Source organism: Aulonocara sp. 'chitande type north' Nkhata Bay, linkage group LG3, assembly GCF_057382095.1.
Source record: "Aulonocara sp. 'chitande type north' Nkhata Bay isolate Kocher_YH1m ecotype deep benthic linkage group LG3, A_spYH_male_GT1.1, whole genome shotgun sequence".
Lineage (NCBI taxonomy): Eukaryota > Metazoa > Chordata > Actinopteri > Cichliformes > Cichlidae > Aulonocara > Aulonocara sp. 'chitande type north' Nkhata Bay.
In genome coordinates, this window is record NC_141346.1 from 58,555,167 (window position 1) to 58,627,255 (window position 72,089).

Consider the following 72,089-nt stretch of genomic DNA (forward strand, 5'->3'; position numbering starts at 1 on the left):
TGCACCATTTACCATTGTTAGCGCAGGATGAGGATCAATAACCATGTCCTTGGTTTTTAAGGTGTTAATCATTAAGAAGGACTGATCACACCATGAAACAAACTCATCCACAACAGGCCCATGGGAATCCTCTTCACCATGAAGGAGGCTTAAAATGACTGTGTCATCTGCGTATTTGATGAAATGCCTGTTGGCCTGTGTGCTGCGACAGTCATTAGTGTACAAAATATACAAAAGAGGAGAGAGACAACAACCTTGTGGTGAGCAAGTAGAAGAGTTCAGCTGTTTGGAAAAACAACCGTTTACTCTCACACACTGAGATCTGTCAGTTAAAAAGTCTAAAATCCAACCAACGAGATTAAAATCAAGTTTAAATTGGTTAAGAAGCTTGTCAACTAAAAGATGTGGCTGGATAATATTAAAAGCTGAAGAAAAATCGATAAATAAAAGCCGAGCATGAGCTTTGGCGCCATCAAGATGGCAATAAAGGAAGTTCAACAGAGTGACCACTGCATCATCCACACCTCTACAAGGCCTGTATGCAAATTGTAGTGGATCTATAAGCTTCTCTACTTGCTGCCGGATCTCCTTCCTGACAAGTTTTTCAAAGGACTTCATCACTAAGGATGTTAGAGCGACAGGCCTAAAATCATGTAATGATGTAGGTTTTGTGGTCTTAGCAACTGGAGAAATAACTGATTTTTTCCATACCTCTGGAACCTTCTGTTGCTGAAGAGATAAAAGAAAGATGTAATAAAAAATACTACATAATTGCTCAGCGCATGTTCTAAGCACCTGGCCACAAATATTATCAGGACCTGGACTTTTATTAGTCTTACTCATTTTAAAAAGATTTCCCACCCTTCTTTCATCAAAGAACAAAGCTGGGGGGCCTCTGGTGCTCTCTATTAAGAAATCAAGTGTATTCCTTGGATTATAATTATCATTAAATCTTGAATAAAATCTATTCAGCTCATTGGCTAACTGAGAAGCTGAACTAAAACCAGGGAGACTCATCTTATTACAGTCACTGTAACAGTGACCAGTCATGTGTTTCATGCCAGCCCAAGCCACCCTTAAGTTATTGCTACCCATCTCCGCCTCTACCTTATCCTTGTATTTTATTTTGGCTTTTTTGATTTCTGATCTGATCTCCTTCCTAATTTCTCTGACTTTCAAGATAGTCCCTTCAGTAAAAGCTTTTTTCCTTTCGTGAATCAGCCTCGTAAGAACTTTAGAGGACCATGGTTTGTTATTAGGGAAAAAATGCACAACCTTTGAGGGGATAATCATGTCTCTGCAAAAGGATATATAGCCGCAGACAACGTCAGTGAGTTCATTAATGTCTCTACATGATTCTGTAAACACCGACCAGTCTGTACAGTCAAAGCAGCCCTGCAGGGCTAAAGAGGCATCGTCACTCCAAACCTTTATGTGGTGTTTCCTCACTTTCTCTCTTCTCAGTACAGTCTTGTAAACTGGCAGAAGATGCACTGTGTTGTGATCCGAGGATCCGAGGGCGAGGCCAGCCACAGATGTATACGCACCTTTTATGGAACCGTAACATAGATCCAGAGTCTTATTGAAGCGTGTGGGACAGTGCACATACTGATAAAAACTGCTCAGTGTTTTCTTCAAGTCGCAGCGATTAAAGTCCCCAAGAACAATATTAGGGGCTTCAGGAGAGAGAGATTGTAGTGAGTGGATGATGTTGAAGATGGTGTCAGTCGCATTCTTAGGATTCGCTTTAGGGTGGATGTAAATGACGGTGACGTTGATCTGTGGGAATTCCCTCGGCAGATAAAACGGCCTCAAAGACACAGAGAGGAGCTCAATGTCAGGCAGACACACTTGTCTACGAACGGTCACGTTTTTACACCATTTCTGATTTATATACAAACACACCCCTCCTCCTTGCGATTTCTGGGTAGCTCCGGGGTCTCGATCCAAACGTATGGGAACCCCGAAGCCATTTAGTTCCAGAGAACAATCAGGGTCAGAATCCTTGAGTCAAGTATCTGTGAATGCCATTAGACATGCATCCCTGTAGTCACGTAAATGTGCGACATTCAAATGCAGTTCATCTAATTTACTCCTCAGAGACTGCACATTAGCCAGGATTATTGATGGTAAAGGAATACAGTTGTACCGTATTTGCTTCCACAATCGCTGACGTAGGCCTCCCTTCTTACCCCGCTTCCTTGCTTTGACTCTGTTAAAAACAAAAGTGCCCCTGTGGTTACTGGATAATCCAGAGCTGGAAAACACTGGAGGGTGAAAAGAGTCCAGAGACGGGCCTATCCACCGAAGATCCAGAAGAAACTCCCGTGAGTATGTAATTGTTTGAGAGAAGCACTGACTCCAAACAACCGTCAGGATTGCCAATAAAACCAAGCGAAATAAAAAACCCATCTTCATTAAAAGAAGTTCCACAAAGCACAAGCCGATTCTATAGGATTTCCTGAGACAAAAAAAAATAAATAAGATGAAATAAAGGAATAAAAGAATAAAATAAAAATAAGTTAAAACACTGACACTGACAGACAGAGACAACCTGCTGGTCGCCGCAAGAGCAGCGTCCCGATGTGACGATTGCACAATGTTTGACCTGCTGCTTTGTAGGACTACAGTAATGGAGGATTTGGAGGCTGAACTGGGCTCTGTGACACTTTTTGTAGTGAACTGATGAAAGCTGCGTCTCAGATGGATGTTAGTCCAACACATCAGACACGACCTCTGCAGCTCTCAGTTGATGTGCACATGAATGATTTGTGTTTCCTCTGCAGGTGAAGGTAGAAAGTGTGTGTGAGCTGATGTGAATTGAGCAGCATGGATCAGTGTGAGGACAGAGAGGAGGGAGTCCCTCCCTCTAAAAGCACTCTGTGTGGGGAACATGAGAGCCAGACCAAAGCTCAGAGGTGAGATGACCATCTCTAACTGTCCATGACTCTTCTCCATGTCACAGCTCAGCACTCACATCACTGCTCCATCATTATTCACAGGAACCAGCCTGGACCTCCACCCAGCTCTGTGTCCTGTAAGAGTGACGCGTCTAAAGATCGTCCCATTTATTTTAAATCCCAGCCTGTGTCCGCTGCAGAGAGGTGAGCTGTTAGGAACAAGAACTCTCTGATTTACATGATTTTGATGTTTCCTGGTTTCTAAAATGCATCTCTGTAGCAGAGCAGTGTCTCCAAGGACACACAGGCTCAGCTGTAACTGTCAGTTTATCTGGTTTTAAGACACATTTGGACACAATTGGCTGTTTTTAACTATGTATTTTAATCAGAGGTGTAAATCTAGACCTCCTGTGAGATTCCTGACACCCCTCCCCCACCCATCACCTTCACTCAATACCAGGTTGAGATGCAAATGAGGAGACTTCACTCAGGCAAGTCTGCTGGACCAGACGGAGTGAGTCCCCTTGTCCTCAAGGCCTGTGCCCCCCAGCTGTGTGGAGTCTTTCATAAACTGTTTATGCTGAGTCTGAGTCTGCAGAGGGTCCCGGTGATGTGGAAGACATCATGCCTCGTCCCTGTACCAAAGACGCCTCGTCCCAGTGGCCCCCAGGATTACAGGCCCGTGGCACTGACCTCCCACATCATGAAGACCCTGGAAAGGCTCATCCTGGACCAGCTGCGACCCATAGTAAGACCACATCTGGATCCCCTTCAGTTCGCTTATCAGCCTCGTCTCGGAACAGAGGACGCCATCATCTACCTGCTCAATCGTGTCTACACCCATCTGGACCAGCCGGCGAGCACTGTGAGGGTCATGTTTTTTGACTTTTCCAGTGCTTTCAACACCATCAGGCCGACCCTCCTGGGTGATAAGTTAGCAGCGATGCAGGTGAATGCTTCTCTGGTGTCCTGGATTGTTGATTACCTGACAGGAAGACCACAATATGTACGTCTCCCACAGTGTGTGTCTGACAAGGTGATTAGCAACACAGGGGCACCACAGGGGACTGTCCTCTCCCCCTTCCTCTTCACCCTCTACACCACAGACTTCAGCCACTGCACAGAGACCTGCCATCTTCAGAAGTTTTCTGATGACTCTGCGGTGGTTGGATGCATCAGCAGGGATGATGAGACAGAGTACCGGGCTGTGGTCGACTCCTTTGTCACGTGGTGTGAGCAGAATCATCTGCAGCTCAACGTGGCAAAGACCAAGGAACTGATCGTGGACTTCAGGAAGACCAGGAAACACTTGACCCCTGTTTCAATCCAGGGGGTCAGTGTTGACATTGTGGAGGACTATAAATACCTTGGAGTACACATTGACAATAAACTGGACTGGGCTAAAAACACCACAGCACTTTACAGGAAGGGCCAGAGTCGTCTCTATTTTTTGAGGCGACTGAGGTCCTTCAACATCTGCCAGAAAATGCTGAGGATTTTCTATGAGTCTGTGGTGGCCAGTGCGATCCTCTATGCTGTTGCATGCTGGGGGAGCAGGCTGAGGGTCGCAGATGCCAACAGACTTAATAAACTGATCCGTAAGGCCAGCAATGTTGTGGGGATGGAGCTGGACTCCCTCAAGGTGGTGTCGGAGAGGCGGATGCTGTCCAAGATAAAGACAATGTTGGATAACACCTCCCACCCACTCCATGACATGTTGGTCAGTCACAGGAGCTCGTTCAGTGAGAGACTGAGATTACCGAAAAGCACCACTGAACGACACAGGAAATCATTCCTGCCTGTGGCCATCTCCCTGTACAACGCATCCACTTAACACACTGTTTGCTGCTACAACTACACATGTTTCTTTTCCAAATATTTATTTATAAGTGACTTATGTATGTATGTATGTATATATATGTATATATTGTACTATTCTTAGTTAGCGTATTGTCTGTCTTGTCTTAATGTTGGTTTAAAATGGAGCACTGTAACAAAAAATAATTTCCCCCAGGGATCAATAAAGTATTCTGATTCTGATTCTGATTCTGATACGCTGCTCTAGAAAGCAAACAAAGGTTTGTGCAGCTCCTCTTCAGAAAAGTGTTCAGAGAGCAGCTGCTGTATTAGACAAAGGCTCGTCGTGTGAGCCCAGATGTGTGTAACAGCTGGATGAAGGAGAACTATCACAGTCGCGTCTCCATCCCGCCTTTATTAATGAACTTCCTGTTGCTTGCAGATGACAGGAACACAAAGTGTTTGTGCCACGTGATGCTGCAGGATTTGTTAACGTGTCCATGATGGTAACATCTCCTCGTCTAACTGCAAACACATGAGCGCTCCTAACGGCAGCTATCACAGCCACACAGGCAGACTGTGTCTCACTGTTGCATTCAGGGACATTTGTTTTCCTGTAAAAAGCTGAACTCTAATCTAAGAGGACTGTTACTGACAGGAAACAGCTGCATTATCTGCAGTCTGTGTGACCACAGCTGCTTCAATCACTTTATCAGAGAATTGATCATTGAATAAAACATGTTTGTGTCTGCAGAGGTCAGAGGTCACAGTCTGCAGGATCCAGCTGTCCGTCGGTGAGGAGTGACTGGTCCAAAGGTCACCCTCCAGACTTCAGTGCTGAACCTGGACCAACGAGGTCAGAGAACTGTGATGACTCCTTTACATGTTTGTGTTTTCCTGCATAAATATGACCAAAGATTCATTAAAAAGATAAAAATATTAGACTTTGTCCTGTAGCGCTGTGTGGCAGGCAGGATTGGACCCAAACACAACAGGATGAAGTCAAAGAGGCAGCTTTATTTCAGCTGTGAACATGCAAACAGCAGAAATAAGGAAACATAACTGTAGGTTTGCAGTGAATGAAGCCTCAGCTCAACGCTCCACTTTGTCCCTCTTTTCCTTCTCCAAACAACCACATCACGAGTCTCTGATGGAGTTTTAAAATATTTCATTACAAATGTCCAAAGATGGGTTCAGGATACCTGAATCCACAGTTATTAAAGCTAAAATAGTTCACAGGGTTTGGACTTTGTTAGGTGACGAGAGAACATCAAAGTGTTTTTTATCTTTAAACAGTATTTTTATCACTTCAGTTGCTCTCACAGCCCTGTTTGTTATTTTACCAGAGCTCTTATGTTTCACTCAGTGCTCCCACCAAACACCTCGGAGGACACATTAGTGTGATTTAGATTTCATTGGTGCAAACACCAGTCACACAAGCTAACCCATGGAGGCAGCAGCAGGCTTTGTGTTTGGTCTGTTGGCTTAAACTAAGAGAGTTTAGTTTGTTAGCACAAAGAGCTGTCAGCTAAAGCCCCGAATGCACTTTGAATACAGACGAACTGAGAAAAACACTTTAAATACAGCAAACAGTCAAACTGACCACAAGTTTTTCAGCTGATCATCCACAGCAGTACATTTAGCATTCATGCTAGCAGCAGGCTATGACTGTCCACAAGGCTTAATATACGTGTGTGTTTGATATAATGCCAACAAGTACAAATAGGTGTTCTTACAGGTCTTAATCACAGAGGTCTGATAAGTCTGGTGACTTTCACACTCAGCAATTTTGCTGCCTTTTATTTTATATTGGCCTTTTTAAAGCCCTTCAAAGTCTCCCACATTCATACAGAGCTTTTAACACCAAACTCCTTTACAGTCCTTCTCCTCTCACACACGATCACACGACTGATTTGTCTGCAGCAGCTGTGTTACTGCTAGTATTTTATTATGTGTGTAATCTCCTCATATTGTTCCTGTGGTTTAGTTTGACTTCCTTCTGCAAACTCAGCTGCTCTGTTGCTGATACACGTCTCCATGAATATGATTGATCAGATGCTGCCAACACCATGTGTTTCATGTGAGCGCTCAGCTGAAACCCTGGGTTGACTTATCGAGTTAATAACAAGCTTCACGTGACTGTGAATGCTAAAGTGAATCAGATAAAGGAAAGAGACCCTGCTAATGTTGGACTCACTTCTTAGTGTAGATCCCAGGAGGAAGTTCAACATAGCCATTCTTTGTGCTAGCTCGACCAAACCTGAGACCACAGTGCAGGATAATGATCATCATCTGTCTCTGTCAAGGACATTTAAAATCCACAAATAACAAACATAATTATATTTGATCATTAAAAATGATGATTAAACAAAGTGTCAAACATACTTAAGTAGAAGGACTGATGTTTGTGTTAACCCTCACATGGGCTGTACAACATTATATAGGGAGACAAAAACAGAGATTATCGTAGCCATCGCTCTCTCGCATGGACGTGGCAGTCTTGCTGTCTGCTGCGAATCCTCCCCGTACCTCCGTGACCTCGTCTGGTATCTGCTCCCTCCTCTGTAAGAGACAGTAAAGGAAAACACGTCTCTGCCTAGTCTTGAAAATCTAATCTTATCATCCATTGTTCTTCTAGGGCCTCTTCTTCTTGTGGCCTCAGCTAACTGCTAATATTTAAATGGCTAACATTAACATGTGTGCCAGCCAGGTTAACATTTATGATGAACTATGATTAATTAACTGATGTTGAAACTGGAGCTTTACTGACCTCTGAAATTCCTCCTAAAGTGTTATTCAGTGTTGTGACAGTCAGCTGCTTCAGCTGCTGCTGGGATGGGCTGTGGCAAAGAGAACAGAGAAAATCCAAATCAGAGTTTTTCTCTGAATTAAAAGGAAACAACAATATATTCTACATGGTGAAACTGATGGTTTATGGTGTTTGGGTCTGTTTTTCTGTATTTATGCAGATAAAGTGTAAACTCAGATGAATTATACCATCAAATGTTAAAGGAAAACATCAGGATGAGTGTCTGTGAGCTGAGAAGGACGTGAAGCGAGCAGTTTATCCCAGAGCTGAAGCTGCTCTGTGTGCAGAGATGAGCTCAGATTCCTGCTGTGATTGATCAACAGTCACAGAAATGTAGACTTGTAGTTATTACTGCAGTATGGTCACAGCAGATACTGATAAACATGTATTATGAGGATGGATGATCAAGTTTCTCACTCTCTCCTTTAAATCTCAGTTTTTTCTTCTTCACAGTTTATCTGTTAATTTATTAATGAATAACACTGAAAGAGTTTCTGTTATATTTCCCCTTGAACATCAGCTTATTAGGGCGGCATTAGGAAATAGCCCCCCTCCAAAGAATGAATAAATGAATGATGATAATAATAAAATGATTCAAAAGCAGAGCTCAGAGTGGTAGAATGGTCAAACATGGATCCACGGGTGGTTCAACTGCATTTGGTGACGTGACCAAAGCAAATCTTTCAAATAATCCCACCATCAACGGGATGTTGTCTCCTTTACTACGGTTACTTTACTTGGTCACCGTGTGAATTTCTTTGAAATGAACCAAATTCTTTTATTTGTTGGTTGTTGCATATTTAACCTCTACAGTCAGGAAAGGAGGAGATGAGGCCTCAACAATGTTGGGTTGTAGCTGTGGTTCAGGTTAGAGTGAGTGTCCATGGAATAAATGTAAGTCAGTGAACTGGAAACATGACTGTGTTCAAACTTTGTTTTCCTTTTTATAATGAGTCTAATCAAAGGTGGACAGAAGTATCTCCACTTTGACTTTTCTGTGTCACCATCAGAGCTTCTGCACAATGTGGAGAAAGATCCAGAAGCAGAGCTGGACTGCAGACAGCCAGTCAGAGCAGCTGTGTACAAAGTAAGACTGAACATCTGTCTGCTGATGGACTCATTTCTGAAAACTGGACTTCTTGTGTTGTTCAGACATTGAAGAGTTTTCTTTCTCTTTAGTCTCATTGTTTTTCTTTCTTTCAGCAGATGTTGGTCTGCAGGAGGTTTTAGATGAACATAAGATCAGTCTGAGGAGGAGATGTGAACGTGTGACTGAAGGAAGTGATGAAACAGGAAGTAGAACCCTCCTCAACACCATCTACACTGAGCTCTACATCACAGAGGGACAGAGTGAAGAGGTTCATACCCAACATGAGGTGAGGCAGCTGGAGACAGCTTCCAAGATGGACGCCCTCCATGACGCTCCAATCAGGTGCCAGGACATCTTTAAAGCCTTACCTGACCAACAGAGACCCATCAGAGTGGTTCTGACCAACGGCGTGGCTGGTGTTGGAAAAACCTTCTCAGTGCAGAAGTTCACTCTGGACTGGGCAGAGGGCTTGGAGAACCAACATGTCAGTGTGGTGGTTCTGCTTTCATTCAGGGAGCTGAACCTGATCAGAGATGAGCAGTACAGTCTTCTGGAGCTGCTCCATGTTTTCCATCCAACATTACAGAAGGTCACAGCAGAGAAGGTGGCTGTCTCTCAGCTTTTGTTCATCTTTGACGGCCTGGATGAAAGCAGACTTTCATTGGATTTCACCAACAGGAAGCTGCTGTCTGATGTCACACAGAAGTCATCAGTCAGCCAGCTGCTGACAAACCTCATCCAGGGGAATCTGCTTCCCTCGGCTCTCGTCTGGATAACTTCCCGACCCGCAGCAGCCAATCAGATCCCTCCTACATGTGTTGACAGGCTAACAGAAGTACGAGGCTTCACTGACGCCCAGAAGGAGGAGTACTTCAGGAGGAGATTCAGTGATGAAGAGCTGTCCAGCAGAATCATCTCCCACATGAAGACATCCAGGAGCCTCCACATCATGTGTAGTATCCCAGTCTTCTGCTGGATCACTGCTACAGTTCTGGAGCACATGTTGACTACAGAGCAGAGAGGAGAACTGCCCAAGACCCTGACTGACATGTACTCACACTTCCTGCTGGTTCAGACAAAGAGGAAGAAGAACAAGTACCATGAGGGACGTGAGACGAGTCCACAGGAGCTGACGGAGGCTGACAGGAAAGTTCTTCTGAAGCTGGGGAGGCTGGCGTTTGAACATCTGGAGAAAGGAAACATCATGTTCTACCAAGAAGACCTGGAGCAGTGTGGTCTGGAAGTGACAGAGGCCTCGGTGTACTCAGGAGTTTGTACAGAGATCTTCAAAAGAGAGTGTGTGATCTTCCAGAAACCAGTCTACTGCTTTGTTCATCTGAGCATTCAGGAGTTTCTGGCTGCTGTCTACAAGTTCCACTGTCACACCACCAGGAAGACAAAGGTGCTGAAGAACTTTTTGGGAAAAGAATACAACGAGTCCTCTCTGGATTATTTCCTGAACAGAGCCATGTATAAATCCCTCCAGAGTAAAAATGGCCACCTGGACCTGTTTGTTCGCTTCCTTCATGGCCTCTGTCTGGAGTCCAACCAGAGACTCTTAGTAGGTCTGCTGGGTCAGACAGAGATCAGTCCAGGAACCATCCAGAGAGTCATCAACAACCTGAAGGAGATGAACAGTTATGGAATCTCTCCTGACAGAAGCATCAACATCTTCCACTGTCTGATGGAGATGAACCACCTCTCATTATTTCAGGAGATCCAAGAGTTCCTGAAGTCAGAGAGCAGATCAAAGAAGGAACTCTCTGAGATCCAGTGCTCAGCTCTGGCCTTCATGCTGCAGATGTCAGAGGAGGTTCTGGATGAGTTGGACCTGCTGAAGTACAACACATCAGAGCGGGGACGACAGAGACTGATTCCAGCTGTGAGGAACTGCAGAAAGGCTGGGTGAGTCCAGATGCGATCATTAACATCATTGATCAGTGTAGGTTAGTAGTTTAATGTTGAAAATAAAATCAGATTGTAACCACAAAGTGTTTGTGTCCGTACGCTGCAACCTTCCACACCATTCCTTTATTGTACAGACTCAGCAGCAGCTCCATGGATCCCAAATCCAAGAGTGGAGAACAGATTTGAAGTGTGTCACATCCATGCAGTCACAGCTGTTTCCACCATGTTTCCACTGATATTAATCCTGTTCAATGACACGTTTCATATCAGTGAATATGTTCTTTAGGACGTCCACTGACATGTTTAAGTGTCCTGCTGGAAATCACTCAAATCATCCATGAAATCCATGAAAAAGCCAAAAGCAGATTAAAGCCAAACAAAGATTCTCATTAAAAGTCTGCAGGTCTGAGAGAGACTCAATCGTTGTGTCATGTCAAACACAGTAAGAGGAGCTGAAGCACAGATGTGAAGAGCAGATTCATCAGATTATGACCTCACTCTGTTTTGTCTTCATATACATTCAGTCTGTGTTTATAATGCAGATTTTCTGCTTTTATAATAACACATTTTATATTTTCTATCATCACAGACTGACTCAGTGTCGACTCTCAGAGTCTCACTGTGAAGTTGTGGCCTCAGCTCTGAAGTCCAACCCCTCCCATCTGACAGAGCTGGACATGAGTGGAAATAAAGACCTCCAGGATTCAGGTGTGAAGCTTCTGTGTGCTGGACTGGAGAGTCCAAACTGTCGACTGGAGACTCTGAGGTGAGTTCACTGACTGCGGCTGTTGTAGTTGTTTTTCTATATTTCAGGTCTTTGATTGATGTTTGAAACTTTCTTCAGTTCCTAAATGTTCAGGATGTGTCTGAAGACAAATGTGAAGAAGTTTGAGTGCTTTCAGAAATGTTGTCTTTCCAAACGACTGAACAACAGTTTTTCCTTTTGGCTCCAAACAGAAGTGACAGACTTGAGCAGGGTTCATTTAAAGGCTGACAGAAGTGGAGTGGTGACGGGGAGATGTTTGACAGGACAGTGTTTCAGCCTCCACAGGTTCATGTTGTGCTCCATCAGTCAGTGAAGATGAAGTCAGTGCTGATGAGGCTGTAGAGTGTGTGAGGGATGTGAATGAGGATGATGAAGATCTGATGATAGCAGATAAAAACAGGCTGCAGAGACTTTGAGCCATACAGGGCACACAGTGTGTGTACAGAACAGCTGAAATCATTATGGAGGCCTCACTGGGATATGGAAGCATCACAGTACAGCTTCAGTGAAGCATTAAAGTCTCTGATATGAGATGAGAAATGAAGCAGCCAGAGCTTTTTCATGAGTGGAAACCCACTGTGACTGTGAGCTGCTGCTACAGCCTCCAGATTAGCCAGCAGCTCATCCTGCTCAACATTTTCTCACCAACTTTAATGGAAGTGTGATGTTTTCAGCTGGAGTGATGGTCAGGGTGGCCTCCCTCTCCTCTTCTTCTCCGCTTCCTCTTTCATTTGTAAAGCCACTTCTGCTGCTTTCATTCATTTGGAAGTCCTGTAGCTGAGTTTGGGAGAGACTAACAGCCTCGGCAGCAGAGGGGAGAAAGGCTGTAACACCACCACTTTACTCTGTTCTACCTGTCACATCATTTTATCAGGAAACAAATATCATGTTTTTCCTATGTTTGTCTTGAAGATGTAAGAAGATCAGATGGTGCTTTTTATTATTGTGTTGGTTTGTTTCCTGTCTCTTGGATGGAGCCCAGCTGTGCGTGGCCCCTGGGCCTGTGGTCAGAGTGTGTGCTGGATAATCCGGCCCAGGATGAGGCCAAACTGACATGGGATGAAATGTCTGTCACATAATTGAGCTTAGTGTAGTTTCATTTCTGCACAATTTAAAAACAACCAAAACTTTGTTCTGTCTTTTCTATGTTATACTGTAGACTTTCTTTGATACTGTGTCCAAAAAGAGCAGCTTTTACTTTGAAGGGGAGCCGACTCTGTTTCCTCATCAGGTTGGATGATGGAAGCAAATGAGTGTGTGATGTTCTTTCAGTGTTGCACTTTGTAGACGCTCCCTGAGCACTGGTCTCACAGCCAGCTGCACATAGAGACCAGTGTTGTTAGTCCAGGTCAGAAGATGACTTGTTGGAATGAAAATGAGCTTGTAGTTTGTCTGCTTTAATAATGTGACTGGAAAAAGGTGTTGGACTTCAAATATGTCCATTTCTTTCACACTTCACCTTTAAAAGTGAAGCCTTGTGGTTCCTGGAAGGAAAAACACGACTTTTTCAAGTCTTTGTCCTGTTCTTATGAGAAATGTACGACTTTAATGTGAAACATTCAGAGTTTTTTCTCTTGTTGTGTTTGTTTGAAGCTGCTTCCTGTTGGCTTCAGCTGTTTGGAGTTTCCATTTTCTAAACTTCTACATTCTGAACCTTCTTCAGCTCTGAACAGATGATGAAACACTGAATGATTTCAAGCTCACACTTTGTCTAATAAACTTACATCTTTCATTCTTTATACAGATTGGAGCGCTGTGGTTTGTCAGAGATCAGCTGTGATTATCTGGCAGCAGCACTGAAGTCCAACCCCTCCCATCTGAGACAGCTGGACCTGAGCTTCAACAACAAGCTGAAGGATTCAGGAGTGAAGCATCTGTGTGGTTTCCTGGAGAGTCCAGGATGTGGACTTGAAACTCTGAGGTCAGTCAGCATGTTTTAGTTGTGCTGAGATGAATATGATGTGAAAGTTGTGCTGACACTAAACTGCAGACATCAGGCTGATATTATACTGATCCACACTGAGGATCTTCATGGTAAAGTCTGTTTTCTTCTTCTCTGGTTTAGTCCATTGACTGCAGCAGAACAATGTTCACATTTCAAACCTTCAAAGAAGAAGAAAAATCCTCCACTGGATAATTCACTGTGAAACTCTCCAACTCTTCATTCCACCTTAAAGTCTGTCTGACACTGAAATCCAAAGCAAAATGTGCGTTTGCTTTACAGACAGCAGTCCAACACAAACATACACACATCATCCAAAACACAGTCCAACATCCAAATCTCCTCCACTGCCAGCATGAATGATGGGAAAGAGAAGGAGGAACACTCTGACATTCAGGGTTAGAATGAGTTTCATGAAGCAGACTGTGAAGATCAAAGCTGCATTAGAAAGCTTACATGAATGAATGAGTGGACAGAAGTGGACAGAGATCATCTGAAGCACTTCAAAGGCTTTAAATCAGCACATTTCTCTTTATTCTTTATCAACTCTGTTAGTTTCTCTCAGTTTTCTGTGGAATGAAGCTAACAGCAGGCTAATAAGATGCTGACCAATAGGTTTCTATTAAAGGTTGTAATTTGTATATGAAAAAGTGCTTTGGCTCAGCAGGGATCAGCTTACAGGTAGAATACAGCTGCTGGATGGGATTAGCATGTCATAGCTATCTACCAAACTGCTAACTGGGGGATTTCAGGCCATCTATGGATCATTTTTGCTAACTGTTTATTCAGCTTAGGCTCACAGGGCTGCAGCCTGTGCCCTAGCTGTCATAGGGCAAGAGGCGTGGTCCACCTGCACAGGTGAGCAGTCCATCACAGGGCCAACAGAGAGAGACAGAGAAGCACTCCCTCACATCCACACCTACAGCCAATTTAGAAGCACCAATGAACCTAAGCAGCATTTCATTGGACTGTGGGAGAACATCCAACCTCCACAGAAAGGCCAACAAGCTTCAACCTACAACCTTCTTGCTTTAAGGCACTAGTGCGAACCACTTTTCCCCATTTCAGCCCAAATCCTGCATCTTCCTGTTTCTGACTCCAGGCCAGCTCCACTAACACTTTCTCATCAGACACTGCCACATAGTGGAGGAAGTCTTAGTTCCATTTGAAGCTTCAGATTATAGTTAGTTCCTTTACAAAGAGGTGGAGGTGGTGGGGCCACAGCACCATCATCACTGAGTGCCATAGGACACTTAACCTTTGTTTCCATATGCTGGGAACTTCCTGTTGTTCCAAGGAGGACTGGAAAATGTGTGAAAATCTCCCAGTCAGTTCCTCACAGCACACTTCAATCATTTCCCTCCCACAGCATCAGGACCAGGGCTTTTTCTCTCTTTGGTCCCACTAAGAGATTTCCACACAAACACCTCATCAGTGGGACTCTCAGAGCTACCAGCCCTTTGCTACAATCACAAAGCTCTTCATTGAAATCAATGATATCAAAGCTGGAATCAAATGAGTCCAAGTCTTCTGCTGATTCAGCATCACATTCATCTTTGCTCCTTGTTCTGCATCCCCACCATGGACTTCATTCCTTTCCAAGCCAGCCTTGAGTGTCCTTTATTCAGCTCATCCTCTGCTTTACTTTTACACCTGATTTTAGCTGCTTTATCTCTCTTTCAACAAGTTTCTGTGCCTCAATCTTTTTCTTCTCTCCCTCATAACAAGACAGCTTCTTCTGCCTGAGAACATGTTGAAGTGATTTACAAATCCAGGGCTGCTTATTGGGGAAAATACTTCCTGTTTCCAAAGTAATCCCCATTTTTCCCAGAAAGAAATGTAAGTAGAAATCGATGATCTAAGTGAGAACATGAGCCTTTAACAATATCAGCAAAATATCTCTCCAATCTCAATACTCCCTCTCTCGACCTCTGGAACACCAGAGGTCACAATACATTGTGTTGGGTCACTCCTCGGCCCACTCAGCTGCTTCCATGTCCATCCATGGCATCATGGACATCGGGGTCACCACTCCCGCTCTGACCCTCTCTAGCCGTCCTCTGGCTCAGCAAATCAGACAACCTCATGTCATCTAAGTGGTCCAGTAATAAACACCAGCTCCCCCTCGAGAACACTCCATGCGTAAGATTAGGTTTTTTCTGCGTCCCTCTCTTGTGGTCCATCATGCCTCGGGCCTCCAGGATCCTCACCCCCCTGTGGTCGCCGAGATCTTGTGTAAAGCAAACCAAACACCTTTTCCTGCACCTCCCTAACTTATCATCTTTGGGACTCTTTAATCAAAAGCCTGATCCTAATTATCTTCTTGACTTATTGACTTGTATTTATATATATTCTTCAACGTTACTCATCATTTTAAAACTCTTAAAACGCTGCTTTCACGTCCCTGCATGCGTTTCCTGTCGCTTGCCTTATCTAATCATCAACATCCTGTAAACAGAACTCTCGCTGCTGCAAGGCCTCCACTCTGACCTAGAATCTCCTTTCACAAGAAAATCATTATAAGTGCCTATTCTACTAAAAGATCCAAAAAAAAACAACCACTTTAATCAATTAAGTTTAAACATATAAGCAATTACTCCTGCATACATTTTATCACAGCTAAACGCTGCCTTGAAACAACTCCTGTGTGTTAACACTAACTTCATTTTAAAACTCACATTTCCTATGTTATAGCCTGTTTTTGGTACAGCCTTTTTATTTCATCTTGCTCCTTTGATGTAACAATACCTTCTCATTCTAGTTTATCAGACTTAACCAAAATATATGCTTTCCTTCCTTTGGTCCTTCTCTAAAGCAAGAAACTCCTATTCAGTTCCTCTTTTCTGTCACTTGTTACAGGGCCAGCTCAAGTTCAGTTAAACGCTAAATTAATTTGAGGCCTTTTGCCTGGAATCAATACTGTCATGTGTGTTTATGGACTCTGTGTCTGTAAGCGTGTGCAATCCTTCAATAACTCATATCATCCTCACAGTAGATTGGCTAATCATAGCGCTAGCCAAAGGCTCGTGACCCACAAGAGACGAATTGAGCCACAACTCCCTTAAAGGCACAAAATGCAATATGTATAAAAAGTCATTTCTACGTATAAGCTCTCCCCTTTATCCTAAAAATAAATCTATGTAATATCTGTATGTGTGTCTTCTATTCATTAATGTAATTGTCAGTTATTTTCTCTCTTTATTTTACCTTCTTTTTGTTTACCTCTTTGTTTGTGACGTGGACATCCCTAAACCATCCTGAGTTCCGGCTTCAATTTCAACCCAATTGTACCCTCTATTCTCGCAGTCGAACTCGTCTGGGCTTCACCTTCCCACTGGCCCCTGTGCCCTTCTCTTAGTGTCCTTTGTTGTCTTGTGATCCCCAGCAAACACAGTCTGTTTCTTCTCTGTTTCTTCTCCGTTGCTCTTTTCAGTATTTTCCTTTTAGATTAAATCCCAGCCTGGCAAAATATCCCATTCAGTGTCTTTAAACAGTTATGTCACACTGTTCTTACCAGCCTGCAGTTCACCGTGCATTTTCCATCACGTGCTTTTCTTCCATGCTGCTGCTGGTATCGTCAGTGTAGTTTCAGTTGCACTGTCTTTTGCCTGCTGTTAATTCTTGAAGTCCACGATGTTCTGTCGGTCTTCATCAGGAGATTAACTGTCCTATGAGCTTCTTCTCAGGATCGGGACAAGTGGGAGGTCAAGCTGTAAAATTTTAAGCCAAAATCTGGCCTGTTTTCCTCCCAATTCTGTTAATCAATGGTTTTGTACTCAAGATTCTAGGTTGAAAGAAGTCCACCTGTATTGACACACTAAAGCATACAATTAATATCCTTTTCATTTCTTTTCTTAAAACCTCCATTTGCTTCATCTGCCTGGAGTTTAACTCGTATGTTTCTCTCTCTGTGTGCTCACTTGTCACAGTCAGTTCCTTTTATGGGCATGCAAAGTTCCTGTCACACACACCATTTCCTGTCAACCTTGCAGCTGCTCAGAACCATATTTTCTGTTTCTATCTCTCCTGTTTTGTTTTTTTTACAGGCTAATAAAACTCTTGTTTTACTAAGTCTTGATCTAAAACAATTCACCCTTATTTCACGCACACACTTCTAAATATACTAAATTCTTTGCGTTTGTCAGATCGTCTCACACACACACCGCCTTTTCTCTCACACTTCCACTTCTGCACTCACTCTACTATCAACTTTCATAGTGTTATTATTATTTATTATTTTGTACAAATCACACCCAATCACTCAAAGCCTGCTACTCACAGCATTCACACACTTAAACTGTGACAAGAGTTGAGGAATATACTCACAACACGCTTTCCTAAGAGTATTTCAGACATGCCTTTCATAATCAGAAAGAGCAAGTCAAAGAAAACAATTGAAACCTCTATTAATTCTCACAGCACACACATAGAATAGAAAAAATAAAACACACCAGCATTTATTGCTGATGAGAGGTTACTCCTCAAACTAATATGTTAGTCTTAAATATATACAGTGCACTCACTATATTTATATATCAAAACTCAGTCAATTACTATACATCCACTACGGCAACTCAAAACTTTATTTATAGCCCTCTAATGAACATAAATGGCGTCTTAAACACACACTCAACAATGTTTGCAGCAGTATTTGTAAAACCAACTGTGGTTTAAACAGTTCACTGCTGACTAATTTGCATTTTCACACTCACACACACACAGTCTAAAAATAGCTCCAGCACTGCCTCAGACTCCTTTCACACAGAGATCTCTTATTTTATATTACAAAGACGTCTTATATTTACAACCACTGTCACATCTGTCAGCTTTAGCGCCTAAACAATTTCGACAAATTTAAGTTAACGGTCCAACCGATAAAGTCCAACTTTTTTGTGATCAATTAACCAGTATCTGTCCAACAGTTTCTGGCCTCATCTCTAAAATCCCTAACTCAATTTAAAAGCGTCAACCAACCCAAACTTTGCCTGAAGCTCTATTTTTGGCATTTCACAGCCAAGGCTTACCCCGAAGTTTTAAGTTAAAGTTACACGCCCGAAGTCCAACTTCTGCTGGCCAAAAAAGCGCAGACTACCGTTCCAAACGGTAAGGAGACTCTAACTCCTAGTTATTCTGGAGTGCCCCAAGCTCCACAGTGACCAACTGACTATCCCTCTTCGAGGACAATGCCTAAGCGTCCTTGGCATTGGCAAGCGTTACCTCTGAGCACTGCGCTTCCTATCAGTCCAACTGACGTTCTTGAATAATTTATAATACTTTGGAACAACAGTAAAACACCCAAAAAAGTGTAAGACTGAAGCAGGTCCAACCTTATAACCAATACGGGCTCCACCCCAAACAATAACCAAATTCCCTAATATACTAAAATCACTCAGCAGTCCAACTGCTTTCCACGGTCCAACCGTATTAAATCCTTTAGCGGTCCAACCGCATTCAATCATTTTTAGCAGTCCAACTGCATTAAATCCTCAGTACTGTCATGAGATTCTCATCAAAATCAAAGCAGACATTCCCCAGTAATTTCAGTGAGTAGACTTTAATTTGTAATGTCCAATTTGGCACACTTTGGAAATAATTCAACAGGTAGTGCCTTACCTTTGGATAAGCGGCTTAGAACAACAATGAGAAAAAGAGAGATGATTATTAGCTCATCAAAACACAAAACAAAATCACAATGAATTCTCGGTTAATTTCATTTAAAATAATTCATTAAGTATTTATGTACAATTCAAATTAGTTAATTACATATTTTGTTGGTTTGTTTTCTATTTTAATTATTTTACTGACACATTTAATGAATTATTTAATGATGTATTTATTTAATTCACGTTGCTACTCCTGGCCCTGCATCGCTGTTCATAAATACATTTTATTTGTCAGCTTCACCCATCAAAGTCAGGGGGCGGGGTTAATGCTGATCAAGTCAACACCATTGCTTTGGTCTGGTGGGCGTTCTTTTAGTGGGCTTTTCTCAATACTAAGTAGGCCTACACACCAGGGTTTGGACATGTGTGGACCCAAACTATACTTTTACCCTTTTTTGTGTGTCACCAAATACACTTTAATATTTTCTAGACAAGAATGTAGTGGCGTAATCTTTAACCTCTTTTGGCTCCAAACAGAAGTGACAGACTTGAGCAGGGTTCATTTAAAGGCTGACAGAAGTGGAGTGGTGACGGGGAGATGTTTGACAGGACAGTGTTTCAGCCTCCACAGGTTCATGTTGTGCTCCATCAGTCAGTGAAGATGAAGTCAGTGCTGATGAGGCTGTAGAGTGTGTGAGGGATGTGAATGAGGATGATGAAGATCTGATGATAGCAGATAAAAACAGGCTGCAGAGACTTTGAGCCATACAGGGCACACAGTGTGTGTACAGAACAGCTGAAATCATTATGGAGGCCTCACTGGAATATGGAAGCATCACAGTACAGCTTCAGTGAAGCATTAAAGTCTCTGATATGAGATGAGAAATGAAGCAGCCAGAGCTTTTTCATGAGTGGAAACCCACTGTGACTGTGAGCTGCTGCTACAGCCTCCAGATTAGCCAGCAGCTCATCCTGCTCAACATGGACCTGTGGTCAGAGTGTGTGCTGGATAATCCGGCCCAGGATGAGGCCAAACTGACATGGGATGAAATGTCTGTCACATAATTGAGCTTAGTGTAGTTTCATTTCTGCACAATTTAAAAACAACCAAAACTTTGTTCTGTCTTTTCTATGTTATACTGTAGACTTTCTTTGATACTGTGTCCAAAAGGAGCAGCTTTTACTTTGAAGGGGAGGCGTCTCTGTTTCCTCTTCAGGTTGGATGATGGAAGCAAATTAGTAGCTGTGTCCCAAAACGTCGGCTGCATCCTCCAGAGGCTGCATTTGAAGGCCGATTACATCACAGCCAGGCGATGAAGGCTGTCCGTATTTGTCGACTCCTTCAAATGTGCCCGACAAATGCGTCCTTCATTTCCCCGAATTTGAAGGATTCGTCGGGTGTGTCCTTCGTGGCCCACCATATCCCAGAATTCATAGCGCGGCCCAGCCACATTTCAGCTGCCAACAATGGCGGCTGCTACTTTAATGTGAAACATTCAGAGTTTTTTCTCTTGTTGTGTTTGTTTGAAGCTGCTTCCTGTTGGCTTCAGCTGTTTGGAGTTTCCATTTTCTAAACTTCTACATTCTGAACCTTCTTCAGCTCTGAACAGATGATGAAACACTGAATGATTTCAAGCTCACACTTTGTCTAATAAACTTACATCTTTCATTCTTTATACAGATTGATCAACTGTGGTTTGTCAGAGATCAGCTGTGATTATCTGGCAGCAGCACTGAAGTCCAACCCCTCCCATCTGAGACAGCTGGAGCTGAGCTACAACTACAAGCTGCAGGATTCAGGAGTGAAGCATCTGTGTGGTTTCCTGGAGAGTCCAGGATGTGGACTTGAAACTCTGGGGTCAGTCAGCATGTTTTAGTTGTGCTGAGATGAATATGATGTGAAAGTTGTGCTGACACTAAACTGCAGACATCAGGCTGATATTATACTGATCCACACTGAGGATCTTCATGGTAAAGTCTGTTTTCTTCTTCTCTGGTTTAGTCCATTGACTGCAGCAGAACAATGTTCACATTTCAAACAGTGAGACTCAACGTATGGCCCGCGGCCCACACGCGGCCTGCCCACCTTTCCTGATTCAGAGAGAGGGGACCCTGATTAACTGTGTAGTGTTCTTCCTCACAGTTCTAAGTATCAGACACAACAATGAATAATCCACAGCTGACTGTCTTTAGCAGGTCAAAGGTCACGGCACACAGCAGGCAGTGGGAAATATTATAACTCTGATCATTTATCAGCACATATCCATATGTATAAAAACAAAGCTGACACTGTGAGACTTGATCAGAGGTGTGATCATCACAGCAGAGGCCTTTGTGTCAAAGTCACTGAGGATCAAACAGAAACACATGAAGCAGATTTTCCTGTTCTGGCTTTTTATAGCAGATAACCTTCAAAATATTCTGCAGTCCATCAAAAACTGAAGCAAACCATGAATCAACATGTGAACATGAGCTGATGCTGCTGAAGTGAAGCAAAGTTACAGAGGTTTGATTACAGACACAGCTGAGAGTTTGTAATCTGTCATCATTTTAAAAGGTTTACATTTCTTCAGTATATCCACATTTGCAGCTGGTACCTCAACCTCCACTTGTCCAACACAACTGCTGTCCACTGCCTCCATGACATTGTGATTTTGCTGTTGGTCTTCTGTCAGATCTTCATCAATCACTTCTGCACGGGGCACACCTTCAGACTCTGCAGCTGCATAACGAAAGCCTGTAAGATAAAATTAGACATAAGGTAAATGTACACCAATATTCCAATGACAGGTGTGTGATTCATCTGGAAGTTATGTGCGGATTAGTGTACAGTGATAGCAATTTAGTATGTTTTTAGAGGGGGGGAGGGGGGGGGGGGGTTGTTTACCTCCGATGGGTGCTCTTTTTCGCTTCCGTTGCGTACGCCTTGAGTGCCGGTCCGAGTCTGATACAGGTATGTCGTCATGCCCCATGTGCAGTGTTGGTGCCCAGTCTGGATTTGTTACATCCATTTCATATGCTGGTTTGCCTGCAATAATGCCAAATCATAAGCTACTCAGTCGACATGATGTGGTTCTGCAGCATCACACATTAGCATGTTTTATCTCATTATCTATGACCTCAGCACGTTGAAAATCACACTAAAAGCCTTTCAAGAGTGATATGAATTAATTTAGAACTCACCGGAAAGAAAATGCCGTGAGCAAACCAACAAAAAGCTGGGGATTGCAGAGAACTCGATATCCGCTCGTCTCACCGCTGCAATCCAAGCCTGACGTCTTTGTTTAGTAATATCGGATACATGGGATCCCTCACGTTGCCTCCAGGATGGAAAACGATGAAAAGAGAGCCCGTTATCCAGCTTCTTGCCTTCACGATCGTGTGATCTAACGTTGCAACCGACAACACAACACGTACGATCCATAGCTGAAATGGTATCCTTTGGCTGGCCTACTGTCATGGCGGAAGGGGGCGTGGCCCATCTCCCGTGACATCACGCTCCAAAGCCCTATAGGTGGGAAAATGTACCATGTCGACCAATCAAAAATGATATGGAAACATGACATTTGGTTGTTTAGCAAAAGGGGGAAGTTTTAGGAGTGACCGGCAAGAGAGGGCGAGTGAGCGAAAGAGAGAGAGAGTTTTGATACGTGAGAGATTTGTGACGTTTACCGTGTTTGGTCTCAAATTAGTTTGTTGTCTTGTGTATTTAGTGTGTAGCTGTTGTTTTGTTTTGTGTGTCAGTTCTACTAGTGATCGTCACAGTTGCTGCCTTAAAGCCAACAAAGGCAGATTGCAGTGTAAACGCTGAGTGACACACCTGCTGTCAGACCTGCAGGTTTATCCCTGTGCTGTTCTCATATGTGTTAGAGTGACACAAACTATTGTTTGACACCTGATTGTTCTGTAAATAGTTTGAAATGATTATATGAAAAACGTCTGAGCCTTGGCTGCATTTTTTGGTAAATAGTACCATATAACTTTGTTGTTTGCAAAACGTGTGCGTATTTTTAAAAGTGTACAATCTCTATTTGCATTTCAAGTTATGAAGATGATTCGTTAAACGTGTGTGTGGTTTTTACAGTCAAAATATCACTTTCTACTTGTATTTTAAATTTTGTCTGAATTTAGATAAATTGTGCTGATACAGTTGGTCAAAATGAGAAAATAACAGATAAACTGTTTTTAAAGGTAAAATATAGAGGCCACATCAAAAGTAGTCAAGAAGGGTTAAAGGCTAAAAGCAAAGTTGTCACCAAGTACTGTTTATATTTGTGTGTATTGCTGCAGCTTTTTTGAGTATTAATTTGGTGCCTTTGTGTGAAATAATGGTATTGTGAGTGATCCATATAGTCACAAAGAATAGCCACTTGTTTCTGTGCTACCAAAGTTCCCCGGCTTTCATTCAAAATGTGTTTATCGTCAGCACCTGCACATTAAACTACTTAAACATTATAAATGTCTTCAAGCTCACACTGAGGCCTGTGGGGTACTATCAGCCACTGGGACAGTACACACATTTATATGTGTTTGTATATGAATATTTCATACTTTAAGACTGCCTGTTTATTTAAGGGAGATGAACAAAATACATTGGAATTGTACAAAATAATATCATGGATGATAAATTAAATAGATTTTAAGTAGATGCTTGTGCATTCTTAAAGTCTTATATGTTGAACTGAACTATGTGATCTGTTCAAAGCCTTAATCTTAATTTGAAGTGAAATGTGCATTTTGAGTTTATACACTATGTATATAAGGCGACCGTTTCCTTTTGCAGTATTTTTGTGTGGTGTACTTTTCTATGTCTTAACAAAAGGGGAACAAAGGTGTTTAAGTTCACCTAGGATGATGTGTTTTAATTTTCACATGGTCTTGCTTGAATTTGACCCTGACAAAGGCGTATGAACTCTGTCAGCTGTTTGGAGTTTCCATTTTCTAAACTTCTACATTCTGAACCTTCTTCAGCTCTGAACAGATGATGAAACACTGAATGATTTCAAGCTCACACTTTGTCTAATAAACTTACATCTTTCATTCTTTATACAGATTGTGGGACTGTGGTTTGTCAGAGATCAGCTGTGATTATCTGGCAGCAGCACTGAAGTCCAACCCCTCCCATCTGAGACAGCTGGACCTGAGCTCCAACAACAAGCTGCAGGATTCAGGAGTGAAGCATCTGTGTGGTTTCCTGGAGAGTCCAGGATGTGGACTTGAAACTCTGGGGTCAGTCAGCATGTTTTAGTTGTGCTGAGATGAATATGATGTGAAAGTTGTGCTGACACTAAACTGCAGACATCAGGCTGATATTATACTGATCCACACTGAGGATCTTCATGGTAAAGTCTGTTTTCTTCTTCTCTGGTTTAGTCCATTGACTGCAGCAGAACAATGTTCACATTTCAAACAGTGAGACTCAACGTATGGCCCGCGGCCCATACGCGGCCTGCCCACCTTTCCTGATTCAGAGAGAGGGGACCCTGATTAACTGTGTAGTGTTCTTCCTCACAGTTCTAAGTATCAGACACAACAATGAATAATCCACAGCTGACTGTCTTTAGCAGGTCAAAGGTCACGGCACACAGCAGACAGTGGGAAATATTATAACTCTGATCATTTATCAGCACATATCCATATGTATAAAAACAAAGCTGACACTGTGAGACTTGATCAGAGGTGTGATCATCACAGCAGAGGCCTTTGTGTCAAAGTCACTGAGGATCAAACAGAAACACATGAAGCAGATTTTCCTGTTCTGGCTTTTTATAGCAGATAACCTTCAAAATATTCTGCAGTCCATCAAAAACTGAAGCAAACCATGAATCAACATGTGAACATGAGCTGATGCTGCTGAAGTGAAGCAAAGTTACAGAGGTTTGATTACAGACACAGCTGAGAGTTTGTAATCTGTCATCATTTTAAAAGGTTTACATTTCTTCAGTATATCCACATTTGCAGCTGCTACCTCAACCTCCACTTGTCCAACACAACTGCTGACCACTGCCTCCATGACATTGTGATTTTGCTGTTGGTCTTCTGTCAGATCTTCATCAATCACTTCTGCACGGGGCACACCTTCAGACTCTGCAGCTGCATAACGAAAGCCTGTAAGATAAAATTAGACATAAGGTAAATGTACACCAATATTCCAATGACAGGTGTGTGATTCATCTGGAAGTTATGTGCGGATTAGTGTACAGTGATAGCAATTTAGTATGTTTTTAGAGGGGGGGGGGTTGTTTACCTCCGATGGGTGCTCTTTTTGCGCTTCCGTTGCGTACGCCTTGAGTGCCGGTCCGAGTCTGATACAGGTATGTCGTCATGCCCCATGTGCAGTGTTGGTTCCCAGTCTGGATTTGTTACATCCATTTCATATGCTGGTTTGCCTGCAATAATGCCAAATCATAAGCTACTCAGTCGACATGATGTGGTTCTGCAGCATCACACATTAGCATGTTTTATCTCATTATCTATGACCTCAGCACGTTGAAAATAACACTAAAAGCCTTTCAAGAGTGATATGAATTAATTTAGAACTCACCGGAAAGAAAATGCCGTGAGCAAACCAACAAAAAGCTGGGGATTGCAGAGAACTCGATATCCGCTCGTCTCACCGCTGCAATCCAAGCCTGACGTCTTTGTTTAGTAATATCGGATACATGGGATCCCTCACGTTGCCTCCAGGATGGAAAACGATGAAAAGAGAGCCCGTTATCCAGCTTCTTGCCTTCACGATCGTGTGATCTAACGTTGCAACCGACAACACAACACGTACGATCCATAGCTGAAATGGTATCCTTTGGCTGGCCTACTGTCATGGCGGAAGGGGGCATGGCCCATCTCCCGTGACATCACGCTCCAAAGCCCTATAGGTGGGAAAATGTACCATGTCGACCAATCAAAAATGATATGGAAACATGACATTTGGTTGTTTAGCAAAAGGGGGAAGTTTTAGGAGTGACCGGCAAGAGAGAGCGAGTGAGCGAAAGAGAGAGAGAGTTTTGATACGTGAGAGATTTGTGACGTTTACCGTGTTTGGTCTCAAGTTAGTTTGTTGTCTTGTGTATTTAGTGTGTAGCTGTTGTTTTGTTTTGTGTGTCAGTTCTATTAGTGATCGTCACAGTTGCTGCCTTAAAGCCAACAAAGGCAGATTGCAGTGTAAACGCTGAGTGACACACCTGCTGTCAGACCTGCAGGTTTATCCCTGTGCTGTTCTCATATGTGTTAGAGTGACACAAACTATTGTTTGACACCTGATTGTTCTGTAAATAGTTTGAAATGATTATATGAAAAACGTCTGAGCCTTGGCTGCATTTTTTGGTAAATAGTACCATATAACTTTGTTGTTTGCAAAACGTGTGCGTATTTTTAAAAGTGTACAATCTCTATTTGCATTTCAAGTTATGAAGATGATTCGTTAAACATGTGTGTGGTTTTTACAGTCAAAATATCACTTTCTACTTGTATTTTAAATTTTGTCTGAATTTAGATAAATTGTGCTGATACAGTTGGTCAAAATGAGAAAATAACAGATTGGCAAGATAAACTGTTTTTAAAGGTAAAATATAGAGGCCACATCAAAAGTAGTCAAGAAGGGTTAAAGGCTAAAAGCAAAGTTTTCACTGTTGGGTCTGTGTTTCCACAAGCCCCGCTAATTCTAGAGACTTATTCATCATGAAGAAAACAAGACAGTCGATTGATCGATTATTTGTGCAAGGGAGGCCTCGTCTGTGTCCACCACGAAAATGACCACAGATCTGACCTCCTCCTGCTACCTTTTATTGGGAGACAGTTCACACAAAACACGTCAGAACAAAGCCACGCCCCCTTTGTTCTAAGACAAAGCATTTTATGTACAGTTGGGCAAAAAAGTATTTAGTCAGCCACCGATTGTGCAAGTTCCCCCACCTAAAATGATGACAGAGGTCAGTAATTTGCACCAGAGGTACACTTCAACTGTGAGAGACAGAATGTGAAAAAAAAAAATCCATGAATCCACATGGTAGGATTTGTAAAGAATTTATTCGTAAATCAGGGTGGAAAATAAGTATTTGGTCAATAACAAAAATACAACTCAATACTTTGTAACATAACCTTTGTTGGCAATAACAGAGGTCAAACGTTTACTATAGGTCTTTACCAGGTTTGCACACACAGTAGCTGGTATTTTGGCCCATTCCTCCATGCAGATCTTCTCGAGAGCAGTGATGTTTTGGGGCTGTCGCCGAGCAACACGGACTTTCAACTCCCGCCACAGATTTTCTATGGGGTTGAGGTCTGGAGACTGGCTAGGCCACTCCAGGACTTTCAAATGCTTCTTACGGAGCCACTCCTTTGTTGCCCGGGCGGTGTGTTTTGGATCATTGTCATGTTGGAAGACCCAGCCTCGTTTCATCTTCAAAGTTCTCACTGATGGAAGGAGGTTTTGGCTCAAAATCTCACGATACATGGCCCCATTCATTCTGTCCTTAACACGGATCAGTCGTCCTGTCCCCTTGGCAGAAAAACAGCCCCATAGCATGATGTTTCCACCCCCATGCTTCACAGTAGGTATGGTGTTCTTGGGATGCAACTCAGTATTCTTCTTCCTCCAAACACGACGAGTTGAGTTTATACCAAAAAGTTCTACTTTGGTTTCATCTGACCACATGACATTCTCCCAATCCTCTGCTGTATCATCCATGTGCTCTCTGGCAAACTTCAGACGGGCCTGGACATGCACTGGCTTCAGCAGCGGAACACGTCTGGCACTGCGGGATTTGATTCCCTGCCGTTGTAGTGTGTTACTGATGGTGACCTTTGTTACTTTGGTCCCAGCTCTCTGCAGGTCATTCACCAGGTCCCCCCGTGTGGTTCTGGGATCTTTGCTCACCGTTCTCATGATCATTTTGACCCCACGGGATGAGATCTTGCGTGGAGCCCCAGATCGAGGGAGATTATCAGTGGTCTTGTATGTCTTCCATTTTCTGATGATTGCTCCCACAGTTGATTTTTTCACACCAAGCTGCTTGCCTATTGTAGATTCACTCTTCCCAGTCTGGTGCAGGTCTACAATACTTTTCCTGGTGTCCTTCGAAAGCTCTTTGGTCTTGGCCATGGCGGAGTTTGGAGTCTGACTGTTTGAGGCTGTGGACAGGTGTCTTTTATACAGATGATGAGTTCAAACAGGTGCCATTCATACAGGTAACGAGTGGGGGACAGAAAAGCTTCTTACAGAAGACGTTACAGGTCTGTGAGAGCCAGAGATTTTCCTTGTTTGAGGTGACCAAATACTTATTTTCCACCCTGATTTACGAATAAATTCTTTACAAATCCTACCATGTGGATTCATGGATTTTTTTTTCACATTCTGTCTCTCACAGTTGAAGTGTACCTCTGGTGCAAATTACTGACCTCTGTCATCATTTTAAGTGGGGGAACTTGCACAATCGGTGGCTGACTAAATACTTTTTTGCCCCACTGTATATGTGTGAACTTCTGTAAGAGTGTGTGTGTGTGTGTGTGTGTGTGTGTGTGTGTGTGTGTGTGTGTGTGTGTGTGTGTGTGTGTGTGTGTGTGTGTGTGTCAGACCTCCTGCTGACCAAAGTGTCGTAAACCCAGGAAGTTTACATCAAAAGAAACAGATCTTCCAGAGAGGATGTATCTACAATAAAACCTCCCCCAGCACAGAGTGGTTGGAGAGGTGGCCAGGATCAAAGGAATGGCTTTGATCCTACTGCTTGAACTAAGACTGTACAAATTTAAGAAACACAATGGCAACATTCAACAATTAGACTTAACAGTCACCAAGTACTGTTTATATTTGTGTGTATTGCTGCAGCTTTTTTGAGTATTAATTTGGTGCCTTTGTGTGAAATAATGGTATTGTGAGTGATCCATATAGTCACAAAGAATAGCCACTTGTTTCTGTGCTACCAAAGTTCCCCGGCTTTCATTCAAAATGTGTTTATCGTCAGCACCTGCACATTAAACTACTTAAACATTATAAATGTCTTCAAGCTCACACTGAGGCCTGTGGGGTACTATCAGCCACTGAGACAGTACACACATTTATATGTGTTTGTATATGAATATTTCATACTTTAAGACTGCCTGTTTATTTAAGGGAGATGAACAAAATACATTGGAATTGTACAAAATAATATCATGGATGATAAATTAAATAGATTTTAAGTAGATGCTTGTGCATTCTTAAAGTCTTATATGTTGAACTGAACTATGTGATCTGTTCAAAGCCTTAATCTTAATTTGAAGTGAAATGTGCATTTTGAGTTTATACACTATGTATATAAGGCGACCGTTTCCTTTTGCAGTATTTTTGTGTGGTGTACTTTTCTATGTCTTAACAAAAGGGGAACAAAGGTGTTTAAGTTCACCTAGGATGATGTGTTTTAATTTTCACATGGTCTTGCTTGAATTTGACCCTGACAAAGGCGTATGAACTCTGTCAGCTGTTTGGAGTTTCCATTTTCTAAACTTCTACATTCTGAACCTTCTTCAGCTCTGAACAGATGATGAAACACTGAATGATTTCAAGCTCACACTTTGTCTAATAAACTTACATCTTTCATTCTTTATACAGATTGAGTGTCTGTGGTTTGTCAGAGATCAGCTGTGATTATCTGGCAGCAGCACTGAAGTCCAACCCCTCCCATCTGAGAGAGCTGGACCTGAGTAGGAACAACAAGCTGCAGGATTCAGGAGTGAAGCATCTGTGTGGTTTCCTGGAGAGTCCAGGATGTGGACTTGAAACTCTGAGGTCAGTCAGCATGTTTTAGTTGTGCTGAGATGAATATGATGTGAAAGTTGTGCTGACACTAAACTGCAGACATCAGGCTGATATTATACTGATCCACACTGAGGATCTTCATGGTAAAGTCTGTTTTCTTCTTCTCTGGTTTAGTCCATTGACTGCAGCAGAACAATGTTCACATTTCAAACCTTCAAAGAAGAAGAAAAATCCTCCACTGGATAATTCACTGTGAAACTCTCCAACTCTTCATTCCACCTTAAAGTCTGTCTGACACTGAAATCCAAAGCAAAATGTGCGTTTGCTTTACAGACAGCAGTCCAACACAAACATACACACATCATCCAAAACACAGTCCAACATCCAAATCTCCTCCACTGCCAGCATGAATGATGGGAAAGAGAAGGAGGAACACTCTGACATTCAGGGTTAGAATGAGTTTCATGAAGCAGACTGTGAAGATCAAAGCTGCATTAGAAAGCTTACATGAATGAATGAGTGGACAGAAGTGGACAGAGATCATCTGAAGCACTTCAAAGGCTTTAAATCAGCACATTTCTCTTTATTCTTTATCAACTCTGTTAGTTTCTCTCAGTTTTCTGTGGAATGAAGCTAACAGCAGGCTAATAAGATGCTGACCAATAGGTTTCTATTAAAGGTTGTAATTTGTATATGAAAAAGTGCTTTGGCTCAGCAGGGATCAGCTTACAGGTAGAATACAGCTGCTGGATGGGATTAGCATGTCATAGCTATCTACCAAACTGCTAACTGGGGGATTTCAGGCCATCTATGGATCATTTTTGCTAACTGTTTGTTCAGCTTAGGCTCACAGGGCTGCAGCCTGTGCCCTAGCTGTCATAGGGCAAGAGGCGTGGTCCACCTGCACAGGTGAGCAGTCCATCACAGGGCCAACAGAGAGAGACAGAGAAGCACTCTCTCACATCCACACCTACAGCCAATTTAGAAGCACCAATGAACCTAAGCAGCATTTCATTGGACTGTGGGAGAACATCCAACCTCCACAGAAAGGCCAACAAGCTTCAACCTACAACCTTCTTGCTTTAAGGCACTAGTGCGAACCACTTTTCCCCATTTCAGCCCAAATCCTGCATCTTCCTGTTTCTGACTCCAGGCCAGCTCCACTAACACTTTCTCATCAGACACTGCCACCTAGTGGAGGAAGTCTTAGTTCCATTTGAAGCTCCAGATTACAGTTAGTTCCTTTACAAAGAGGTGGAGGTGGTGGGGCCACAGCACCATCATCACTGAGTGCCATAGGACACTTAACCTTTGTTTCCATATGCTGGGAACTTCCTGTTGTTCCAAGGAGGACTGGAAAATGTGTGAAAATCTCCCAGTCAGTTCCTCACAGCACACTTCAATCATTTCCCTCCCACAGCATCAGGACCAGGGCTTTTTCTCTCTTTGGTCCCACTAAGAGATTTCCACACAAACACCTCATCAGTGGGACTCTCAGAGCTACCAGCCCTTTGCTACAATCACAAAGCTCTTCATTGAAATCAATGATATCAAAGCTGGAATCAAATGAGTCCAAGTCTTCTGCTGATTCAGCATCACATTCATCTTTGCTCCTTGTTCTGCATCCCCACCATGGACTTCATTCCTTTCCAAGCCAGCCTTGAGTGTCCTTTATTCAGCTCATCCTCTGCTTTACTTTTACACCTGATTTTAGCTGCTTTATCTCTCTTTCAACAAGTTTCTGTGCCTCAATCTTTTTCTTCTCTCCCTCATAACAAGACAGCTTCTTCTGCCTGAGAACATGTTGAAGTGATTTACAAATCCAGGGCTGCTTATTGGGGAAAATACTTCCTGTTTCCAAAGTAATCCCCATTTTTCCCAGAAAGAAATGTAAGTAGAAATCGATGATCTAAGTGAGAACATGAGCCTTTAACAATATCAGCAAAATATCTCTCCAATCTCAATACTCCCTCTCTCGACCTCTGGAACACCAGAGGTCACAATACATTGTGTTGGGTCACTCCTCGGCCCACTCAGCTGCTTCCATGTCCATCCATGGCATCATGGACATCGGGGTCACCACTCCCGCTCTGACCCTCTCTAGCCGTCCTCTGGCTCAGCAAATCAGACAACCTCATGTCATCTAAGTGGTCCAGTAATAAACACCAGCTCCCCCTCGAGAACACTCCATGCGTAAGATTAGGTTTTTTCTGCGTCCCTCTCTTGTGGTCCATCATGCCTCGGGCCTCCAGGATCCTCACCCCCCTGTGGTCGCCGAGATCTTCTGCAAAGCAAACCAAACACCTTTTCCTGCACCTCCCTAACTTATCATCTTTGGGACTCTTTAATCAAAAGCCTGATCCTAATTATCTTCTTGACTTATTGACTTGTATTTATATATATTCTTCAACGTTACTCATCATTTTAAAACTCTTAAAACGCTGCTTTCACGTCCCTGCATGCGTTTCCTGTCGCTTGCCTTATCTAATCATCAACATCCTGTAAACAGAACTCTCGCTGCTGCAAGGCCTCCACTCTGACCTAGAATCTCCTTTCACAAGAAAATCATTATAAGCGCCTATTCTACTAAAAGATCCAAAAAAAAACAACCACTTTAATCAATTAAGTTTAAACATATAAGCAATTACTCCTGCATACATTTTATCACAGCTAAACGCTGCCTTGAAACAACTCCTGTGTGTTAACACTAACTTCATTTTAAAACTCACATTTCCTATGTTATAGCCTGTTTTTGGTACAGCCTTTTTATTTCATCTTGCTCCTTTGATGTAACAATACCTTCTCATTCTAGTTTATCAGACTTAACCAAAATATATGCTTTCCTTCCTTTGGTCCTTCTCTAAAGCAAGAAACTCCTATTCAGTTCCTCTTTTCTGTCACTTGTTACAGGGCCAGCTCAAGTTCAGTTAAACGCTAAATTAATTTGAGGCCTTTTGCCTGGAATCAATACTGTCATGTGTGTTTATGGACTCTGTGTCTGTAAGCGTGTGCAATCCTTCAATAACTCATATCATCCTCACAGTAGATTGGCTAATCATAGCGCTAGCCAAAGGCTCGTGACCCACAAGAGACGAATTGAGCCACAACTCCCTTAAAGGCACAAAATGCAATATGTATAAAAAGTCATTTCTACGTATAAGCTCTCCCCTTTATCCTAAAAATAAATCTATGTAATATCTGTATGTGTGTCTTCTATTCATTAATGTAATTGTCAGTTATTTTCTCTCTTTATTTTACCTTCTTTTTGTTTACCTCTTTGTTTGTGACGTGGACATCCCTAAACCATCCTGAGTTCCGGCTTCAATTTCAACCCAATTGTACCCTCTATTCTCGCAGTCGAACTCGTCTGGGCTTCACCTTCCCACTGGCCCCTGTGCCCTTCTCTTAGTGTCCTTTGTTGTCTTGTGATCCCCAGCAAACACAGTCTGTTTCTTCTCTGTTTCTTCTCCGTTGCTCTTTTCAGTATTTTCCTTTTAGATTAAATCCCAGCCTGGCAAAATATCCCATTCAGTGTCTTTAAACAGTTATGTCACACTGTTCTTACCAGCCTGCAGTTCACCGTGCATTTTCCATCACGTGCTTTTCTTCCATGCTGCTGCTGGTATCGTCAGTGTAGTTTCAGTTGCACTGTCTTTTGCCTGCTGTTAATTCTTGAAGTCCACGATGTTCTGTCGGTCTTCATCAGGAGATTAACTGTCCTATGAGCTTCTTCTCAGGATCGGGACAAGTGGGAGGTCAAGCTGTAAAATTTTAAGCCAAAATCTGGCCTGTTTTCCTCCCAATTCTGTTAATCAATGGTTTTGTACTCAAGATTCTAGGTTGAAAGAAGTCCACCTGTATTGACACACTAAAGCATACAATTAATATCCTTTTCATTTCTTTTCTTAAAACCTCCATTTGCTTCATCTGCCTGGAGTTTAACTCGTATGTTTCTCTCTCTGTGTGCTCACTTGTCACAGTCAGTTCCTTTTATGGGCATGCAAAGTTCCTGTCACACACACCATTTCCTGTCAACCTTGCAGCTGCTCAGAACCATATTTTCTGTTTCTATCTCTCCTGTTTTGTTTTTTTTACAGGCTAATAAAACTCTTGTTTTACTAAGTCTTGATCTAAAACAATTCACCCTTATTTCACGCACACACTTCTAAATATACTAAATTCTTTGCGTTTGTCAGATCGTCTCACACACACACCGCCTTTTCTCTCACACTTCCACTTCTGCACTCACTCTACTATCAACTTTCATAGTGTTATTATTATTTATTATTTTGTACAAATCACACCCAATCACTCAAAGCCTGCTACTCACAGCATTCACACACTTAAACTGTGACAAGAGTTGAGGAATATACTCACAACACGCTTTCCTAAGAGTATTTCAGACATGCCTTTCATAATCAGAAAGAGCAAGTCAAAGAAAACAATTGAAACCTCTATTAATTCTCACAGCACACACATAGAATAGAAAAAATAAAACACACCAGCATTTATTGCTGATGAGAGGTTACTCCTAAAAGTAATATGTTAGTCTTAAATATATACAGTGCACTCACTATATTTATATATCAAAACTCAGTCAATTACTATACATCCACTACGGCAACTCAAAACTTTATTTATAGCCCTCTAATGAACATAAATGGCGTCTTAAACACACACTCAACAATGTTTGCAGCAGTATTTGTAAAACCAACTGTGGTTTAAACAGTTCACTGCTGACTAATTTGCATTTTCACACTCACACACACACAGTCTAAAAATAGCTCCAGCACTGCCTCAGACTCCTTTCACACAGAGATCTCTTATTTTATATTACAAAGACGTCTTATATTTACAACCACTGTCACATCTGTCAGCTTTAGCGCCTAAACAATTTCGACAAATTTAAGTTAACGGTCCAACCGATAAAGTCCAACTTTTTTGTGATCAATTAACCAGTATCTGTCCAACAGTTTCTGGCCTCATCTCTAAAATCCCTAACTCAATTTAAAAGCGTCAACCAACCCAAACTTTGCCTGAAGCTCTATTTTTGGCATTTCACAGCCAAGGCTTACCCCGAAGTTTTAAGTTAAAGTTACACGCCCGAAGTCCAACTTCTGCTGGCCAAAAAAGCGCAGACTACCATTCCAAACGGTAAGGAGACTCTAACTCCTAGTTATTCTGGAGTGCCCCAAGCTCCACAGTGACCAACTGACTATCCCTCTTCGAGGACAATGCCTAAGCGTCCTTGGCATTGGCAAGCGTTACCTCTGAGCACTGTGCTTCCTATCAGTCCAACTGACGTTCTTGAATAATTTATAATACTTTGGAACAACAGTAAAACAGCCAAAAAAGTGTAAGACTGAAGCAGGTCCAACCTTATAACCAATACGGGCTCCACCCCAAACAATAACCAAATTCCCTAATATACTAAAATCACTCAGCAGTCCAACTGCTTTCCACGGTCCAACCGTATTAAATCCTTTAGCGGTCCAACCGCATTCAATCATTTTTAGCAGTCCAACTGCATTAAATCCTCAGTACTGTCATGAGATTCTCATCAAAATCAAAGCAGACATTCCCCAGTAATTTCAGTGAGTAGACTTTAATTTGTAATGTCCAATTTGGCACACTTTGGAAATAATTCAACAGGTAGTGCCTTACCTTTGGATAAGCGGCTTAGAACAACAATGAGAAAAAGAGAGCTGATTATTAGCTCATCAAAACACAAAACAAAATCACAATGAATTATCGGTTAATTTCATTTAAAATAATTCATTAAGTATTTATGTACAATTCAAATTAGTTAATTACATATTTTGTTGGTTTGTTTTCTATTTTAATTATTTTACTGACACATTTAATGAATTATTTAATGATGTATTTATTTAATTCACGTTGCTACTCCTGGCCCTGCATCGCTGTTCATAAATACATTTTATTTGTCAGCTTCACCCATCAAAGTCAGGGGGCGGGGTTAATGCTGATCAAGTCAACACCATTGCTTTGGTCTGGTGGGCGTTCTTTTAGTGGGCTTTTCTCAATACTAAGTAGGCCTACACACCAGGGTTTGGACATGTGTGGACCCAAACTATACTTTTACCCTTTTTTGTGTGTCACCAAATACACTTTAATATTTTCTAGACAAGAATGTAGTGGCGTAATCTTTAACCTCTTTTGGCTCCAAACAGAAGTGACAGACTTGAGCAGGGTTCATTTAAAGGCTGACAGAAGTGGAGTGGTGACGGGGAGATGTTTGACAGGACAGTGTTTCAGCCTCCACAGCTTCATGTTGTGCTCCATCAGTCAGTGAAGATGAAGTCAGTGCTGATGAGGCTGTAGAGTGTGTGAGGGATGTGAATGAGGATGATGAAGATCTGATGATAGCAGATAAAAACAGGCTGCAGAGACTTTGAGCCATACAGGGCACACAGTGTGTGTACAGAACAGCTGAAATCATTATGGAGGCCTCACTGGAATATGGAAGCATCACAGTACAGCTTCAGTGAAGCTTTAAAGTCTCTGATATGAGATGAGAAATGAAGCAGCCAGAGCTTTTTCATGAGTGGAAATCCACTGTGACTGTGAGCTGCTGCTACAGCCTCCAGATTAGCCAGCAGCTCATCCTGCTCAACATGGACCTGTGGTCAGAGTGTGTGCTGGATAATCCGGCCCAGGATGAGGCCAAACTGACATGGGATGAAATGTCTGTCACATAATTGAGCTTAGTGTAGTTTCATTTCTGCACAATTTAAAAACAACCAAAACTTTGTTCTGTCTTTTCTATGTTATACTGTAGACTTTCTTTGATACTGTGTCCAAAAGGAGCAGCTTTTACTTTGAAGGGGAGGCGTCTCTGTTTCCTCTTCAGGTTGGATGATGGAAGCAAATTAGTAGCTGTGTCCCAAAACGTCGGCTGCATCCTCCAGAGGCTGCATTTGAAGGCCGATTACATCACAGCCAGGCGATGAAGGCTGTCCGTATTTGTCGACTCCTTCAAATGTGCCCGACAAATGCGTCCTTCATTTCCCCGAATTTGAAGGATTCGTCGGGTGTGTCCTTCGTGGCCCACCATATCCCAGAATTCATAGCGCGGCCCAGCCACATTTCAGCTGCCAACAATGGCGGCTGCTACTAAGTTTTCAAATTACTCTTATTAATCTTTCTGGGTCACAAAATAAACTTTTAACATATTTTCAGGCGAGAAAGTAGCTGTGTAAACTTCAAATATCTGCTTGGTTTATCAAGACATCGCATATTTGCAAAAGTGTGCCGACGTTTTCGGAGACGTCTGTTACCCACCCGCTCGCTAGCAAGCCGGGGGGTTCAATGGTCACTCCAGCCGGCGAGAGCAGCGGACGCCCGGCTTCATCGTTTTCAGACCCCGCTCTTTCGCTACTCAGGTGAAACATGATATATAAGTCACTCGGATAACTTAAAAATGTAATTGTTTGCCTTTTTTCTGTGTTTTATTTGTTCCGGAGTAAATCGGTTTGGCTGAGATCAAAGTTCCTCCGGGATTTTCACACAGCTGAATAAACGTTAAACAGGAAACTGATTAAACAGAAGTGTGAGACGGTCGAGAATTTACGCCAGTGTCCTGTTATATTTTAGATAGCAAGGAGCAGACGGCCGAGTTTATTAAACTCCACCGACACAGCGGTGACGCAAATCTGAAGGCTCGACCGTCCCATTTCACAGCCTCGCACTTCCAGCCTTTTCGGTCTTTGAAGGACCCGGCCCACGTAGACCGCGAATACCGGGTCCTCCGAAGGATGCAGCCGACGTTTTGGGACACAGCTAGTGTGCGATGTTCTTTCAGTGTTGCACTTTGTAGACGCTCCCTGAGCACTGGTCTCACAGCCAGCTGCACATAGAGACCAGTGTTGTTAGTCCAGGTCAGAAGATGACTTGTTGGAATGAAAATGAGCTTGTAGTTTGTCTGCTTTAATAATGTGACTGGAAAAAGGTGTTGGACTTCAAATATGTCCATTTCTTTCACACTTCACCTTTAAAAGTGAAGCCTTGTGGTTCCTGGAAGGAAAAACACGACTTTTTCAAGTCTTTGTCCTGTTTTTATGATAAATGTACGACTTTAATGTGAAACATTCAGAGTTTTTTCTCTTGTTGTGTTTGTTTGAAGCTGCTTCCTGTTGGCTTCAGCTGTTTGGAGTTTCCATTTTCTAAACTTCTACATTCTGAACCTTCTTCAGCTCTGAACAGATGATGAAACACTGAATGATTTCAAGCTCACACTTTGTCTAATAAACTTACATCTTTCATTCTTTATACAGATTGATCAACTGTGGTTTGTCAGAGATCAGCTGTGATTATCTGGCAGCAGCACTGAAGTCCAACCCCTCCCATCTGAGAGAGCTGGACCTGAGCTCCAACAACAAGCTGCAGGATTCAGGAGTGAAGCATCTGTGTGGTTTCCTGGAGAGTCCAGGATGTGGACTTGAAACTCTGGGGTCAGTCAGCATGTTTTAGTTGTGCTGAGATGAATATGATGTGAAAGTTGTGCTGACACTAAACTGCAGACATCAGGCTGATATTATACTGATCCACACTGAGGATCTTCATGGTAAAGTCTGTTTTCTTCTTCTCTGGTTTAGTCCATTGACTGCAGCAGAACAATGTTCACATTTCAAACAGTGAGACTCAACGTATGGCCCGCGGCCCACACGCGGCCTGCCCACCTTTCCTGATTCAGAGAGAGGGGACCCTGATTAACTGTGTAGTGTTCTTCCTCACAGTTCTAAGTATCAGACACAACAATGAATAATCCACAGCTGACTGTCTTTAGCAGGTCAAAGGTCACGGCACACAGCAGGCAGTGGGAAATATTATAACTCTGATCATTTATCAGCACATATCCATATGTATAAAAACAAAGCTGACACTGTGAGACTTGATCAGAGGTGTGATCATCACAGCAGAGGCCTTTGTGTCAAAGTCACTGAGGATCAAACAGAAACACATGAAGCAGATTTTCCTGTTCTGGCTTTTTATAGCAGATAACCTTCAAAATATTCTGCAGTCCATCAAAAACTGAAGCAAACCATGAATCAACATGTGAACATGAGCTGATGCTGCTGAAGTGAAGCAAAGTTACAGAGGTTTGATTACAGACACAGCTGAGAGTTTGTAATCTGTCATCATTTTAAAAGGTTTACATTTCTTCAGTATATCCACATTTGCAGCTGGTACCTCAACCTCCACTTGTCCAACACAACTGCTGTCCACTGCCTCCATGACATTGTGATTTTGCTGTTGGTCTTCTGTCAGATCTTCATCAATCACTTCTGCACGGGGCACACCTTCAGACTCTGCAGCTGCATAACGAAAGCCTGTAAGATAAAATTAGACATAAGGTAAATGTACACCAATATTCCAATGACAGGTGTGTGATTCATCTGGAAGTTATGTGCGGATTAGTGTACAGTGATAGCAATTTAGTATGTTTTTAGAGGGGGGGGGGGGGGGTTGTTTACCTCCGATGGGTGCTCTTTTTCGCTTCCGTTGCGTACGCCTTGAGTGCCGGTCCGAGTCTGATACAGGTATGTCGTCATGCCCCATGTGCAGTGTTGGTTCCCAGTCTGGATTTGTTACATCCATTTCATATGCTGGTTTGCCTGCAATAATGCCAAATCATAAGCTACTCAGTCGACATGATGTGGTTCTGCAGCATCACACATTAGCATGTTTTATCTCATTATCTATGACCTCAGCACGTTGAAAATAACACTAAAAGCCTTTCAAGAGTGATATGAATTAATTTAGAACTCACCGGAAAGAAAATGCCGTGAGCAAACCAACAAAAAGCTGGGGATTGCAGAGAACTCGATATCCGCTCGTCTCACCGCTGCAATCCAAGCCTGACGTCTTTGTTTAGTAATATCGGATACATGGGATCCCTCACGTTGCCTCCAGGATGGAAAACGATGAAAAGAGAGCCCGTTATCCAGCTTCTTGCCTTCACGATCGTGTGATCTAACGTTGCAACCGACAACACAACACGTACGATCCATAGCTGAAATGGTATCCTTTGGCTGGCCTACTGTCATGGCGGAAGGGGGCATGGCCCATCTCCCGTGACATCACGCTCCAAAGCCCTATAGGTGGGAAAATGTACCATGTCGACCAATCAAAAATGATATGGAAACATGACATTTGGTTGTTTAGCAAAAGGGGGAAGTTTTAGGAGTGACCGGCAAGAGAGAGCGAGTGAGCGAAAGAGAGAGAGAGTTTTGATACGTGAGAGATTTGTGACGTTTACCGTGTTTGGTCTCAAGTTAGTTTGTTGTCTTGTGTATTTAGTGTGTAGCTGTTGTTTTGTTTTGTGTGTCAGTTCTACTAGTGATCGTCACAGTTGCTGCCTTAAAGCCAACAAAGGCAGATTGCAGTGTAAACGCTGAGTGACACACCTGCTGTCAGACCTGCAGGTTTATCCCTGTGCTGTTCTCATATGTGTTAGAGTGACACAAACTATTGTTTGACACCTGATTGTTCTGTAAATAGTTTGAAATGATTATATGAAAAACGTCTGAGCCTTGGCTGCATTTTTTGGTAAATAGTACCATATAACTTTGTTGTTTGCAAAACGTGTGCGTATTTTTAAAAATGTACAATCTCTATTTGCATTTCAAGTTATGAAGATGATTCGTTAAACATGTGTGTGGTTTTTACAGTCAAAATATCACTTTCTACTTGTATTTTAAATTTTGTCTGAATTTAGATAAATTGTGCTGATACAGTTGGTCAAAATGAGAAAATAACAGATTGGCAAGATAAACTGTTTTTAAAGGTAAAATATAGAGGCCACATCAAAAGTAGTCAAGAAGGGTTAAAGGCTAAAAGCAAAGTTGTCACCAAGTACTGTTTATATTTGTGTGTATTGCTGCAGCTTTTTTGAGTATTAATTTGGTGCCTTTGTGTGAAATAATGGTATTGTGAGTGATCCATATAGTCACAAAGAATAGCCACTTGTTTCTGTGCTACCAAAGTTCCCCGGCTTTCATTCAAAATGTGTTTATCGTCAGCACCTGCACATTAAACTACTTAAACATTATAAATGTCTTCAAGCTCACACTGAGGCCTGTGGGGTACTATCAGCCACTGAGACAGTACACACATTTATATGTGTTTGTATATGAATATTTCATACTTTAAGACTGCCTGTTTATTTAAGGGAGATGAACAAAATACATTGGAATTGTACAAAATAATATCATGGATGATAAATTAAATAGATTTTAAGTAGATGCTTGTGCATTCTTAAAGTCTTATATGTTGAACTGAACTATGTGATCTGTTCAAAGCCTTAATCTTAATTTGAAGTGAAATGTGCATTTTGAGTTTATACACTATGTATATAAGGCGACCGTTTCCTTTTGCAGTATTTTTGTGTGGTGTACTTTTCTATGTCTTAACAAAAGGGGAACAAAGGTGTTTAAGTTCACCTAGGATGATGTGTTTTAATTTTCACATGGTCTTGCTTGAATTTGACCCTGACAAAGGCGTATGAACTCTGTCAGCTGTTTGGAGTTTCCATTTTCTAAACTTCTACATTCTGAACCTTCTTCAGCTCTGAACAGATGATGAAACACTGAATGATTTCAAGCTCACACTTTGTCTAATAAACTTACATCTTTCATTCTTTATACAGATTGTGGGACTGTGGTTTGTCAGAGATCAGCTGTGATTATCTGGCAGCAGCACTGAAGTCCAACCCCTCCCATCTGAGACAGCTGGAGCTGAGTGACAACTACAAGCTGCAGGATTCAGGAGTGAAGCATCTGTGTGGTTTCCTGGAGAGTCCAGGATGTGGACTTGAAACTCTGGGGTCAGTCAGCATGTTTTAGTTGTGCTGAGATGAATATGATGTGAAAGTTGTGCTGACACTAAACTGCAGACATCAGGCTGATATTATACTGATCCACACTGAGGATCTTCATGGTAAAGTCTCTTTTCTTCTTCTCTGGTTTAGTCCATTGACTGCAGCAGAACAATGTTCACATTTCAAACCTTCAAAGAAGAAGAAAAATCCTCCACTGGATAATTCACTGTGAAACTCTCCAACTCTTCATTCCACCTTAAAGTCTGTCTGACACTGAAATCCAAAGCAAAATGTGCGTTTGCTTTACAGACAGCAGTCCAACACAAACATACACACATCATCCAAAACACAGTCCAACATCCAAATCTCCTCCACTGCCAGCATGAATGATGGGAAAGAGAAGGAGGAACACTCTGACATTCAGGGTTAGAATGAGTTTCATGAAGCAGACTGTGAAGATCAAAGCTGCATTAGAAAGCTTACATGAATGAATGAGTGGACAGAAGTGGACAGAGATCATCTGAAGCACTTCAAAGGCTTTAAATCAGCACATTTCTCTTTATTCTTTATCAACTCTGTTAGTTTCTCTCAGTTTTCTGTGGAATGAAGCTAACAGCAGGCTAATAAGATGCTGACCAATAGGTTTCTATTAAAGGTTGTAATTTGTATATGAAAAAGTGCTTTGGCTCAGCAGGGATCAGCTTACAGGTAGAATACAGCTGCTGGATGGGATTAGCATGTCATAGCTATCTACCAAACTGCTAACTGGGGGATTTCAGGCCATCTATGGATCATTTTTGCTAACTGTTTATTCAGCTTAGGCTCACAGGGCTGCAGCCAGTGCCCTAGCTGTCATAGGGCAAGAGGCGTGGTCCACCTGCACAGGTGAGCAGTCCATCACAGGGCCAACAGAGAGAGACAGAGAAGCACTCTCTCACATCCACACCTACAGCCAATTTAGAAGCACCAATGAACCTAAGCAGCATTTCATTGGACTGTGGGAGAACATCCAACCTCCACAGAAAGGCCAACAAGCTTCAACCTACAACCTTCTTGCTTTAAGGCACTAGTGCGAACCACTTTTCCCCATTTCAGCCCAAATCCTGCATCTTCCTGTTTCTGACTCCAGGCCAGCTCCACTAACACTTTCTCATCAGACACTGCCACCTAGTGGAGGAAGTCTTAGTTCCATTTGAAGCTTCAGATGACAGTTAGTTCCTTTACAAAGAGGTGGAGGTGGTGGGGCCACAGCACCATCATCACTGAGTGCCATAGGACACTTAACCTTTGTTTCCATATGCTGGGAACTTCCTGTTGTTCCAAGGAGGACTGGAAAATGTGTGAAAATCTCCCAGTCAGTTCCTCACAGCACACTTCAATCATTTCCCTCCCACAGCATCAGGACCAGGGCTTTTTCTCTCTTTGGTCCCACTAAGAGATTTCCCCACAAACACCTCATCAGTGGGACTCTCAGAGCTACCAGCCCTTTGCTACAATCACAAAGCTCTTCATTGAAATCAATGATATCAAAGCTGGAATCAAATGAGTCCAAGTCTTCTGCTGATTCAGCATCACATTCATCTTTGCTCCTTGTTCTGCATCCCCACCATGGACTTCATTCCTTTCCAAGCCAGCCTTGAGTGTCCTTTATTCAGCTCATCCTCTGCTTTACTTTTACACCTGATTTTAGCTGCTTTATCTCTCTTTCAACAAGTTTCTGTGCCTCAATCTTTTTCTTCTCTCCCTCATAACAAGACAGCTTCTTCTGCCTGAGAACATGTTGGAGTGATTTACTAATCCAGGGCTGCTTATTGGGGAAAATACTTCCTGTTTTCAAAGTAATCCCCATTTTTCCCAGAAAGAAATGTAAGTAGAAATCGATGATCTACGTGAGAACATGAGCCTTTAAAAAGTCCCAGTGGGTGCAGTCAAAGCAGTCCCTCAGTCCCAGTATAGAGTCTTTGGTCCAGACTGGAACAAGTGTGTGCCCAGTTGGAGCTCTCTTCAGTCCTGTGACCTGACAGACCCAGAGGGGCCATCACATCACATTTAGAAGCTCCCATAATGGAGCCACAACACATGTCCAACACTTAGTCTGTCTTGTTGGACCAACTGGAAGAAATGATTCAAGGACTTAGTCACAGAACAGAGATTCAAATCTCCAAAATCCAACTGGCTGCATCAGGACATATAGTCTGAAACTCTGCACAGTTTCCTGTTTGAAGCTGCTTCCTGTTGGCTTCAGCTGTTTGGAGTTTCCATTTTCTAAACTTCTACATTCTGAACCTTCTTCAGCTCTGAACAGATGATGAAACACTGAATGATTTCAAGCTCACACTTTGTCTAATAAACTTACATCTTTCATTCTTTATACAGATTGTGGGGCTGTGGTTTGTCAAAGATCAGCTGTGATTATCTGGCAGCAGCACTGAAGTCCAACCCCTCCCATCTGAGAGAGCTGATCCTGTGGGAAAACAACCTGAAGGATCCAGATGTGAAGCAGCTGTCTGATCTTCAGCAGAGTCCAGACTACAGACTGGAGACTCTGGTGTAAGTAGAGTGATGGAGTGAGTGGGTGGTGCTGTCAGCAGTATTGTACTAAACACAGTCAGTATGAAACAAAGATCCAGTGTTTCCTGTAAAGCTGCAGCTTCTCAGTGAAGCTGTGAGAGGAGAATGGTGACAGGCTTCAGGATTGGACACAAACACTTCCTGTTTCTGACCTTTATGGTCACCATAGTAACGGCTGACACGCTCTGATCAAACGCTGTCAACAGCCAATCAGCTCTCTGAACAAAGCAGCACGCAGACCAATGACTGCATTCGTTTCCAAGTTTAAAGCAGTGAAGAACACAGTCTGTAGGTGAGGAAGAATTTAGTGAGAGCAGATGTTTGGATGGAATTCCTCCAGTTAACAGCTGGAACCGTCCATCTGGATTGTTGGGCTTGTTGTTGGGGTTCCTACAGAGCTCAGAGTGGACACACCAAGGTTCTTCTAATGAATGAAAGTCCAAACTCAAACTAGGAGGGAAAAACATTTTCATCAACTTCAATAAAAATCCAAAGATTAGAAAAAGTGAAGCAACAATGAGTCCTAGTACAGTCCCAGCACTGAAGTCCCTGCTGCTCTTTATACTGGATGTGCTGCATCACTGACTGACAGCTGATGAAGAGTCTCTGGAAACACTCGTTTATCTCCTCTGCTCTTCCTTCTTCTCTCTGCAGGTGGAGGTTGTGGCATTAAACAGGACGGTGTGTGTGCTGAGAGAGGAGGAGCTGTGTCCTGATGATCCAGAGAGGTTGAAGCAGCAGCAGCTTGTGTGTAGAGACGCTCTGACTGGGCCATGTTACTGGGAGGTGGAGAGGAGAGCTTCATCCAGCAGTGACTGACAGAGGAATGAGAAGAAGTGCAGATGACTGTCAGTGCTGCAGAGTGAACTGCTCTGAGAACAGCTCCACTGTCAGACACAATGTAGAGTCCAGCATCATCCCTGTGTGTCCCTCTGGATCTGACAGAGGATCATCAGTGTATCTGGACTGCTCTGCTGCTGCTCTGTCCTTCTACAGTCTCTGCACAGTCTCTGTCTGACTCTGGCTACATTTTTGGCATTTATATTCTTGGTTGCTCTCTTTATATTTTTCACATGCAAAATGTGCCCATCTTTGGCAAGATTCACACTGCACCTGGAAAGGAAAAATAAATGGCTCATATTCTGTTTGGTGAATACTATTACTCAACATTTTAATTATGATTGGCAAGTAATGATACTAAGACTTATGTGTTTCTTTTGTTTTGTTTTACCATTTCAATCATGCTGCGGTCAGCGTTAGCATCTAACATGGAGCAAACAATGCAGTAGTCCTCAGCGTTCCCTGAAACACAATCATAGTTAGGTTTTAATCAAACATTATTTATTGAATAATTAAAAAATAATAGTACATTTTTTCCAAATATACTTCCTGGAAAATTAGTCTAAATTAGACTTTGAGAAGGGTCTTATCTGAAAGTGTTTGAAGAGCACTATTTGTACTGTGCTGTTTGAAAAGCACTATTTAAATTGGAAGTACGCACTAACGTGATAAGGACTTTACTGGACTTACCTCGATTTTCAAGTAGGGTGCAAGCTATCTGCATTCGCTCCAGCACAACTGGCTCTGTAGTGGTTGACACCTCACTGACCTCTCCAAAATCAAGGTAGTGTTCTGCAAACTGTGAGATTGATCATAATTAGAATGTAAAGTCTTAATTAGGTAAAGGATAGGATAATTATAAGCCACAAGGCTTCAGCCTATTCCTTTTTCAGTTACTGTATGATTAAGTACTTCTATGTAAAATGATCATCTTTGTTGTTGTTGACCGAAATAACTTTCACTTCACTTAAATTCACTTAAAGTCTTAATTCTAGCTAACAAGAAACTGAATCATTTGAATAAGGGTTACCTTTAACAGTAAAACTCCACAACTGCAGGAATCCTGTCGCTTGTTGTGTTGCATAGTCTGTAACTGCCACTCCATGGTGTCTTCATGCCCTCTCATCCTCAGAAAATTCCTAGTTGAACAAAAGTGTTTGTAATGAAACAAGATTTTTTTTTTTTAATCTAAGAATAACACCTCAGTATCATACATACCTCCAGCTGCGCAGAATTTTCCTGTCATAAACACCTTCATTCCCATGGGGTCTATGAGCAGTATTTTCTGTGCAGAAATGTTGACAATCTAAAGAAAAAGTTAAATTAAAAATTACAATTGTTTGTGCCACTGAAAACTTATTTAAAAATAACACTTTGTGCAAGAAACTGCTTCACAACAAATTATGCAAATTAATAACAAAATGAACACATACCACAAGAATCCAGTGTGTACCAAAGTTCACAGGGCACAGCCACGTCTTCAACTGGGAACTTCATCTGTGGGATTGGAAGTGCAGAGTAATTTGGATTTACTTAGGTACCATGCGTCTCAGGGTGTTTTCAAATATAGTCTTCTTTAAAGGAACCGAACTCTTTCCTCAGCAACAGAAAGGAGTCAACTGTTTGGACCACTTCTGAGCTTTCAACATACCAGTTGAGGCATCTGAACTGCCCAGAAAACAACGAGCTTGCAACTACTGAACAGAGCAGGTGTGCAGCATTCTGCACAAGTATACAAAAATGTTATAGAACAGTAAATAGGGTTTTTTTTAAATTTCAAAATTAGTAGGTAAATGACATTTCTTACTTACCTTTCGTCTGTCAATAACACGGTGCAGATATGCATCAATGACCTGTTTTGAAAAATCTGAGTTTATACAACAACAGCAACAATTTTTGAAGTAACTGCTTGAGTGCTGTACACAAAAACATCTAAAGGAATAGAATTGCTGATAAAGGTTCTTTCTGCATATACTGAAACTGGGTATTATGATGTCACAACATCTGTGTTGTGGTTGATAACATTTTTTCCTGTTGAAGTGAATGGGTGAAACCTTATCAGAGTTTTGCAATACAAACCCCCCCACCTACTCGCACATTTTAAACTATTAATGGTCTCTGCACTGCAAATGCTTCAGAAGGAGCAGAACCTCGAAATCAGACTCAATAATGATAAGTTCTCTTACCTCATCAGAAACCACCGTGACCCCTGCAGTGTTCGAAAAATAACTTGTATGGTCCAACAGCTGCCTCCAAGCGCCCAGTATCCTTTGCACGCCATAGCCTCTTTACTAAAAGAAAAATATGATAAGTTAGCTCAGGCATGCATGAGATTTCTAGTGGATAAGCTTGGTAAAGGCCAACGGGCCACAACAGGAAAAAAGTCAATACAATAGGCATGCATTTACACGCAGAGAAATAGGAAAGGTACAGCGGGTGGGCAAAAGAGAAAATTACTGACAGGCAGATCCATTTCCAGACTTCCACAAGCTCAGTGCACGTTTCTTTACATCTAATATGAGTTGAAGACTGCAAAATGCAAACAAAGTCATGCAACAGTCAATTAAGTTGCAACGCCAAACTGGCAACAAATGACCAACTGGTCAAAAAGAGTTGTTCACTATGTCACCTTCATTTTCTAAGCTTTGTTTCTGGGAGGGAAGTTCTTGTTCACGCGTTTCTGGTCCTGGAACACAATTAAACTCCTTGTGTCAGCCGTTTTGGGTGCAGAATGAATCCTCTGGACTTTGCTGGCACTGAGGGTTAGCAGTAGGATGGCAGGGAGGCATCTTCAGGTCTGTGCTGCTGTTCACTGTCTGACTGCGAGTTGGGTATTTTTACTTGTCACTGATATTTACATGGTGGCTTCTTCTGTATGGCTTGATATGGTCAATGCTGTAGTGATTTCTTAAAGTTGCTCCTTCTGTGTTTTTTAATCTCACACATTTGCCAGCGATGTCTTGAATGGTGTAGGGTCCTGAAAAATCTCGATCAAGTCTTCCTCCCTTCCTTCCACGTTTCATGTTCAAGAGAAGAACTTCATCTCCAACGCTGTACACAAGGTTTCTGTACTTCTTCTGGACTCGTCTAGCATAAGCTTCCTTTTGTAAGTCTTGGGACTTTGCCATATTTTCCTCTACAGTTTTTTTTTAAACTTGCTCTTGTGCGTCTCTTGTAGAAGATACAAAGTCACCGTAACTCGACTCCTCAGGGAGAATGATGGAGGACAGCTAAAATGTTCACATTTTAAATTACAATTAGTCCACCACCAGCACCTTTGTTTTGGCCACATTCAGTTTCAGGTGATTCTCCTCACGAACCGACCAATCAGTCCTCTGTACTCCTCTTCCCTTCCCATTCCCTCTTTAATCCAGGATCTCAACCAGTTTGTTATGTTCTCTCTTATAACTTAACTGGTAAAGTAACAACACATTTTTGGTTGTTAGTAACTTACTTTATTAACCATGTTGTGGAACGGCACAGGCATATCAATGCACACATACACCACGCTTGGTGTTCTCTACTTTACCACAAAATATAGACTGATTTTACTAAATACATCACAGCTCCTCCCATCCAGCTTTGATGAACACATTAAGTATCAAACAATCGAGATATTTTCAGGTAAATGCCGTAACCCAATAATTGTACTTAAACTGAAATATGACACCTATTCAGTGATTTACAACATAGAGGTAGGTTGTTTCCTCTTAAACATTTTAACCGCTTTCCTTACAAAATGAACTGGAAACCTATAAGTTCAGTCTCTGAGGTGCTCTGGGATTTCTCTCAGGGTAATGTCTGCCTGTTTGGTCAGAGTCCATAGTGCTCTGTGTGGAAAGTTCAGGTGTTTGAACATTGGTGGTTTCACGTAAACCCTGAACCTCAGGTGGTGAAGCGAGGGCAAACTCTTCTGAATCTTGAGGTGTAGATGTGTCCTCTCGGGTTGCTCTGGAACTACGTGACATTCTGCATCTAGAATCTGATCAACATGTCTACGCCAGACTAAGTTGGCTCCAACATTTATGGTGTATATCAGCGGTCCGGTCCGTGAACGAATCGTGCCAGAATGCCATTTCTGACTTGGGTCTCTGTAGTCTCTGGCGAGAACTCTTTGTCCAACATTGAAGAATCTGGTTTTGTTTCTTGTTGCTTCCACCATGGAAGACTGTTTATCTTGGACATCCTTGCGAATGTCTGGTTTCAGCAAATCTAGATGTGATCTCAGATCTCATCCCATGAAGAGCATTGCAGGTGTGTGTCCAGTTGTTGCATGAGTGGTAAGACAGTAAAAAAATTGTCAATTTTCTGTTGTAGCGGTTTCCCCTCTGTGCGACTGGCTGGTTCAGCTTTGTTGCAGGATGATGGTGAGCTGAAGTGATATGTCGTATGCCGTTACTCCCAAGGAAACACTGGAACTCCTCTCCAGTAAACTGATGACCATTGTCACTTACGAGCTGTTGTGGCGGACCTGTGCGTGCAAACGGTCACCAAAGACTATTGATCGTGCTGGCAGCTGTTGCTTGCTTTACGGGGAAGATTTCTGGCCACTTTGAGTGGGCATCAACCACAACCTGGAACATTTAGTCCATAAATGGGCCAGCATAGTCTATATGAATGCGTTGCCATGGAGTAGATGGCCACTCCCACGCGTGTACAGGTGCTGTTTGAGGCTGGCGCAGTGTCCGCTGGCAAACAATGCAGGATTTAGCCATATTCTCCATTTCACAATCAGTGCCTGGCCACCAAACATAGCTTCTAGCAAGACCTTTCATCTTAACACCCAAATGTCCATCGTGCAGTGAGTCCAGTACCTTTGTACGTAGTTTGGGTGGCAGATGACACGAGTTCCCCACATGACACATCCTTGGCAAACGGATAGTTGGTCTTTGTGGGTGGAGTACGCAGAGAACTGAGTGTCACTACAGGACGGCCAACCATTCACAGTAAGATCGTTTGACAAGATTGTGTTTTGGCTCGTTTCTCTTTTCACCTGAGCACTTGTGACAGGTAGGGGTTCCATTTGTGTAACATGAAACACAGTAGCTGGAGCAGTCATTTCTTCGGTGGGTTGCATGTGTGGAAGACGTGAAAGTCCATCTGCATTTCCATGTAGCTTTGTCCCTTTGAACTCAATGGTGTAGGTGTGTGCACCCAGGAACAAAGCCCAAGCAAGCGTGCCGCAGCCATGGTTGGAATACCTTTCTGAGGGTTAAAGATGGACACCAGCGGTCGGTGGTCTGTGATCAGGGTGAAGTGTCGTCCATATAAATACTGATTAAACTTCTTCACTCCCCACACTAGACTGAGTGTTTCTCTGTCTATCTGCGTATAGTTGTGCTCGGCTGCATTTAGGGACCTTGAGGCAAAGGCAAGTAGTCGTTCGGATCGATCGGGCATTTTGTGAGATAGCACGGCACCAATGCCATATGGTGAGGCATCACAGGCGAGGCGAAGTGGTAGATTGGGGTCAAAGTGTGTCAGAACCTCCTCTGATGTAATGAGCTGCTTAACTTAACTAAATTAAATGCCTCTTCATAGTTTTTTGTCCATTTCCATTTGACATTTTGTTGCAGCAGAGAGTTCAGCGGGTGCAGGACTGTTGAAAGGTTTGGTAGAAACTTGTGGTAATAATTAATTAAGCCCAAGAATGAACGTAGCTGACTCACATTTTTAGTGTCTGGTGCCTTCAGGACTGCTTCAACTTTGTCCTCGGTTTTGTGGAGCCCATGTCTGTCGATCTTGTGTCCACAATACTCAATGGCATCCTTGAAGAACTCACATTTGTTTTTGTTTGCTCTCAATCCATATTTTTCTAGCCTGGCCAGGACTGCTGTTAGGTTAGCCAGATGAGTCTGACCGGCTGGAGCAGCATCTAATAACCAACTCACAAAATAAAGAAAAATAAAAACAAACCAACAAACACAAAAACACCAGGCATCATGATACAGACTTATAATTTGCACCAATGTTTTTTCGAAATTCTATACACGAAAGTGAGCGCGAGAGCCCTCGGTGCGCCTGCTCGCTGCCAAAGTCAAAGTAAACTTTATTGTCATCTCCGCTACAGACAGTCCAGTATACAGAGATATGAGATGACGAGGCTCCAGTTACAGCAGTGCAAGTAAACAAACAATAAGAAGAGTAAGAAAATAAATATACACTTTAGGACCAGGGGTAAAGGATCAATAACAATTTAAATTTACAGTTTGAGGGGAGGGGGCCCCTGCTGCTTCCAAAAAGAGCACATTTCATTTATAATGTTGTAAATCCAAGTCCATTATGTATTCATGATTTGAATCCTGGGTTGTGTGAAATCTCAGAAATGCACCCTAGATGAAGTGAATCTGTGAACTAAGGTGTAGGTCTATTAGATCATGTTGTGGTGATCCTTGTGTTGGGGGATTTGTGTTCATACTGGAGTGCAAAATTAAAACCAATGGAAGATGGACAAGAAAAGTTCAAAGCCATCATGGTGCTCAACTTAGAAAAAATAGAAAAGAAGAGGAGGAGAAACGAGCAAAAGATGCAGGTAAGCAGATGTGTGATTGGATAATGGCAGGTCATCCTGAAACTATCAGAATCAGAGTGAGTCAGAAATTATGTGGGTTACAGTTGCTCCAAGAAGAAATGGTAAAAAAACAAACAGTAACAGACTAAACTCCAAACAATACATTATGTTACAGATTTAAATATTAATTAGTCCTTGTCAATTGTTGATTTGTCCTGTTCTCATTGTATGACGAATTATGATGGCTGTTTGGTAGCCGTCTGCATACAATGGCTACTCTCTCTCTGTGTGTGTGTGTGTGTGTGTGCAGCAGCTTTATGTTAATGTGTGTAAGGATTTGTGTCTGTGTGTGTGTGTGTGGGGGGGGGGGGGGCGCCAGAGGGATTGTTCGCCCAGGGTGCCAAACAGGCTAGGACCGCCACTGCCTGCAAATAAACAACATTGACATCAAAAGTTTTACATTTCCTAAATGTATCCCACAATCTGAATATAACACCCACTTCCCCACGTTTGATCCGCTGTGTTAAATATGATTAAGAACAGAATGCAATCATTTGCAAATCCTATAAACCAGTATTTTAAATAAAGTGAGAAAATGAAACATTTAAAGAAAAATATTAGCCCATTTTGAATTTGATGGCAGCATCCTCTCTCCAAAAACTAAAGGCGTTACGATGTTTAGTGCTGGACCATGTTGGTTAATGTGTAAACTCAACAGTTTCCATTTTGATTAACCTGACCAACATCTAACATAGAACACCTTTGAAGTGGACCTCGCACCCTGTGGATAACTTCAAACACGTCGAGGTCTTCAGAGGCTGAACTTTGACCCAGCATCACAAGGAGCGCCATAAACACTTGTTACGGTTATTAGAAGGAAGCCAGCCTTTAGACATCCCCACAACGACATCGTGACCAAGGGTCTGTTGCATGATTTTTAACATGGCTACAATGTGTCGTCTGCTGAGTCATCGTTTAATACAACAACGTACTGAAAGAGAGCATTCAGCATCTGACTGAGCTGGACTAACCTTCCCTTTCAAAAGTGAAAACTGCAACATAAAACTGGAATACAACCAACTTCTAATGAAATGTAACATTTTATAACATGAACACAGATTCCAGGTGAGCTGTGTCTTCCAGGACTGGATTTACCAGAACAGGTATGAGGACGGTGCCTGACGGGCATGTACGAGCTGGAGTGGATCCCAGCTAACACAGGGTGAGGAGACAGACGACCGTTCACGCTCACACTTATTCACCAGTTAACCTAACCCCACTACCTGAATGTGTGTGAACTGTGGGAGGAAGCCAGAGTCCCCTGAGAGGACCCACACAAACACGGGGAGAACATCCAACCTCCACAGAGACTCTCTCTGCACTAAAAGCACAAAATAAAAATCACACCGTCATGTAATTCAAGAAACTGGTCTTAAAAAACATTTAATCTAATATGTCCACATGGAGCCCGTGTTAAGGTCCGTACTGGGCTTCAGAACATCAAGTGAACAACGTCAGATGGGACCTGAGTGCGTTGTCTCCTGATAGAAAGTGCTGAGGATCAGAAGGACTCAGGGACAACACAGCGGATCAAACGTGGGGAAGTGGGTGTTATATTCAGATTGTGGGATAAATTTAGGAAATGTAAAACTTTTGATGTTAATGTTGTTTATTTGCAGGGTTTAAAAATAAATGTGTTTATTGTTTGAAACTCATACTTGGCCTTCTACTCTTCATGGCTGCTTAACGAAGCTAACAGGGTGGACAGTCTGAGGAGCTGGGAAAGAAAAGCGTCTGAACTGCTTTAAATTTCTTGAAGACATTTTATCCAAGAAGTTTCTTCAGTTCTGAGAGAACGGCGCGGCGGTGGGTGTGGATAATGTTGCCGAAAGAAAACGGCGGAAGAGGGGCGGCTGAAGAGTAAACTTTCAGAAGTAAGTACTGAATATTATGTCACTTATTTATGTGCAAATGTTTAATAATGAAGAACATTAAAACATTCCTGTTGGCCACATGTTGGCAAAGTTATGTGACATTAGTGATGTTTGTACTTTCAGCGTTTACTTGGTTTTAAAGCCTTTACTTTAAAATATACGCTGTTCAATAGTCGACCTTAATCCTACAGAGAATGTGATGATTTTGTGGATAATTAAAGTCAGTCATTTATCCACAAACACAACAAGCTGAAAGTCAGTGATGCTGCTCGGTTTGCAGTCCTGAACATCACGGCACAAGCAGGATTCACTGCACTGTTAATGTTAGCTATGTTATATTGCTGCCTCTGTTCGGTGGTGTCGAGCCAAACGGACTTTAACGTGTGTTTGAACGAGCTGACGGTTCACTCGTTAAGCTGAAAGAAAGATGCTTTAATCACAGCAGTCACACATGTGTCCACTGCACCATCTGGGAACTCTTCTTGTTTACACTCGTAATAACACAAACACTAAATCCTCCTTCTCTGGTGCTGTTGTGTAGCAGTGTGTACACCTGAGACTGTCACCTGTCTGTCTGTCCTGCACAGGGCTGAACTGGGACAAAAAATCGGCCTGGGCATTTTGACTAGAGACCGGCCCACCAAAAATGTGACGTCATTCAGGGGTAAAACCGCAAAGGATTCTGGGAACTTGTGGCAAGAGGTACTAGCGCATCCAGGCTTTCAATTGAACTCAGCTACAGAGCGATAAAAAGAAACACAAAAAATAGCCGGTGTTGTGCCAAAAAGTGATTGTCTGCCAAAAAGTGATTGCTCGTATTTAAATTGCTATAAGTAACTTGTTGGGCTATAATATGTGAAACATATGTCAAATGCATCCCTCATGGATGACATAAAGTCATCTCTCCATCTCCATCTCCTGCTCTTTTATTTCTCTCTCTTGCTCCATCTCTCTCTGCTGCTCTTCTGTCTCCTCTGTCACAGACTTCTCCACTTTTGATGATAAATCAGCCTGGTGCAACATGTAAGGATTGGCACAATTTGTTAAGATTTTGAGGAGTTTGAGAAACTAACCTTAAGCATAAAATAAAATTTACTATCAGTAACTTCATAGCACCCGCCCAGCAGTATATAAACTCCGTCATGCTAGCTAGTACCAGTTATTCTAAGCGACTGTAAAAAGTCAGCACAACGAAAACAAACTACAACTAAACTTGGTTTATATCTGACACAGATAGACAGCAGGTCATAACTTCTTACCTGAAGTTCAGTTCCTCTGCCACTATAACCGGTGGCGGCCTCGGGTCTCTCCTCCTCTTGCCTCCCCTTTCCCTTATCCACCTGCTGGCCTCCACCACTTGCTGATGTTGCTAAATCTGTGGAAGCTATGCCACAGCTACCGCCAAACAATTCAGTTATTTTTACACATTTGGCAGCGTCTGCCTGAAGGGCTTGTTTCTTTTTGGCCCTAATTTTTTCTGCACCTTCTTTCCTTTTTTTGTTCTCCATTTTCTTTAGTTCATCTATAAGATTGCTAAACAAGGGGGAGGGTGCATCCGCCCTCCTCGGCTGTAATTGGTCCAGCCCAGAGTCGATCATGACCAATTGGCCAATCCAACACCTTTCATTATTTATACCCTTCCAAAAAAAAAAAAAATCGATCGGCCCATAAAAGCAAAAAATCGCCAGCGGCCCACCGGGCAAATGCCCGGTATGCCCGATGGCGAGTCCAGCTATGGTCCTGCACTCTCTCTCTGTTTCTTTCTCTCTGATTGTGGAATAAAAGTATGAACATGTGTTTATAAGTCACACTTGTGTTTGAATCCTGCAGCTTATCACACATTTGATTTCCATGTGTGACGACTGCAAGTGTCCAGAGTGAGGACAGACTGAGGGACCCACTGCTGCACATCATCTGTGAGGCTTTGCAGCCCTGATGATCCACCAGGACAAACTCAGCAGTGTGTGAGGAAGAGGAGGAGGAAGAGCCAGCAGCAGCTGACAGATGGAGAGAATAGACAGACTGTTCCCTGTTTGTGAAGGACTGCTAGGAAAGTTTAACATAACTGTCTGTGCTGAATCAGTCTTATTAGGTAATGTTCAAATAATGTTATCCTCCCAGTGTTTTCAGTGTGGGAGAAAGTACTCAGGGCCTTCAAGTTACACACTATGAAAGGCAGCAACAAGTTTAATGTTCAGAAACCTAAAGTCTGTATCAGCAGCAGAATGGAGCTAAAAATAAATGTTTGTTTCAGTTCTATGAAGCTTTGAGTATTTTGGATCAGTAGCACTGCTGTGTTTGTTGCATCATATTGCTGTGATTGTTTATATGCTTTATATATTCTGAGCTAAGTTGATCTATAGTGTTACATCATATTCTATAAGGATGTTATGTGTTTGTAGACTTTCTGCCCAGTTTGACCCATTTAGCAGAAGTCAGCCTGTTTAAGGCTCTGATGTCTATTCTGTATGACTTAAAGCAGTTATGACATGGTCTGATTTTCTCACCCAATAAAGGAATATTTCATTTATCAGTCTACTCTTCATTCTATCAGACACAGTTATCACAGCTCGTACATTTGCTTTTTACACATATATGTAAGCACTGAGCCACATTTAGTAATGCCAACATATTAAAAGAACAATATTTCTCTCTTATATATGATACATCTATATACACACTGTCACAGATACTTGAGTGTCTTTGAGTGAAGATTTAAGGTGATAGGAAATATAAATAACTGCAGCTTGAATCTTTGACACAGAGTTCATGCTTCAGAGTTCAGATGTTCAGAGTTCATGGACCGTTGAGGCTGCGAACTTTAAGGCTGCAGACCCTGAATTGGGATACAGCCATCGACTGTGGAAACCTTGCAAGTGGATCGTAAAGGTTGTTACAGAGTCTTTCATGTCTAAATTTGCCGTTAATAATTATATAATTGTAGGAATCATCTAGTTTGCTTACACTGATTACGTTGGCACTTTGTTAGCGCTACAACAACGGTCAGACCCCCGAGGCATCTAAACTTTAGTAAGAATGTGCACTTTTGACACCTCTGGTTAGCATTTAGTGGTCAGTTTCAAACGTATTTGATTTTTGCTTGTTATGAACAAATTCACTTCACTACTTTTCACGATCTGTAACATCAATGCACATTGTTCCATTTACTGCATATTGCACTTTATTCATGTCTCTCATTCCACCTGCAAAAACATTGTAAAGGTCGTCACAGAGAGTTTTATGTATGTATAAATACTAATATTCTCTATTTATTCTGCTTTATTGCCCAGATGTTAGTTAGCCTTTGTTCAATTGTCTTTTATATGTCAATAGATACGTATGTCACAAATAAGTGTCTTGTAAATTATGTTTTTGTAAAGAATTTTCTCCCAAATCTCTTACATGCTAACTGTAACGTGTTATTTCTGCTAAAACCTGAACTTAAATGTGTATATGGTGTTTATCTGTTTTTCTCTCTGTTTTAGATGCAAATATCAAATTGGAGTTCTGCCTCCAGGCCAGAATTGCAGGAATGCACCACGTGTTGGCTGTTTCACTGCCCTCTGTGCCCCACTCTCAGCCCTGCTGTCAGGGCAAAGATTGAGCAGCATATAAATGGACACATTCAAAGTGCTTTGCCTTTCAAAGGTATGTTGGTATTAAATATACCTCATAGTTAAAGTCATAAATATGCACTTCTTTTCAGCACCTCTGCAGGTCTTTGTTGACTTAAAAGTTATTTTTCACATTGTACAGTTCAGTTCATTCATCAGCGAGAGAAAAAAGTGTTTTCATTAAATATTTTTCCTGTTCACCACATTTCCTGACAGCTCTTGTGATCCACACCATTTTGCTTTCATTATTGAGGACGGCTTGGATATTTTTGTTAATATGTACAATCTGATTGTTAGATAAACTGACTGCATTCTATACAACTACATTTAAATTACATGTTTTTTCTTTTTTTCTCTCTTACAGACAAAATGATGTGCCGGTGCACTTTCACTGCCCTTCTGTAACATGACAGTCATACAGCGTGGGGATATGGCAAGGCAATTATTGTCATGTCAGCATTCAGGACTGCTCCCCACTGAACTCTCCGTGGAGCCTCGTCTCCCTCTCCATGTCTCGTCTCCAGCATCTAAACCATTTCCTGAATCTTGGGTAGAACATTCATGTGCTCCACCCTCTGTGCTAAATGAAACTGGGGCTTGTGGAAAGTCCATGAAAATGAAACGTCCTCACTGTGGTCTTAGTCTTCTTACAAAAAAACTTCAAGGCTCACATGATGAGGAGGCATTCAAACAGGTCAATAGATGTTTGCCTGGCCTGTCATCCACAGTGTTTTTGTGTAGAGGGACTTCTTCCTCTTTGTTTTTCAGTTTGCAGAGGACATGGAGCTCTTTTTAAAAGCATGTGCTGACGAGCAGAGACTACAGGTCAAAGCGATGTTTGACATTTAATGGACAGATGAAGGCACTGGCTGTTTGTTTGTGTTTTTTATCTGTTGTTTGTTTCTCAGTGTACAGAATTCCAGTTAAACTTATTATAAAATGCTGTTCACTTGTTTCCATACTTATAGTATTGATATACTATAGTATAGTCTGTTGATAAGCAATTTCTGAAACAGACATTATAAAAATCACATTAAACAGATGTGATTAACTTTTTATTCTAGCAAACATAACATCAATGATGACACAATCAGTCTTCATCAGAAGTGCTCAAATCACTCTCAGCAGCATCATCTGGAACGTCCTCCTCCTCCTCTGAGTCCATTTCCAGGAGTGGTTGGTGGCTGAGGATTCTCTTGTACACGTCCTTTACTTTGAGCGTTTCAGCTTTCAGTTCACTTTGTTTTTAAACCAGGCTATGGAGTCCTTTCTGTGCATCCTCCGACATGCCAACAAGGGAGGCTGTAAAAACAACAAAACTATTAAATATAAGTAAAACAAACAAACAGACAAAAAAACTCACCTCATAAACACAAGGAATTAGGATCATGTAATTAAACTTTTTTTAAGGGAGAAGGCAGTGTTAGCTAGCAACCCAAATATAGGTAAAAGATCCAGTAAGACTTTAGCATCTGCTATTATTTTCAATCAATTCATCACCAAATGTATAAATAAATAAAAGATGTGCTTACAGTCTGAGGAGATTGTCCCCAACACCACAGATCGCATTTGCAACACTGTCCAGTGATGCTGCATCTCCCTGCAAAGGATCATCTCCTCCTCTCTCAGGCGCCTCACAGCCATCACCTTCTCAAAGACCTTTCTCTTTGTCCGGAGGTCAGCAGCAGCTGCAGTTTAACAACATCAGATGGGAAAACATAGCAGCATATTATGATTCAAGAACAAAACATTCAACTGCTGCTCAGATACTGGGAGTTTGTTTAAAAAGGATATTTAGAAATCAAGAGCTTACGTTCACTTGTGCTCTGCCAGGGCCAAACGTCGCTCTGCATGAGGGCATCACTGGATACGATTTGCTTTGTTGCTTGTTTCCTTGTTGTAGTCGTCAACAGCAGCCGCCAAGCGTTTCTTCTCATCTAAGATGACCTTGTGAATTCTGTGTCGCCTCTTGTTGCTATCTGTAAATAATCATAAAAAGGAACACCTTCACATAATGCATATATTTACATTTTAATCTACACTCATCAATTCGTTTGCTAGAACAAATCACATCCAGCTTAAACAAACCTGGATCTGATTTTATTCTGTTTACAAAGTAGCTGTACAAGCTGTACAAACTGAGCATCAAACGGTCCGTTTCAAAGAAACTGTGACACCATTTTGTCTGTAAAGACTTTGTGTTCGCACTCTGATGATGACGACAAGCTCCTCTACTCGTGCCTGCAACGCTCCAAGGCTGCCATCAGTTTGATCCGTTTCTAAGTGAGAGGAATATTAATCAGAACACAGGATGAGTAACAGTCACCAAACTACAGTGGACTCTGTAATCACTGACTTGATGATATTCATTATAAGACATCTGGAGCCTTCATGTGCTGCATTATCATGAGATAACAAGTATGTTGGTGTTCAGCTTTATAAAACCAACTAGTACGACATCACTTCAACCCAGGTCCAATCCAATTTGATCAAACGCAACAACTCGGCCATCAATTCTGCTTTTACAAGCTTATTTTTCATTGTTTGTTGACACTGTCAGAAAGATCTTAACTCTAAGTTCTTTAATGAGGCCATGGTGGGTCCTGTTGTTATACACGAGTGCATTATATTGAGACTCACCTTCAGCCCATTGCTGCAGTGTGTCGTCATCCACACCCAGCTCATTTCTGCTCGCATTCAGGCTCTCCACTTGTTCTCTAAGGATCCTTATGATCTAAGAATACATTAATAAATGTCATTCATATGGACATTTTTAGAGCACTGGTGTTTCCCCCCCATTACCACACACATTAAAATGGGTGTTGAAAAAATGACCTTTAGATATCTCTGGCTCAAAGTGCGGCCCAGTTGTTCCACTTTCCTTTTGTTCCAGCCCAAAGCCAGGAGGCTCAGCATGTCTGTTCGCCCTGCATTTCAGTTAGTATACAAATAAGAATGAATGAGCAGGAGACTGAGTGGAATCTCACACACAGACACACACCTGCTTTAGACATGTACTTCGTTGTGATGGCCGCCCTAGACAGGAAACTGTTTACTTGTTCCACCTCTTCTCCAACTGTAGAACCGGCCCCATCCTGAAACGCACCTCCCCATTTGATCTATAGAAAGGAGGTCACAATACATGACTGCTGAATTCATTCAACCTTATAACAAAATGTCTTAAACGTATCCAAGACTACAAGCTGCAGTATACCTCGCACATCCAAGTGTGAGCTACTCAAAATGAAGTACACATTAAGATAAAGTCAAGTAAATAGTATTACGACAACACCAAGAGAAAAACAAAATAAATATCCACCCATCCAAATATGTATCCACACACACACACGTATGAGTATATGGTTATGGCGTTAACGTCATTTTAACAAGATTAACGCTGACAGCACTGATATATATGTGTATCTTACATCATTTGTGTGTCTCTGGATGTATTTCACAAACTCAGCAACTTCCTCATCTTTCTCAATGAAGACACCTTCAAAGTTCCCCTGCTCTGAAGTGCTGAACGAACACGGTGACAGTTGTTTGAAAAGAAACATCAAAATACAATTTTTGTACAAATCCATATTTGATTTATGTACACAATGCATAACGTACCTTGCATTTGATTGAAAGCGATAAAGCTTGCAGTTTCCATCAACTGAGACGGCGAGCATGTCTGGAGTGCAGGCAGGGCAGCTAAAGCATGGCTCCTTGCACATCCTGTCCACCTCACACTTTACAGCACTCCACTCCAAGAAACTTTTGCTGAAGGCATCAGCTGATATTCGGCCAGTCTTTTAAGTAGAGGACAAACAACAGAATATTCACGGACAGTCATCATAAACATTGATTTGCACAATTTCCTTAAACTTGACAAATTTAGAAACTCACCCTTCCAAAATGGGCTGTTCGTTCATCCAGCACTTTGACAAAGGCCTTAAGTGACATCCCTGCTGCAGCTTCTTAATGTCATAGAAAGACTGAAAGACATCCATTGAAAACAGGGTGCAGAAATTTAAGGTGCCAGGCCAATATCCACCACCCTGGAAGTCCTTAACTGAGGGGGACCACATTAGGCCACAGCTGGTGCAGCTGAACACTGGCAGTGCAAGGTTATAACGGCCTTTAGGAAGGATAAGGAGAAATCCAGTCATGGCTCAACAAAGACATTCATGTTTTCCATGTTGTTTTCAAAGCGGTCTGGTAAATCCAAATGACCTTTGACAGGTGCCCACATATACTGCGGGCCGAGGGTAATTCAAAACAATGTAGCAATGTACAATTTGCAATAAAACCTGCAAACACATCTATTGTGTATGTACTGTGTGACAAAAGAGCAACTTACCATTTATGGTTACAAGAGCCACAATTGCACCGGGTGAAACCTCAACGTTACAGAGGTTTCACTCTGGGGCCTTGAAAGCTGGAGGTTGAACCCATACCCCCTCACCCTTGAAGAACGTTTATCATGGTTTAAGGATTTGTTTTTTATTCAGTGGTCAGACTGGAGAGCACTGCAGCGGGTGTTTAATGAGGTCGATAAGACAATGAAGAGAGACAAGGTCAACTCTTCTTATGAGAATATTAGGAAGCGTCTTGTATATGATCAGCTCGCTCATGGCCCGAAGATTGGTTTACCTTCTGCCATGTTCAGGCCAAAAATCATCAAAAACCCTGAGGACTGAAAAAAAAACAAAAAAACAAAAGGTAGGTTGTCTCTGTGTGAGAGACGTTGGCATTATACTCGATATTTTTAAAAAATGCAATGTGTGGATTTCTTTTACAGACAACATCTGCCATGTTGTGGACCGCTCAGAGTCTCCCCCTCCAGCACTGCTAATCCAGATGTTGGGTCTGTGTTTCCACAAGTCCCGCGAATTCTAGAGACTTATTCATCATGAAGAAAACAAGACAGTCGATCGATCGATTATGTGCGCAAGGGAGGCCACCACGAAAATGACCTCCAGATCCTCCTAGCCCTGCTGCCTTTTATTGAGAGACCGTTCACACAAAACACGTCAGAACAAAGCCACGCCCAGACAAGGCATTGTATGTATATGTGTGAACTTCTGTAAGAATGTGTGTGTGTGTGTGTGTGTGTGTGTGTGTGTGTGTGTGTGTGTGTGTGTGTGTGTAAGAGAGAGCTTGAGAGAAGCTGAGCTTTATTCAAAGTGATTTGAAACAAACTGCAGCAATAAGGGCAAACTAGTGCACAGTTATGTTTACGTGAGCGTTATTTTGTATGCATTTGTACAGTTCCATAACTGTGAGAATACATTGATAGCATTTAACTCTAGTAACAGGCATTTGTACCAGTAAGCATGAAAAAGTAGGGAAAAGAACTAGTATGTAAGCACTGACTAGTACTGTAAAGTATATGTGTATATAGGGCAATCGTGGCTCAAGAGTTCGCAGTTCATCCTGTAATTGGAAGGTTGCCAGATTGAGCCCCGCCTCCGACAGTCTCGGTCGTTGTGTCCCGGGGCAAGACACTTCACCCGTTGCCTACTGGTGGTGGTCAGAGGGCCCGGTGGCGCCAGTGTCCGGCAGCCTCGCCTCTGTCAGTGCGCCCCAGGGCAGCTGTGGCTACAATGTAGCTGCCATCACCAGTGTGTGAATGTGTGAATGACTGAATGTAGTGTAAAGCTCTTTGGGGTCCTTGGGGACTAAGTAAAGCGCTGTACAAATACAGGCCATTTACTGTGCGTGTGTTTATGCTCAAGTGTATGAATAAATTAGTCAGTTTTAAACAGTTGCAATTTAAACAGTAGAAGAGTGGCACTATATTTATATATTTATAAAGAATTTCAAACAACAATTAATTGATGCTCAAAGCAGGTTTATTTAATTAATATCCAGATTTCCAATTAGTTCCCAATTCATTCAGCAGCAAATCACATCACCACTCACTTCAAGGCTGTATGTATTATTGTAAGGTAGACCCTACAATAGTACATACAGAGAACCCAACAATCATATGACCCCCTATGAGCAAGCACTTTGGCGACAGTGGGAAGGAAAAACTCCCTTTTTACAGGAAGAAACCTCCGGCAGAACCAGGCTCAGGTCGGGGCGGCCATCTGCTGCGACCGGTTGGGGTGAGAGAAGGAAGACGTTTGTTGTAGGTCTGATTGAAGGACTGATGTGATGGTAAGTTTTCTGCTGTTCCGCTTTGAATATTGAGAGATTAGTTGATGGATTTCAAGCCAAATTGTGCCCAAGTTTAAGACCACATTCACTGGTTGTTTTTGTTGATGTTATTGTTTTGGGCTTTTTTTCCACAAGAATTTTCTAGCTCCCCTAGAATTCTGGCCACCCAAACGATGATTGCTGCTGAGAGAGCACAAGGTTTTGTCCCCCTGTACTATTCATGTCAGTGCAGGGGGTTCTCCTTGAGAGGCCAGGGTCGAAAAAGGGATGCTTCAGAACCTCCGAGGGTGTTATGCGCTGATTTGCATCCAAGGCCAACATTTCTTTGATTAGCCTTACAAATAATGTTTGGCCATTTTCCGGTCCTCGCCTAACCTTCAGCAGTTGTTCGAGGTCATCGAGACGCTTAAGTTTTATATATCGAGTTTCCTTGGATCGATAATCTGTCTCGTATTGAAATTGTTCTTGGGTCTTAAATGTCCAGCGCTGTTCGTTGTGGTTATCCTCGATGAAATAGCTGTCAGTGTACAAGCCAGACTCTAGAAGATGATCTGGTAGCTGACCCTGGGTTTCAATTATGAATTTCAAAACGTCATAATCGTCTTCCCCAGGATAGAGAGGCACCCCTGTAGCAAGCTCCACAGCTACCAGCCCCAGAGACCACATGTCGATTGCTTTGTCGTATGGAGTGCCAAGCATAACCTCAGGTGCACAATAACCAATTGTCCCCACACAGTCACCAGGAATCACTGCAGAAGCAGGACATGCGAGGCCAAAGTCTATGAGTTTGACTTTGACTTGAGACTCACTGCGGTTCACAACCATGATGTTGACAGGTTTGAGGTCAGCATGCACTATTCCCACAGAACCCAGGTGGAACAGAGCATTTGCGAGCTGATGCAAAATTGGCCTGAGTTCTCTCATTGGGAGACCTTGGTTATTCCGGTCCCCAATGTAGTCCCACAGGCTTTGGTCGAGGAGTTCGAAATTCAAGCAAATGCGCTCTCCATCGAGGAAATAGCCGTTCCATTCGACAATGTTGCACCTGTCTGGATCCAAGCGTCGTAGCTGCTCCAGGATGAAAATTTCCAGTTTTGCCTGGAGCAGAATTTCAGGGTCGCTCTTGTTGACTTTAATAGCAACCGTTTTGTTGTTTTTTGTATCGCGACATCTGGTTACCAAACCAAAGCCTCCTTCTCCAAGGAAGGCCTCTACCACGTGGTGATCTCCTAAAATGGTCCCTTTCGTTATTTGAAGATCATCTTCAGAGGCAGATGGGTTGGCTGAGGTGTTGATGTCTCTTTTTTGAGGAAATTCAACTGAGTTTTGGAAACTGCAGCTGAATTTTTGCGATCCATGACTTTTCCAGCTTGAAGGCTGCTGAGAGAGCACAAGGAGTTCTCCCCCTGTACTATTCATGTCCGTGCAGGGGGTTCTCCTTGAGAGGCCAGGGTCGAAAAAGGGATGCTTCAGAACCTCCGAGGGTGTTATGCGCTGATTTGCATCCAAGGCCAACATTTCTTTGATTAGCCTTACAAATAATGTTTGGCCATTTTCCAGTCCTCGCCTAACCTTCAGCAGTTGTTCGAGGTCATCGAGACACTTAAGTTTTATCGATCGAGTTTCCTTGGATCGATAATCTGTCTCGTATTGAAATTGTTCTGGGGTCTTAAATGTCCAGCGCTGTTCGTTGTGGTTATCCTCGATGAAATAGCTGTCAGTGTACAAGCCAGACTCTAGAAGATGATCTGGTAGCTGACCCTGAGTTTCAATAATGAATTTCAAAACGTCATAATCGTCTTCCCCAGGATAGAGAGGCACCCCTGTAGCAAGCTCCACAGCTACCAGCCCCAGAGACCACATGTCAATTGCTTCATCATATGGAGTGCCAAGCATAACCTCAGGTGCACAATAACCAATTGTCCCCACACAGTCACCAGGAATCACTGCAGAGGTGTTACATGCGATGCCAAAGTCTATAAGTTTGACTCTGACTTGAGACTCACTGCGGTTCACAACCATGATGTTGACAGGTTTGAGGTCAGCATGCACTATTCCCACAGAACCCAGGTGGAACAGAGCATTTGCGAGCTGATTCAAAATTGGCCTGATTTCTCTCATTGGGAGACCTTGGTTATTCCGGTCCCCTATGTAGTCTGACAGGCTTTGGTCGAGGAGTTCGAAATTCAAGCAAATGCGCTCTCCATCGAGGAAATAGCCGTTCCATTCGACAATGTTGCACCTGTCTGGATCCAAGCGTCGTAGCTGCTCCAGGATGAAAATTTCCAGTTTTGCCTGGAGCAGAATTTCAGGGTCGCTCTTGTTGACTTTAATAGCAACCGTTTTGTTGTTTTTTGTATCGCGACATTTCGTTACAACACCAAAGCTTCCTTCTCCAAGGAAAGCCTCCACCATGTGGTGATCTCCCAAAATGGTCCCTTTAGATATTCCAAGCTCATCTGAGCCGAAGGATGGGTTGGCTGACATGGTGTAATGTGTCTGTTTGCGCTGTGGATTGGTGAGAAACAAAACTGAACTTGTTTTGGTTTCTCTCGTAAATTGCTCTCAAAACTTCTCGAAAGGGTTTCAGTTGCTGCAGGTCAACGTCCGTTAAGCATAAAGTAACAGGTGAGCGCTCCTATTTATGGGTTTTGGGATCAAAGCAAAGTTATGACGTCAGAAAGGATCAAAGCAAAGTTACCGCGTCACAAGCGATCGAAGCGATTCTAATATGTGCGCATGCGCACATATGAGAAGCGATCGAAGGGATTCTCATATGTGCGCATGCGCACACACGTGCTTGTTTGTGTAATATTGTTCACACTAAACTTGACCCTAATCAATTTAATATCAGTCAATCAAAGAAAATCTTAGTTTTGGAAAATTTTAAAATGACATAACTGACAGTTAAAACATTTTTTGTTCATGTATTTGTATTTGTATTGTCTTCGGGGTTTTTTTTGCATACCATGTCAAGCTTTTCTGTATATAGTCATGTCGTAGATTTCGGAGCAAACAAGAAATTGAATTGGATTTTAATATTGCAGTGCTTGGATTTCGGATTTGGTGCTTAAAACTTCTTGAAACTGTAACCGTATTTCATTCACCACAAATAACTATCTGATTGAATAGTTTTCTTATCAGATAGAGAAATAAAACGAGTCGCAAAGTCTAAAAGCAACATTTCTCTGCCTGGGCTGTACCTCTGCACGTTAGTCTGTTTCAGTGTGTGACCCCTCACCCCCTCCCTGATCAGTCGGGGGTGAGTGCGCTAATGTGCCTGGAGGCCGTTTTAATGAGTGTTTGCTGGAAAACGAAAAATACAAGAAGGATTTGTACGTTTTCACAACGGGGGAGTTGCGTAAGTACTAGTAAATAATTTTCTCGAGTGTGTACGTTACACATGTTATTTGTTTCAAATTGGTATTATTATTTTGCTAGCTAGCAAACTCGCGGGATAAAGGATTGAAGTGCACTCAGTGCGATACAATACGGTGGCGCTATTCTAACAGTTAGTTATTGCAGGGTAACTTGTAGAATATGCTGTGAATTGAACCAAGATTACACAGCAGTAGCAGTAATACGAGTTACTTCCCTCAAGTGAAAGCGTTAAACGTTAGCCCGATGCTTAACTAGCCAACGTCAGGCTTTCTGATTGAAGGCTAAAAGCGACGTTGTCACCAAGTAAACAGAATATTGATGATATTTTTGTGTATCGCTGCAGCCTTTTCAAGTATTAACCTGGTGTCTTTGGGAACAGCTTAGGGGGAAATGACGGTAATATGACTGAACCATATGGGAACAAAGAATAGGCACTTTTTTGTGCTACCGAAGTTTCCTCGCTTTCATTCAAAATCTGTTTCTCATTAAACAATTGAAACATGATGGCTTCAAGCTGACATTGAGGCCTGTGGGGCACTATCAGCCACTGAGACAGTAGACAAGTGACTATTTCACACTTTAAGGCTGCCTGTTTATTTAAGGGAGATGAACAGTACATTCTAACTGTACATAATAATATCAATGATGATAGATTAAATAAATGGGTTTTTGAAAGACGCTTGTGCATTTTTAAAGTCTAAAGTGTTGAATTGATCTGAGTATGTCATCTGTTCAAAGCCTCTCCCAGTCAGTGCTGTTCTCTATGCCTGTCTTACTCTACATGATGTTATTAGCACAAACACTTTAAAGGTGATAATTAGGTCTACAACAATAACACAGACTGCAATGTAGTTAAGCGTCTTACAGTTAGTTTTGAATGAATGAACTTAAAAAACAACACAAGCAAAGATCTGTCTCCTCCTGTTTTTTGTGTCACATAAGAAAGAAGCATCAATATCTGATGAGAAGACTTATTATTAATTTGGCCTTTCACGTGGTCTTACTCAGGTGATGTGAAGTGAAATATGCATCCTTTTTACGGTAATATGCTGGAAAATGTTGAAAATGGACATTAAACGTGCTCACAAAGTGCTTGAATTTGACCCTGAAAGGTGTATGAAGCCAGAAAAAGTCACACTTGGAGTAAAAACCTCTCATAGCAAGTTAATCATATTCAATTGATTTGATGCTTTCAGCACAAAATTTAGCCACACAGTCAGGACAGCGTCTGATTTACCTTCATCGGTAAACGTGTTTATGCAGTACATAGTAACAGTGTGGCTGAGTCCTCTGCTTCAAATCAGTTCCAGTACATTTGGAGATGTAAGTCTTAACCTTTCACATGCATCGGGAAGGAAAAAACATTTAATCTTCACAGTACTGCCGAAGTGCAGCGATACATTGTGAAGTGCACATTTCCATTTCTCATACAGTACCGAGCAAAAGTCTTGAACCACCCCCTTATTTTTTCGTGTTTTGCCAGGTCAGTCTGTGTTAACGGTGTTATTAACTGCATTCTTCAACTAAAGAAGTGAGAACAAATGATGTGGGCTTTTGTTTTTTTGCAATAGGCTGTAAGTAAATGTGTACAGATACAATTTAAAATTGGTTCTTTGTTAAGTTTTCTGGTCCTTTCCGTGACTTAGGTGTCTGTTTATGTTTGAATGTTTCAGAGATTAGTGTGAAGGGTCTTAACAGACAAAAAGTGGTCAAATACAAGCCCTGGATTAAAAATCAGAAACACTTTAAAAAGCCTGGAGAGCTATTCCTTAATACCACTTTAAAGATTACAGGGAAGTCCGGATCCCTGGAAGCAAATGAGGGATGGCTCAAGACTTTTGCACAGTGCTGTACATGTCATGTTCCCTGTTTTATAGCTCAGCTCAAACTGACACGTTCTCACTAACTGCTTCTCATTTTCTCCACAGTAAACTTTGACCACTTCCAGATACTGCGGGCCATTGGGAAAGGAAGCTTTGGAAAGGCAATGCAGCCTCCATTTTTCACGCCACTTGTATATTGTTTGCCCTTAATTACCCACCACGGTCGTCATCTCTAAAGAATCAGTGCAAGCGAAGCGAAATGTGCTGGGATTACACTTCAGTTCTCGTGTGCTGCTGTTATTTAATAACAGTTATAAATGCAGCTTATGTAATTATTTCTATAAAGTCAGTTAGAGGAGAGCCGATTTCTATTTCATCTCACTCAATCTAGGTGGGAATTTTGACCCCACGTCTCAATTTAATTACACAGCACATTGAATGTCTGGATGAGACTTCAGTAATGAATTCAGGACTGTGTGTGTGTGTGAGATACACAATTGGGGCTGCAGAGATTGGAATAGTTTACCTTCATTTTAAATATCACTGCCCTGTGCACATTGTCAGCTTTAAAATTCAAATTTAAAGAGTTTGTAAGTAAACTGGCTGAGATGAGACAGACGATGCACCGGGTCCTCGTCTGAGTGCTGGCTTTCAGTTGTGCTGTCTCTGTTGCCCAGCCATGCACACACAGACACTGTGCTACACTTACACAGTGAGACAGATGCTCACAGAGACGTCCAGATACATTTTGTCCTTGCTGGAGGTCATCTTGTGTTTTTTGGCCCACTGTGGCCTCACACCGAGCTCCTGCTGTTTTTTGAACACTTTAACAGCTAACAACTTTTAGCTTCCTGTTGAACACACAGTGGGGGGGTGCAGGAGGTAATAAATCAAGTTTGATTATCCTAATTTATAGCTGTCTTTATGTTAAGGATTAAAATAAAATTCACAAGAGGAAGGTGTTGGTGTGTGTGGTTGGGAAGAGAAGGGCGAAGCTAGAATGAAGCACAAACAGAGGGAGGTGTTTGCCTCTCGCTGTAGCGCTGTGAAACACGATCTGTAGATTGCAGCTTGTGTAGGTGCTCCAAGAAAATGGGTTCATTGGCATGCAGCACTGTAGATGTGCACGTATGCACTCGCGAAAGAGAGAGGATGCTTGTGTTGCTGAGCTCGTTCTTGCACAGCGGGGAGATGTGAGGTAGGTTGGGGCTACCTCATAACTCCCCGCTGTGAGGCTGCCAGATGGGAAGAAGAGGAAACCGCCTGGTTGTCCTGAAACGCTCGTTTTCCTCTGCTCACTTTTCATCTTTACAATCTCAGCACTTGGGTGTGTATCTTCTTGCAGTGGGCCTCTCAGTTTCATTCTTATTCATAAGCTCCTCTTTGTGTTATTTAGTTTGTACCTGAAAAGTCTAATTTATGCCTGAGTACACAAGTACAAATAAAAGGAGTACCACGTACTTTAATGGGTCAGCTTGGGTCCAGACCTGAATTAGAGATAATGTTGGGCTGTTTTAGGTCTGAGCCACTAACCTGACGAAAACGCAACACAACTGCTGGTAAGTGTGTGTTGTTTAAAACAGATAGTTGGAGAGGCAGGTCAGTGCTTTTAAAGGTTTATCAGGTGTCAAATCATTTTATAGATGGGAAATGTAGGACTGTGCAAAAGTTTGAGCCACACCTTAATTCTAAGATATAACTTGCTGGGTAATGGGAAACGGGTGCAACAGTTTAAATTTGAAAAGTTTACATGAAAATACAATATAAAAGGCAAAAACAGAGTTGATATAATGAGGTAATGAGCTTGAGCATCTTTATCTTCAGCACGCCCTGAACTCTCTTAGGCACATTTCTTTGGAATTCCTTTAAGTAGTCTTCAGGAATAGTTCTCCGAGCTTCTTTAAGGACATTCAGAGCTCTTCTTTCGATATCAGCTGCCGTTTTGTTCCATTCTCTGCCGAGATGATCCCACACGGCTCAGGTCAGTCCATGAATGATGGTGTTTCGATGTGTTTAGTAAGCTGCTGCCGATCAGACGCTTTCCAGATGGTATTGCATGGTGCATCAAAGTCTGGTGGTACTTTTCATAATTCCATCAATTTTGACGAAATCCAACACCCTGGCTGAAATGCAGACCCAAACTATGGCAGAGCTGTACAGTAGTTTACAGGTGGTTGTAGACATATTACCACAATTTGAACCAGAACTGTCAAATTTTGGTTCATCACTCCATCAGACCTGCTGCTACTGATTTTCAGTCCAGTTCTTGTGTAATTTGGCATCCCTCAGCCTTTTCTCCCTGTTCCCTTTCTTAATAATGGCTTCTTGACAGCCACCCTTCACTGACACCATGAGATGAGGCTTTGGTGAACACTAGATGGATCAACTGAAGGACCAAGTGCATCTTTCAGGTCCTGTGTCAGGTGTTTGCTGAATTTTTTTTGACATGACTTTCAGGTACTGTTCCTCCACTGTAGATAGATTTTTCAGCTTGTCCCCTTTTTTTCTGTCTTCTACTTTCCCAATCCAAAGAAATTAAATAGTGTGTTTCTGTGACAGGTTGCTAGTAACAAAGTCCCTAAAGATAAAATTTAAAATTGGTTCTTTGCTAAGTTGTGTGTTTTGTATTGTATTTGACAACTCGGGTTTGTCCCCTTGAGTTAGGTTAAGTGGTTTAACCCCCCCAAAAAACAAAAATATCGCTCTGAAAGCGATCAGGTACAAGGACTGGACTGAAAATGGGTGAAAAAGCAGTTAATGTCCAAAGAAAAACTTTAAATGACCTTCAGAAAGTCTAAAGAAAGGAAGAAGAAGAACATCTGGCTCAGTACAGGCAAAATATAAAAAACTGAGGAGAGGCTCAAGACTTATTCACAGATAATCAATCAAATTAATCAAGCGTCATCTGGAAGCATCCTCCTGGCTGTAAGAGCGTCTCGTTTTTGTCTCATTAACTGTCTGGTGGCGCTCACAGTAGTCTGCTGTGACGGGGACCTCGAGGACTAATGTTACAGGGAAATCATTAGGAAAGTGCTTTGGACTGAGCTTTACTGAAATCTCAGTTTTCCCCCTGTCGGAGAGCTCCACCACCTCCACCCCTCCTCCTCCTATTCCTTCTTTTTAAACGTCAGTGCAGGTACCGTCTCCCTCCCTCCCATCCCTGTGTTTTTGTTACATAGAACTTAGTGGCTGTGCTCACTGTTCAATTCAAGTTGGTTTAAGAGAGATGGTAGTTTAAAAAACACAAAAACAAGCTGTTTTGGTAAAGCAATATATATGATTATTAAAGATAAAATATAGTGTTAATTTGTTTGAGTTCCTTCCCTCTCTCTTTACTTCTCACTCTGTTTTGAAGCATCTGCCTTCCAGCAGATGGGGGAGACTGTATTGGCAGCTGCTTTCCAGGAGGATGTAGCTCATCTGTATCGCGAGGCCTGTTGGGCCATATACGTCCTAAGAGTAAGAGTAATTTCCTGCTCTCTCTTTTCCTCTCTAACTTTTCCCTGTGTGCATTAGGGCTGCCACAAACGATTATTTTGATAGGCGACTAGTCACCGATTATTTTTGCGATTAGTCGACTAATAGGATTAGGGCTGCACGATTAATCGTTAGAAAATCGCGATCTCGATTCAAACTTATTTGCGATCTCATTTCCAAATGACGATTTAAAAGAAAGAAAAAGAAAAAGACGATGACGATTGTACCGCATTTTGATCCGGGACGTACTCTGCATGAAACCAAGTGCTCACTCTTCCTGCTCAACAAATGACAAGGGCGGAGCCTTATACCACGTGATACAGAAGCTGTGCCGTGTGATGCTAATATTAGCAGGGAAAAAACAACGGTAGACTGGTGGGTAATAAGCGCATGAATAAT

General features: G+C 42.2%; 3 protein-coding genes across 3 annotated transcripts; 2 read left to right on the forward strand and 1 right to left on the reverse strand.

Moving 5' to 3' along the window:
- Positions 1-1,793: 1,793 nt before the first annotated feature.
- Positions 1,794-5,805, forward strand: LOC147336311 (uncharacterized). The gene is made up of 4 exons (XM_086285347.1): positions 1,794-2,327; positions 2,787-2,918; positions 3,003-3,104; positions 5,452-5,805. Exons 2-4 carry the CDS (start codon positions 2,830-2,832, stop codon positions 5,600-5,602), a joined length of 342 nt encoding a protein of 113 aa, XP_086141473.1. The 5' UTR covers positions 1,794-2,327; positions 2,787-2,829; the 3' UTR covers positions 5,603-5,805.
- A 2,714-nt stretch (positions 5,806-8,519) lies between these two features.
- LOC147336312 (NACHT, LRR and PYD domains-containing protein 12-like) lies at positions 8,520-45,102 on the forward strand. Its single transcript, XM_086285359.1, has 8 exons — positions 8,520-8,593; positions 8,710-10,501; positions 11,094-11,270; positions 29,401-29,577; positions 37,842-38,018; positions 41,216-41,392; positions 43,763-43,936; positions 44,612-45,102. The coding sequence occupies exons 2-8, from the start codon at positions 8,910-8,912 to the stop codon at positions 44,628-44,630; spliced, it is 2,493 nt and encodes an 830-aa protein (XP_086141485.1). The 5' UTR covers positions 8,520-8,593; positions 8,710-8,909; the 3' UTR covers positions 44,631-45,102.
- An 18,004-nt stretch (positions 45,103-63,106) lies between these two features.
- LOC147336313 (uncharacterized) lies at positions 63,107-65,603 on the reverse strand. The gene has a single exon (XM_086285325.1). It carries the CDS (start codon positions 65,494-65,496, stop codon positions 63,160-63,162), a length of 2,337 nt encoding a protein of 778 aa, XP_086141451.1. The 5' UTR covers positions 65,497-65,603; the 3' UTR covers positions 63,107-63,159.
- Positions 65,604-72,089: the final 6,486 nt, after the last annotated feature.

Coding starts and splice junctions, on each gene's coding strand:
- LOC147336311 (XM_086285347.1), top strand. CDS start 2,830: ATGGATCAGTGTGAGGACAGAGAGGAGGGAGTCCCTCCCTCTAAAAGC. Junction 2,919..3,002: donor AGCCAGACCAAAGCTCAGAG/GTGAGATGACCA, acceptor CATTATTCACAG/GAACCAGCCTGGACCTCCAC. Junction 3,105..5,451: donor CCTGTGTCCGCTGCAGAGAG/GTGAGCTGTTAG, acceptor TTGTGTCTGCAG/AGGTCAGAGGTCACAGTCTG.
- LOC147336312 (XM_086285359.1), top strand. CDS start 8,910: ATGGACGCCCTCCATGACGCTCCAATCAGGTGCCAGGACATCTTTAAA. Junction 10,502..11,093: donor AGGAACTGCAGAAAGGCTGG/GTGAGTCCAGAT, acceptor CTATCATCACAG/ACTGACTCAGTGTCGACTCT. Junction 38,019..41,215: donor TGTGGACTTGAAACTCTGGG/GTCAGTCAGCAT, acceptor TTCTTTATACAG/ATTGTGGGACTGTGGTTTGT.
- LOC147336313 (XM_086285325.1), bottom strand. CDS start 65,496: ATGTCAGCCAACCCATCCTTCGGCTCAGATGAGCTTGGAATATCTAAA.